The following is a 72,089-nucleotide window of genomic DNA, read 5'->3' on the forward strand; positions in this document are numbered from 1 at the left end:
GTAACTGCAGAAAGCAACATTTTGGAAAATGCACGATAGACCCACGTGCTAAATTGTGTGGAATTTGCAAGACCAAAGGCCACAAGACGTTGGATTGCAAGAAGCTGGAAGATGCAACCTGTTATGGTTGCAACGAGAAGGGGTATATCAGGACTAATTGCCCAAATAAAACCAAGAAGCCTGGGGAGGCTAAGAAGACCAACGCTGAAAACTCTCAAATGGATGCTCAAGAAGCTAATCAGGATGACGACATCGCAACAGGTACTTTCTTTATCAATAACGCTCATGCTAGAATATTACTTAATTTAGGTTCAGATAAGTCTTTTGTAGACAATGGATTTTGTAAATCTTTAAATCTGCCTGTTAAAAACTCTAAGCGTTAAGTATAAAGTAGGATTGGCCAATGGTACCCTAGAAACTGCTTCAGCAATATTAGATGGATGTTATTAGGAACCATTCTTTTCCACTGTCCTTGTTTCCATTGAAATAGAGGGATTCGATATATTGATAGGAATGGATTGGTCATCTTATAGCTAAACCCATATTGTGGGTAATAAGAAGCAAGTGGTTATCAAGACTTTTTATGTTAAGCCCTTGGCAATTCAAGGAAGAAACATGATAAGGACTGCCTGAGCACTTGTTGAAATTGGTATTTAATACCAAAGCTTCGAGTATGGAAAACTCGGAAAGTACAAACAATAGTCGCGATGCTAGAGATGCGACAAGTGTTAATGGCGCAACAGATGTGAGCCTCAACGTTAATGAAGTTAGTCTCCAAAACTGAAATTAACACAGCTGCTTGAAAGGATATAAGAAAAGTCATGAAAAGTTCTCAAAACCTGCTCATTGTAAGTCCAGTAAGGATCTACCTCAGCTACTCATGTTATATATATTAAGAAATAGCCAGTCAAAGCTAAGACTGCCTCGAAATTGTTAAAGATTCTGCAGCTGAGTTTAAAAGGATTAAGAATAGAGGCGTTTAACCCTCCTGATGAATGATTAGAGGCAGTTCGCATTAATAATGATATTAGATAAACCCCCCTATTGTGATTTTAGCACTAAGAATTTCGTTTGGTTTCGGGTACTGATAAGTTTCTCATAAAACCATAAGCTTAGCAAACTTTTAGAAAATATTCCGTAAGAACCCCAGATATTAAGTGTAAGGTAAAACTTACAAGCGAAATCATAAGAACCGTTTCTTCTGTTCCCATCAGAAACCTTCAGCCGTAAATTTTTGAAGTATCTTCTCTATAGAGGAAGTGCGTCGGCATATACAGTTGATAACTCCTTGATCTCAATCGATTGCGAATACCAGACAGTATGATAAAAGCGCCATGTGAGGATTGATGTATCTTAATATGTTCCATAGATTGCTTCCACAAAGATATCCCGATGGTCATATGGTACTAAAGTCAACTAATGGTATTCAAAGAAGATATCCAGAATGGAAGTTTTCATGCAAATGTTCCCGATTAAGGAATTCGTGGACTTATAACATGAGTAAGTCATTTATTTGACACGAGAAATAATGGGTAAACTGGAGCCTGAAATTTGGAAAATCTCTACAACCGCCTTGTATCTTGAATTTTCTTCTCCTAAGATTACCCTGTTACCTCCTGAGAGGCAAGTAGAGTTAAGATTTATATCCCATTTAGGGTTGTATTAATATGAAATCTCCAAGACGGCTAGTACCATCATTGGATGAATCGAAACCCTGATTAAGTAAGTTTTGAAATAGAGGATTTTTATAGCCTAACTCAATATTCTGAGGATTCAATGTAGTTAATTAAGAAAGACGGTTCATTTTGCTTATGCATTGATTACCGCAACCCTAATTAGACAACAATTAAGAATTTCCATCAGCCGCCCAGGATCGTCGATTTATTCGACTGACTTAAAGGATTAGCTATCCCTTAAGGTTAGTTGTAAGCAGTGATTGGAATAACCATCTCACCTTAAGATTAGCTTTTCTATAATAGTTGTTATATAAGTATCAAGGCTGCTCCTTGGGAGACCTTGTGTAGATGAGATGTTAAACATCTATTGTTAGACAGAAAATTGGTAAGTCCAATTATCAGGATCTGAAAGTTGCCTTGGAAACAACGAATAAGATCGTGCAAATCCATAATCATTTATAAGTTGCCAGTATTCGGTAGAGAATCAAGGATTCATGGAAATAGCAAACCTCCTAAGTTCTTGTTAAGAAATAAAGTTCAACAAAAGATATCACCCTGGAAAGGTGTGCCAATCTGTTAATTGTTAGGCTAGTTAAGCTCTGAATATACGAAATCATTTGAAGGAATCGAATGTATCAAGATCAAATAGCTTATAAGCTAAAACCTATTTAAGGAGCTTGGCGGATCTCGCAATACGTTACACATTAAGGATTTAAGGATGTGTTTCACCAATAAGTCAAGAAGCATTAACTCATATGATAGGCAGATCTATGATATGATGAGAAACCTGTATCGATTAAGGACCGGCAGGTTAAGAATACTCGAAAGGGATACATGTACCTAAGATAGAGGTCAACTTGGGAGCTTGGAAAGACTCCAGACATGCTATGAAAGATTAAGTCCGTTATGCGACAAAAGAAACTTCCAGCATTTTAGCAAATCTCGAGGTCGAGATTTCTTTTAAGGGGGTGAGGATGTAACACCTCGTAAAAATCACGTCCAATGATGTATTGACACGTGTAATAAACCCTAATAAAGTCGAACAGTGAAATTTAGGGACTAATTTTTCGAAAAATCGAAAACTTTGATTTTGAAAGGACTGGAAGTGTTAGCATACCTAGAATAAGTTTCTAAATAACCTCTCACGATGGGGATGTTCACAAATGTGCCACTTGATGATAAAGTGTGGTCGTTTGCGTAATTAATTGAAAGTTTGCGCAATGAAGGGTTAAAAGAGTCAACATGTTAATTCTTACCTCTGAGTGACCTTTTAACAATGCCAAGTAATGGCCAACAAGGGTTTTTATGCCTATAAGTAAAGTTACGCGCAACTTTGCAAGTTAGAGGGACTAAAAGCGTCAATATGTTTAATTATACCTCTGAATGGCTTTTTAGCGAACCCGAAGCATCGTGATGTTTAATAATACTATCAAGGATGTCTAATATGGATTAAATGAGGCTTCAATGCTAATAAATGATGAAATGCGCAAGTTGCGGCATAGAGGGGCCTAAAGCGTCAACTTTTGAATCTACGCCATTCGGTGACCATTTAAGCGAATGAGAGCATAGTAATATTTAAGTATATACTTGGGAATGATTAATATGGGCCATGGAAGGCTTAGATGTCATTAAACGGCATTTCGCGCTACTTTGCGCAATTAAGGGACTAATTGCGTCAAACTGCAAAAGGAGGTCGAATCGTATGGTAACAGACCTTCCGGAATATGTTCATAAGTTAAACATACTCTATTTATCCTTTATATAGCTTAGGTATAGGATTAGAGGTGTTTGGTGCGCAAAAATAAACTTTTATGTCATGCAGGGACTAAAAGTGTCAAAAAGTGCCCAAGTTTGCACTTTTGCGCATATCTCGCATTCTGAATATCTCCGGACACCCAAAAATTTATGTAAGCACTAAAATATTTTATTTTAGTGATCGCCATGATAAAATTCCATTCGTCGCGTCGTTTGAATCGTTTTTCGCGTCCGTCCGTGTTCCGTCGTAATTAGCCGAACAACGTGACCGTACGACCAAACGAACCGACATCCGGCATATTTTTGAGCATGTTTCATATTTCCTATGCTTAGGCATCATTTTATAGCCTTAAAATGGTTTAACGGGCCTCAAGCGCATCAGAAAGGGGCTAGAAGCATGCAGGGACCAAAACTGCCATTTTAGAAACTTGATTTCCAGCTGTTACCAGCTGTTACAGCTGTTTTAATCAATTGCAAATGGTTTTCTTCAGTCCTTGGGCAGCCCATAGATTGCTAAAACAAGGGGTAAAGGTGTACGGTCCAGATGTGATCACGTTTATCAAGAAACGATCCTAACGGTCCTCAAAAAACCTATATATACCCATTGAATTTGGCTCTCATTTGCACCATTTCCTTCAAATCTGCTATGATCTCTAATTTGTGAGGGTCTTGAACTCTTTTTGAGAACCTCCTTCAGTTCATAGGACCTCTTGTAAGTACCCTTTCGTGCCTAGTTTAAATTTCTAGCGGTTATAGCCGAAAGGTCAAACGTTTCGATAAACGCTTTGACTTTTAATCGGTTGAGCCATGGTTCGGAACGAACATGGCTACGTGACCGTAATTAGGTAGGTGATTAACCCTCAAAAGGGCGCCTCCTAATTACCACGTTTACTTAGTCTAATTGTCGGGTCAAATTAAAGTCAAACGGGTTAGTTTTAAATAAAATGCATAACTATTAAATTAGAAGTCATAAAATCAGTTTTGCCACATTAATAACTTGGTAAATATTAGTTGAACATGTCTAAGCATGATTCAACCCGACAATTCTAAGTATAGGCCCGGTTCGGAGCCGAAAGTCGCGAAAGTTGACTTTTGCTTTGACTTTCAGTTCTGACCAGAATTAGACTTATTTAGATATGCCTTAGGATTCCTTTAGGATCATGTTATGGGTTAGTGTAACCCTCTGAGGTTACACAACCTGAATCCTTAGTTATCCTATTCATTTGCAAGTTTCCGTTATATGCCGAATTGTTGACCGTTATGCCCTTTTGACTTTAAAACAATATTTTTGAAAATGTGAGAGGATAGAAACCTTCACTACTGAATTATAAACTTGTCCATAAAATCTGACATCAGTTTGAGGTCCAGATTAGGAGTTATGCTCAATAGCGTAATTAGAAGCTTCTTTGGTAATTAAATAGCGTAAATTGCATATAGCCTATCTAAACCCAAATTTTTGTATAAAACTTTATACCTACTGTATTAAAATAATATTTTGGGATTTTTAAAGATTTTTATTCAAATTTAGGCTGAGCATAACTTAGTGTTCTAAGCTTAATTCGGCTAATGTCGGTTTTGCCCTTTTAAGCCATAAAATGAGTTTTATAAATCCGATTGACCCCAAACCTTTTTCTACTGATCTAATATATTAAATATATTATTTTGAGCCTTCTGGAATTTTAAAAATATCAGCTTTCTTTATAAAACCCGGAAATGGCTCCAAATCGCCTTTTTTAAGCGGTTTTAGCACATAAGTATGCACTAGAACCTATTTAAGCATATGGGATTGAAACCTACTGATGTATTCAGTAAAATTTTATATTTTAACAGTAGGAGGATAACTTAAACTCAGAATTTCTGTTTTGACCTTTTAGGCATTTGTGAAATTACCAAAACGCCCATACGGTGTCTAGAATGATTAAGATTGATAAATTTCACATAAGGATTAATACCCTACTGTTATAACTTAGTAAATTAAGTTTATTTACTGATTTAATCAGACCTGTAACTCAGGTTATTAGTTAAACCCTTTTACACCCTTTAAAATGACCAAAATGCCCTTATGAGGCATAAATTGGGTTTAAAACCATTTGGGGCATGATGGAAGGTATCATTCCGATATCACAACATGTTTAAGGCATATTAACTTAGGAAACTTGTATATGACTCTTATGGTTACTCGTTACGCACTTTATGCGTTCGGATCGGTGTAGGTAACTAGTTTACCCATTATAGCCGAAACGGGTCAAACCATATCATTTCGGTCTCAAAATCCAGAATGTGATTAAGTTACCCATATTAAACAAGTATGCAAGCTTGTTGGGTCAAAACCACATTCTAAAAACGGTCTTCGCCTTATCGTGCCTTTAAACCGTAATCTTCATTTAAGAACTAACCGGTCTAGGCTTAGGCCAAATTAAAGACCCGTTAGAAATCTAATAGGTTATTAAAAACCTTCGTTCCTGATTTAGGAGCCCAGTAAAAGCTATCTGTACTTGCTTGGTGGTATACGGCTGGGATTAAATTTATATTTAGCTCAGGTAAATACTTTTAACTTATTTTCCCTTATACGGGCTTGGGGTACGGTATATAAAATACCGCTTGGTCGGGCAATTGACCCTAACTCATTAGTAGTTGGGTATTATCAATGTGACCCGTTTGAAAATGCTGTTTTGTTTGTATAACGCCTTTGGGGGCTTAATGACCATGTCCCGGATATCCTTGGCATCATTCAAAGAATGGCCACGACCTTAGCATACGGGTGTAGGCGTACACCCGTAGTGCATTAAATAAAGTATAACAGTCGGTACGAGAATAAATCTCGCGGCGGAACTATACTATGTGGTGTGTCTATTAAACTTTAATTCGGCACGACCCGGATACTGAACGCTAACAAACATGTTATTCTTTTACAAGATTATAGGCAAATAATTGTCCCAAGTTATAAAATGTTTTGTGCCACGGGCATTCAAATCAATTTTTAAAACCTTTTCAAAATGAGTTGGTTAAATTGTATTTACCAGTGAAAACTGACGTATTTTCCCAAAAAGACTAAGTGCAGGTGCTACGCGTAATAGACTGGTTTCTCCTAGCATCAAATAGAAGTCTCGCAAGCTTAGATGCCTGAAGTCTTCGCGTTCCCAGGTGAACTCTGGGCCACGCCGGGAGTTCCAACGAACTCGAACAAGAGGTATTCTGGTGTGCTTGAGGAGCTTAACATCCCGGTCCTTGACTTCAACAGGTTCCACGACGAATCGCAACTTTTCGTAGATAGTGAGCTCCTTCAAAGGAACTATGAGGGTCTCATCTGACAGGCACTTCTTTAGATTCGACACGTGAAAGACGTCGTGAACTGCACCGAGTTCTGCTGGTAGGTTTAGTTTATAGGCCACTTTGCCTATTCTTTCTATGATTTCGAATGGTCCGACATACCGCGGATTGAGTTTGCCCCGTTTGCCAAAACGAACCACACCCTTCCAGGGTGAGACTTTAAGTAGCACTCGATCCCCAACTTGGAACTCGAGCGGTTTCCTGCGCTTATCAGCATAACTTTTCTGATGGTCACGAGCCGCCGCCATGCGTTGCCGTATCTGTGCAATCCGTTCAGTAGCATCAACTACAAGTTCTGGACCTGTGATCTGACTATCCCCCACCTCTGCCCAACAGAGAGGTGACCAGCATTTACGTCCGTACAATGCCTCGAATGGAGCGGCTTGGATGCTAGTATGGTTACTGTTATTGTACGAGAACTCCACTAACGGGAGATGCTTTTCCCAGCTGTTGCTGAAGTCGATAACGCATGCACGTAACATGTCTTCCAGAGTCTGGATAGTACGCTCAGACTGCCCATCCGTCTGAGGGTGATAAGCTGTGCTCATATCTAACCGAGAGCCAAAAGCTTTGTGCATTGCCTGCCATAGTTCTGAAGTAAATCGTGCATCACGATCTGAGATAATAGAGGTCGGCACTCCGTGCCTTGAGACAATTTCCTTGAGATATACGTCTGCTAGAGTGGAGAACTTATCCATTTCCTTGATAGCTAGGAAGTGTGCAGACTTTGTGAGTCGATCCACGATCACCCAAATAGTATCATTCCCACGTTGAGATCTAGGCAGGCCAGTAACAAAATCTATGGAAAATTCCTCCCATTTCCACTGTGGTATCTTGGGTTGCTGAAGTAGGCCTGATGGTTTCTGATATTCCGCCTTGACTCTCGCACAAGTCAAACATTTGCCGACGTATGTTGCAATGTGGGCCTTCATACTGGGCCACCAATACGTAGTTCTAAGATCGTGGTACATTTTATCCGAACCTGGATGTACCGAGTAGCGAGACTTATGTGCTTCGTCCATTACAAGCTCGCATAAGTTGCCATATAGTGGGACCCAAATACGCCCCGTTACATAATAGGCGCCGTCTTCCTTCTGTTCTAATCGTTGCTTTGAGCCACGTAAGGCTTCAGCCCTGACGTTTTCTGGTTTCAATGCTTCTACCTGAGCATCTCGTATTTGAGCAGGAAGACCAGACTGAATAGTGAGCTGTAGTGCTCGCACACGTCTAGGTATAGTATCCTTTCGACTGAGAGCGTCAGCCACAACATTGGCTTTGCCCGGATGGTACTTGATGGCACATTCGTAATCATTGAGTAGCTCAACCCATCGACGTTGACGCATGTTCAATTCCTTCTGCTTGAAGATATGCTCGAGACTCCTATGATCGGTGTAGATAGTGCACTTGGTATCGTACAGGTAGTGTCGCCATATCTTAAGCGCAAAAACAACAGCTCCCAGCTCTAAATCGTGCGTAGTATAGTTCCGTTCATGGACCTTAAGTTGGCGCGAAGCGTAAGCAATGACCTTGTCGCGCTGCATTAACACACATCCAAGACCCTGAATGGATGCATCACAATAAACCACAAAATCGTCCGTGCCCTCTGGCAATGAAAGAATAGGTGCGCTGCAGAGCCTGTCTTTTAAGTGCTAAAAAGCAGTTTCTTGTGTACTACCCCAACGGTAGGTGACACCCTTCTGTGTCAGTAATGTAAGCGGTTGCGCAATCTTTGAGAAGTCTTTAATAAACCTTCTGTAATAACCCGCCAAACCCAAGAATTGGCGTATTTCTGTTGGTGTACGCGGTGCAGGCAAGTTCCTGATCGAGTCTACCTTGGATGGATCAACATGAATCCCATCCTTGTTTACCACGTGGCCTAGAAAGTGGACTTCACGAAGCCAGAAGTCGCATTTTGAAAACTTGGCATACAACTGTTCTGTTCGAAGGAGCTTCAGAATGAGTCGTAAATGCTGCTCGTGTTCCTCCTGACTCTTAGAGTAGATCAGGATGTCGTCGATGAAAACAATCACAAATTTGTCTAGGTAGGGCTTGCACACTCTGTTCATTAGATCCATGAAGACCGCGGGTGCGTTCGTTAACCGGAATGGCATAACTAGAAACTCGTAGTGGCCGTAACGAGTTCTAAATGCTGTTTTGGAGACATCCTCATCCCGGACTCTCAGCTGGTGGTAACCTGACCTCAGATCAATCTTCGGGTAGTAGCTCGATCCATGCAACTGATCGAACAAATCATCAATACGTGGAAGAGGATAGCGATTCTTCACTGTCACCTTGTTGAGCTCGCGATAATCAATGCACATCCTGAAGGTACCGTCCTTCTTTTTCACGAATAATACTGGAGCTCCTCAAGGCGAAGAGCTAGGACGAATAAAACCCTTATCCAAGAGTTCTTGCAGTTGCTTAGACAGTTCTTCCAGTTCAGTTGGAGCTAAGCGATACGGTGCGCGAACTATGGGTGCTGCTCCTGGAGCTAGTTCAATCTGGAATTCGACCTGGCGATGTGGCGGTAGCCCAGGTAAATCTGGAATTCGACCTGGCGATGTAGGGCCGCCGGGTGTTAGGCCTCGTGGCCACATCGAGCTGCGCCACATCTTGGTCTCACGCGGCCTAAGTGAAGGTTGAGGTGGGGTTTACGCGGCCCGCCTCAGCCCAAAAATTCAAATTTTTATTATTTTTAATACTATTTAATGTATTTGAGGCCCGTTTTCGCGTATGGGGTATATTTAAAGACATATTGGGACATTTTAAAATATAATAGGGTGTCGGAAATATTATGAGGGTCTCGATTTTACGTTGGGGTTGTTATACATACGGTCCGTAAGGACCTTGCAGGTCAGCAACTTTCAAAAATGGCAGTTATAGTCCCTGAAGCTCCAAACTTGGTTTTCGATCCATTTTTGACACGTTTAAGCCCCTGTTAACCCCATTTCAAAGCTCTAAAATGAAGTTAAAGTATTGAGAACTTAAAATGTAAGAAGTCTTGAGCCATAAGGTCAAAATTATTTTCAAGGTGTTTGTCAAAGGTTTTGTAAATCCTTGTGAGTTTATAACCTTGATTTTATTCTCTTTTTTTACTTTAAGGGTCATTGGTTCTTTATTGTAGCTGACTTTTGGGGTAACAATGCATAGTGTCCCGGAGGTTTCAGTTGTTGACTATGGTTCACTCTAACGAGGGCATAACTTTCGCCAAACAGTTCCCTGAGCATTCGGTTGCAGGCCTACATGGTTGACTCCTTAAACGTACTAAGTTTAAGATTAGGGCATGGGTTATGTTATGGTGCTCAAGCTATTAGACTTATTAGGAACAACTTTTTGCATCTAAATATGAACACCATTAGGTCATGGGTGCTTAATGTATGAGATAACTAATAATGAATTATTAGGTCTTATATACTAATGATAGTTGTAAATTACATATATACTAATGATAGTTGTAAATTACATACCTTTATGGCTTTATGTGAGTGGTAAGAATCGCAGTTTAGAAACTATTTATAATGTTGTTAAATAATTTATTTTTTTAGGTTAAGATTTATTTTAGATTTTATTCTTGATCTCATTTTTTATGTGGAAACTATCATTTTCGTATTTGTGATTTGACCTACTCTACCACTTTCATCTAAAAAACTTTTTTTTTTTCTCGTATCTGGGTCCTTGTTTCAAAATCTTGTCAGTGTCATCCACTTGATTAACACCATCCATTTTTTTACCTTAGATGATGGGTATTTATGTCTTTTTATCCCATGTTTAAAAAGAAAAGAAAGATATTAAAATCACTGAATAGTTGCACACCCACCCACCTTATCTCCCTCTCTTAAAGAGACGACCACCACCCCCTTATACAACGATTGAAACCATCAACTACCACCCCATTTCTCGTAACATATTTGAAAAATCTATAACCCCAGCCTAACCACCTTCTTTTTCATGACATCTTCAGATAGAGAAAGAACAACCCACCCACCTAGTTGTCTTCCTTGAGAACGTCTCACCGCACGCCACAAAAACGAGTTCATCTGCCATAACAAATCAAGAAGAGGAATACAATTGGTAGTTATTCATAGCCATCACCATACATGGTTTACCACTCGTGCGTCACCACCATCGTCACCATTGTTACCGACGTTGGTTTCTTAGCTGGAGATGGGGATGGTGGTCATCAGTGCTGCAGATGGGGATGACTACCGGTTTAAGAGATGGAGGGATGTATAGAGAGAGAGAGAGAGAGAGAGAGAGAGAGAGAGAGAGAGAGTAGAGAACTTGGTCCACTTATTCTTCAATTAAGAAGATTATATAACATAATAAGTTGTACCTACCTATCAAAAATTTGAATATCAAGTAAAAAGCCCAAATTGCTATTGGATGGAGATAGTCAGGTGGATGACATGACAATGAAATGATTTTGACACCACAAGAACCCGGATGTGAGAAAAAAAACTATTTAAATGAAAGAGACAAAACGACCGAAAGCATAGACGAAAATAGCAGCTTACTCTATTTATAAGTTATACCAAATGATTAAGGGTGTTTATGTGACACCCCCTGAAAACACTTAGCTTATTCAGTAACCGCATGCTAAATTTCGGGACGAAATTTCTTTCAACTTGGGTATAATGTGACAACTCGCACTTATAACCTCGTATCATTTCCTTTATATTTCACCATACGTTGTAATTATGAGTGGTAAATAAAATGTTTGGTATTTGGTTGATTATAACATGGTATTGTGTTAGTATAATTAAAATAATAATTGTGATAAAACCAAATCCAGCCTCACATTATAGCCCAACCACACACTTTAAAATATTAAATATAAATGTCATATTAGTCAACCAGCCGTACTCCCCTATCCTAACCGCACACCACTGTGCGGTCAGTTGTCCAACCGTACACCTCCATTAAATATTGGTGTGACCTTTGTGCTCTGTAAACACCGTGCGATGTAGAACAATATCAATTATCAATGAAACAATGGGTTTTGGTCTCAATATTTGTTTATTTGAGTTTAATGATTTCACGTTTTGATTCTAGTTCGATTTCAAGCTCTAAATCACATTCTGGAAAGTTATACGCAAACTGATGTGTAAACGTAATCAGTTTAAACCGACAAACACTCGGAACAGTGACACAGGCTTAACATACCTTAAATAACCTTTACATAACTTAGAAATAAGTTTTGAAGGGTATGGTGTGCCAAAAACAAGTTTATTCGATCGCAAGGACTAATTACGACAAAATGCGAAAGTCTACCAATTCGTATAGCAACGAACATTCCGGAACAAGATCATAAGCTAAACATACCCTAAATATCCTTTACATAGCTTAGAAATAGGCTTTGAAGGGTTCAGTATGCGGTTTGATCAATAGGGACTAAAAGCGTCAAAAAGTGCATAAGTTTGCATTTACACGCATATCTTACGTTCTGAACATATCCGGACATCCAAAAATTTTTGTAATCATTAAAATATTTTATTTTAGTGATTGGAATGCAAAATACCATTCATCGCGTAATTTGGATCGTTTTTCGCGTCCGTTCAAGTTTCGCCGTAATTAACCGAATAACGTGATCGTACGACTAAACGAACCGACATCCGAGATGTTTTAAGCATATTTTAAGTTCCTTATTCTATAACATCATTGTAGAGCCTTAAAATAGGGTTAACGGGGGTTAAATGCATCAAAAACCAAGTTTTATGCATGCAGGGACTGTTTTTGACAAATTTTGAAACTTGGTCGCGGGGTGCGTAAGCTATGCTTACTCTTACGCGGGCCTCGACAGCCATATCTGGTAGATTCATTGAATTGTTCTAAAAAGCCTGCTGCCATTGTTTTTAACCATTGTTTTTGGATACCATGGACTTGTTTAAGTGCTCCCCAAGTCCCCTATAATCAGTGTGTAACATTTGTAGGGCCAAGATCATGCTTTGATCCATGCAAAAACACTTTTCATTGATCCAAAGGTTCTTAAAAATCTATAAATACCCACCTCTTTTGCTCTATTCTTTGCTCATTCAAGTTTCTTTCACTCAATCTCTGATTTGAAGCTATCCCACTTGGTTGAAGGCTTCATATTTCAGTTTTCTTTGATCTCTTTCCAAGCTTGGACGCTTTGTAAGTGATCTTTCATGCTTGGTTATGTATTCAAGCAAGAAAGTCAAACAGTGTTTGACTTTCTGCTTTGACCATTAATTGGTCAAGACAAAGTTCGTTTGAACTTTGCAACGTGAGCGTAATCACGATGGTTATAGTCCCTTGTGACTATACCTGCTGATTACCACGTTGATTAGTCGAAGTGACGAGTCAAAGTTTCGGTCAAAATGCACGATTATGTGCATTTTGCGATGAAACTATTTTCGGGTATCAAAACACTTTGTTTTAATATCAAATCAGTTTACTAACTTAGTTAAACATGTTTTAACAACCGCTTAAACTTTCGAATCCGACCCGTTTGGTCGATTGTTAGGATCCAACCAAACATATTTTGTGACCATAGTTGTATAGGGAATAACCTTCTGAGGTTATACCTTATGGTCACTTAGTTTAATTAATTGTATGATAGGTAGTTTATATGCCTTAGGTAAATGACCAAAATGTCTTTTTCATGCATAATTGGATTTTAAGCATATGTAACTTAACTTTTGTCACCTAAACTGATTATGCGACATATTTAAACATGTTAGGGCATATAATACTTGTCATAGGACTAGTTAGGCATCTCGAACGCGTTAAAGTAGCGTAGACTACCTTAACGGGTCATAACGGGTCGTAAGCACTTAGGATAGGTTCCGAATCAGAATGTAGGCTTTGTTAAAACCATATCCCATGAGTTCCAATACTCATTTGGTTTACGAAACCTCATTCTACCCAATCTCCCGATTTAGGTGTCGATTTATTAACATAGCGATCCGATTACTAGGTGCCACTTGATTCTTTGATTGCCGAGCTTTGTTAAGTTCATTTAATCGAGGATATCTTGCAATCTCAAGTGAGTACATAGTTCCCCTATTTTACTGCTTTCAATTGTTTTGGGGTGATTCATATGTGTTAAACGATTTCGATGTTTTCAAAAACGAATACTATGGTTTATATTAAACACAACGATTTCGATAATGTGAACGAACTTTTTGGGACGTTATTAGATAACGAATGACATTCATTAGCTTTGGCCGAGCCGACCAGTAGTATGTTATGGTACCATAGGATCTGACAAATCTCGTTATCGTACTATCGCCTTGGTTATGTATGGGAGTAATGGGGGTAACAACAGAACCTGATGATTGTTAACTTACCCTTTGGTGGTGTGTTAATACGAGTTGAATGATGGACGAGTCACACGGGTTTGAATGTATTCAACGAGACGACCAAAAGTTAGTTTTCACAACTAGAACACGAACGATTTGAACGATTTAAACGATGTGAACAAGATAAACGAATTGAACGAACGATTGACAACCCGAATGAATAGAACGATTTTTGAACGATTGGTTTTTGGTATGTGATTAGATAACGGTACGGGTGTAATGTGATAAAAGCATGGTAGATACGTCGCTGGTACTTCTTATATATAAGTGCTTTTATCATATTACATTCCGTGGCGTTAATTAGTTCACTTGAACGAACGATTTTAAACGATGACACGTAACGATGTTTACTATATGATATTACATTTCGTGGCGTTATTCAAGGCGAAAAGAGTGGTGTTGTCGTAGGCATCATCTCATTCTTAAAGGCACAGAAGTGTTTGCGAAAGGGCCATACCGCTATTCTAGCTCTCGTCACTGATACCCAAACGAATGAAAAGAAGATCGAGGATATTCCTATCGTTCGCGACTTTCCCAACGTATTTCCCGATGAATTACCTGGTCTCCCACCTCACCGTCAAGTCGAATTTCAAATCGAGCTAACTCCTGGAGCGGCGCCTATAGCTCGTGCACCTTATAGATTAGCCCCAGCTGAACTAGAAGAATTATCCACGCAATTACAGGAGCTACTAGATAAGGGTTTCATCTGCCCAAGCTCGTCATCTTGGGGAGCCCATGTACTATTTGTTAAGAAGAAGGACGACACTTTCTGTATGTGTATCGACCACCGTGAACTGAACAAAGTGACTGTCAAGAACGGTAACCCACTTCCACACATCGACGACCTATTTGATCAGCTGCAAGGGTCGAGTTTCTATTCCAAGATTGATCTGATCTCGGGCTATCACTAGTTAAGAGTTCGAGACGAAGACATCTCCAAAATAGCATTCAGAACTCATTACAGCCATTACGAGTTTCTCGTTCTGCCATTCGGATTGACGAATGCACCTGCGGTTTTCATAGATCTCATGAACCAAGTATGCAAACCTTACCTCAATAAATTCCTTATCGTATTCATCGATGACATCCTGATCTACTCGAATAGCCAAGAGGAACACGAGCAACACCAACGTCTTATTCTGGAACTCCTACGAAATGAACAACTCTATGCCAAGTTCTCCAAAATGCGACTTTTGGCTTCGGGAAGTCCATTTCCTTGGGACACATGGTCAATGAAGTGGGATTCATGTTGATCCAACTAAGATTGACTCTATCAGGAACTGACCTGCACCCAGAACTCCAACTGAAATCCGTCAATTCTTGAGTTTGGCGGGCTACTATCGTAGATTCAGCGAGGGTTTCTCGAAGATCGCTCAACCCCTTACAACTCTAACCCAGAAGGGTATCACCTACAAGTTGGTGATGCTCAAGAGTCCGCGTTCCAACAGCTAAATGAGAAACTTTGCAGCGTACCCATTCTTTCGTTACCCGAAGGCACCGACGATTTCATTATCTATTCTGATGCATCTATTCAAGGACTCGGTTGTATGCTGATGCAACGCGAAAAGGTCATTGCTTACGCATCACGCCAACTCAAAGTTCACGGAAAGAACTACACTACCCATGACCTGGAACTGGGAGCTGTAATCTTCGCACTCAAGATATGGAGACATTACTTGTACGGTACCAAATGCACGATTTACACCGATCACAAGAGTCTCCAACACATACTTAATCAAAAGGAGTTAAACATGCGATAACGCCGATGGTTCGAACTCCTAAATGATTACTAGTGCGCAATCAAATACCATCCGTGCAAGGTAAACATTGTAGCTGATGCCCTCAGCCGTAAGGAAACCAGACCTAAGCGTGTCCGTGCACTTCAGCTTACCATTCATTCGAACCTTCCTGAACAGATTCGTAACGCCCAAGTTGAAGCACTGGAGGAGGAGAACCTTCTTGTAGAATCCTTGCGAGGCATGGAAAAGCAACTCAAACTTAAGAGTGACGGCATCCACTACTTCATGGAACGTATCTGGGTTCCATCCTACGGAAACCTCTGAGAGCTTGTAATGGACGAAGCACACAAGTCTCGTTACTCAATACATCCTGGATCTGAGAAGATGTATCACGATCTCGAGACCTTATACTGGTGGCCTAACATGAAAGCGACCATTGCAAAATACGTTAGCAAATGCTAGACCTGCGCCAGGGTTAAGATCGAGTACCAAAAGTCGTCAGGATTACTGCAGCAAACAGAGTTACCGATGTGGAAATTAGAGCAGATTCCGATTTTGTTACCGGCCTACCTAAATCTCAAAGCGGGAATGACACAATTTAGGTGATCGTAGATCGCTTAACCAAATCTGCGCACTTCCTCGCGATCAAGGAAACCGACAAGTTATTAAAACTTGCAAGCATTTACCTAAAGCAAGTAGTCACAAGGCAGGGAGTGCCAACTTCCATCATCTCCGATCGTGATCCATGTTTCGCATCTGATTTGTGGCAAGCTCTGCACAAATCATTCGGCTCACGCCTAGACATGAGCACTGCCTATCACCCGTAAACAGATGGCCAAATGGCACGCACCATCCAAACCCTCGAATGTCACACCCCCAAAATCCACCCGCGGAGTACTACCGCTTGGAGGCGTGACTGACCAGGATCCAGCCACCAATCATACTGAACAAGCATATAAGTAATCACAAAAGTTTAACCAATACGATTGGTGTTCCAACAAAACCAAGTTTAAGTTGTAAGCGGAAGCATAAGTTTAATAGTTATAACATAAGTTCAAATGTTTTCAAATGGAACATGGCACGCAGCAATCCGTGTCCCACAACGACTCTCCTCCATGCAAGCTCCAGCTGAGTACCTATGGTCCTGCAAAGCATGTAGTAACGAGTCAACAACTAGTTGAGTGAGTTCACAGTTGGGTGTTCGTTTTAGTTATTTCGAAAACAGTTTCCTTTATCTGGCATCCTGCCGTGGGGGTTACCCCATAGTTTGAAAATGTGACATGTTCATTCCCAGTTACTCTGGCATTCCAGCCGTGGGGGCTACCCCATGTTAGTTATCAGGCATTTCGGCCGTGGGGGCTACCCCATGCGTACACTAGACCCGTTACCATATCGACTGCTGACTGTAGTCATGTTTATGTGCCCTGAAAACATCAATGTCTATCATCATTGACATGCCCCAGATCCATTAGTTCACGCCCGTCCTCTGCGGCACGGTGTGAGGTTTGTCAGACCTAAATAGCGCTATCTAACTAATGACCCGCTCGCCATTGGCCCGGCGATTAAGTCGATACAAAAAGGAGGGACTTCGTGATAGAGTTTTGGTCTAGTACGAGTTATCCGTCCATCCGGACGAGGAATCACATTCCTGAACCATAGCTGTCCTACCCAAGGAGGACGAGGAATCCACGTTCCTTAACCCCGTTCCCAACCCAGGGAACCCCATGCTTTGTAGAGGGTGTGAACTCACCTTGGTTTGCTCGGCAGTTAATCACAGAAGGGTCGGTCAAGTTGCAAGTGGTCAACTATGTCCTAACATAGATACCATTTATAATCAGATTCAAACCAAGCAGTGCACGTACAAGTAACGATCCTAGCATACAGTTCTATCATGGTAGTTTCAACAACAGTGCACAACATAATTAGTTAACAGTAGCACGTATAGCCCATATGTTCAGCCCAATCACTTAAGCCCAAAACACGCATTAAACAGTTAACACAGAAGTCCACAAGGCCGGCCCATTAACTAAGGCCCGTAACTAAGCAAGTCCAATAAGCGTGGTCTCGAGTCGCAACCGGACTCGCAAACATGGTTGCGGGTTATGCTGTTTGTGTTGATCATGGATGGTTGCGAGTCGCAACCTATGTCGCAACCGTGGTTTCGGCTGATCATGCTAAGGTTTCGAGTCGCAACGGGACTCGCAACCTGTGGTCTCGGCTTGTCATGTTATGGTTGCGGGTCGCAACCAGGTGTTCACGACTCGCAACCGGTGTCGCAACATGGAGGTTTCGAGTCGCAACCGGGGGTCTCGACTCCCCAACAGTTGCTGATTCTGCACAGATTGTACTATCCAATAGAATTCATGCAGAATTATGTACTATCCACTAAACATGTTTTGTTGTCTAATATTTACCCAAATCGGATCAAACAGTGCAGATTTCAAATATTCAACACACTTTCATTGCATATTCAAGTTGTTCTTCATGTATTCAAACACATTCATCAAGTTCTTCATATATTCAAAACATATTCATAACACATTCAACCCTTATTCTACCAAAATTATGAACAATCATCAAAACATTTAGCATAACACCACAAGCTCGGTTTTTATACTAATCCGATTACATGCCAAGTGCAAACCGGTTTTATGAACATTTACATCTAATGGTTTAAACTTCATTTAAATACAAGATATCATCAACTCATCATGCCATATAACCGAAATCAAGACATGTTAATCCGATTACCAACATTATACATACTAAGGACATCATCTATATTAAGAACATCATGAAAGCACTAATATAAACACAATAAACATCATATCATTCATTTTATCACTTAACAACAACAAACATCAATCACTAAACACCATAAATACTAACCGGTTGGTGAGATGCGTGTGTGAGCCGATCCAAAGTCCAAATCCGAGAGTTCTTGTGCCAACCGATTGGATCCGAGAACTTGGAGGTGTGTTTATGTTTCTAGGGTTTTAGTGAGAGGGAAGATAGGAGAGTGTGTGTGGAGGAGTATGGGTGTTGTCAAAAGAAATGGTGAGTGTGGCCATGAGTGTAGTATAAATACTAGTTCTTCATGGTTTACCCTAAAGGGCTTACTAGCCGGTTAAGGAGGTCACGGCCCAAAGGCCCAAATCGGTTATGTTCACTCGAGACCACATGGTCTCGAGTCGGGTCCTTGTTGTCTCTAGTTGGGTTCTCGGCTCACATATACACATACATACATGCATACAAATACAACACATAATCACATAAAAGCTTCACATTTATTATTAAGTTAACAAGTTAACTAGTCACATAGCGTTCAAGCATGTTACATCAAGGCACAAGAAAGGTTCCAAATTTCGAGTTGTCACATCATCCCCAAGTTGAAAGAAATTTCGTCCCGAAATTTGATGGCACTCACTGAGGAAGCTAGTTAAGTTGTATGGTTTTCCCGGTTTTCCTGGGGTGTCACATCCTCCCCCCGTTGATCTGGAATTTCGTCCCGAAATTCCGTAGCTTCAGCCTCAGTAGTGGTTGTACTGTTTGCGAACAGTTGGGGATACTTTTGTTTCATCCGATCTTCGCGCTCCCAGGTGAACTCTGGGCCGCGACGTGAGTTCCAACGAACTTGAACGAGAGGTATTCTAGTGCTCTTGAGGACCTTAACATCCCGGTCCGTGATTTCGACTGGTTCTTCGACGAATTTCAACTATTCGTCGATCGTGAGTTCCTTCAGAGGAACTACGTGGGTCTCATCTGACAGACACTTCTTCAGATTCGACACATGGAAAACGTTGTGAACTGCACCGAGTTCTGCTGGTAAGTTCAGTCTGTAGGCCACCTTGTCTAATTTCTCAATGATTTCGAAAGGTCCAACGTATCGTGGGTTAAGTTTGCCCCGTTTACCAAAACGAACCACACCCTTCCAGGGTGAAACTTTGAGTAATACCCGCTCCCCAACCTGGAGCTCAAATGGTTTCCTGCCCTTATCGGCGTAGGCCTTCTGACGGTCTCGAGCGGCCGCCATGCGCTGTCGTATTTGAGCAATCCGCTCAGTAGTGTCTATCACATGTTCTGGCCCAGTGATTTGACTATCCCCCACCTCTGCCCAACAAAGAGGTGACCGGCATTTACGTCCGTACAAGGCCTCAAACGGAGCCGCTTTAATGCTGGTGTGGTAGCTATTATTGTACGAGAATTCCACAAGTGGCAGATGCTTTTCCCAGCTGTTGCCAAAGTCGATCACACAAGCACGAAGCATGTCTTCTAAGGTCTGGATAGTGCGTTCGGACTGCCCGTCCGTCTGTGGGTGATACGCTGTTCTCATATCTAGACGTGAGCCAAAAGACTTGTGCATTCCCTGCCACAGTTCCGAAGTAAAACGTGCATCTCGATCAGAGATGATAGAGGTGGGCACCCCGTGCCTCGAAACAACTTCCTTGAGGTATATTTCCGCTAAAGTGGAGAATTTGTCCGTTTCCTTAATTGCCAAGAAGTGTGCGGATTTCGTGAGTCGATCCACGATCACCCAAATAGTATCGTTTCCACGCTGTGATCTAGGTAGGCCAGTAACGAAATCCATGGAAATTTGCTCCCATTTCCATTGTGGTATCTCTGGTTGTTGGAGTAGGCCTGAGGGTTTCTGATATTCCGTCTTGACTCGCGCACAAGTCAAACACTTGCTGACGTAAGTTGCTATGTGGGTCTTCATGCTAGGCCACCAATACGTAGTTTTAATATCGTGGTACATCTTGTCCGAACCAGGGTGTACCGAGTAGCGAGATTTGTGTGCTTCATCCATCACAAGTTCTCGTAAGTCGCCATAGAGTGGGACCCAGATGCGTCCTGTCACGTAGTAAGCACCGTCTTCCTTCTGCTCTAAGCGTTGCCTTGACCCGCGTAGGGCTTCGGCCCTTACGTTTTCTGGTTTCAGTGCTTCTATCTGAGCAGCTCGTATTTGCGAAGGTAGACTAGAATATATAGTGAGTTGTAGAGCTCTTACGCGCTTAGGCGCAGTGTCTTTTCGACTTAGGGCGTCGGCCACAACATTGGCCTTGCCCGGGTGATACCTGATGGAGCACTCGTAGTCATTCAGCAGCTCGACCCATCGTCGTTGCCGCATATTCAGTTCCTTCTGCTTGAATATGTGCTCTAGGCTCCTGTGGTCGGTGTAGATTGCGCACTTGGTTCCGTACAGGTAGTGCCGCCATAGTTTAAGTGCGAAAACAACAGCTCCCAGCTCCAAATCATGTGTTGTGTAGTTCTTCTCGTGAACTTTGAGTTGTCGTGAGGCGTAGGCTATAACTTTATCTCGTTGCATCAATACACAACCAAGACCTTGAATTGATGCATCACAGTAAACCACAAAATCGTCTGTGCCCTCTGGCAATGAAAGGATAGGTGCGCTACAGAGTCTATCCTTTAGATGCTGAAAAGCTGACTCTTGTGCATTTCCCCAATGATAAACAACGCCTTTCTGCGTTAGTAAGGTGAGAGGCTGCGCGATCTTAGAAAAATCCTTAATGAATCTCCTGTAGTAACCTGCCAATCCCAAGAATTGGCGAATTTCCTTTGGTGTGCGAGGCGCAGGCCAGTTCTTAATAGCGTCTACCTTGGATGGATCAACGTGAATCCCATCCTTGTTCACCACATGCCCTAAGAAATGGACTTCGCGAAGCCAGAAGTCGCATTTCGAAAACTTTGCGTAAAGCTGTTCTGTTCGAAGAAGCTCCAAAATAAGTCGTAGATGCTGTTCGTGTTCCTCCTGACTCTTAGAATAGATCAGGATGTCGTCGATGAAGACTATAACGAACTTGTCCAGGTAAGGCTTGCACACTCGGTTCATCAAGTCCATGAAAACTGCGGGTGCGTTCGTCAGCCCAAACGGCATGACCAAAAACTCATAGTGCCCATATCGAGTTCTAAAGGCTGTCTTAGAGACATCCTCTTCTCGAACTCTCAGTTGGTGATATCCCGATCTCAGGTCGATCTTTGAATAGTAGCTCGACCCCTGCAACTGGTCGAACAAGTCGTCAATGCGCGGTAGAGGATAACGGTTCTTCACAGTCACCTTGTTGAGTTCACGATAGTCGATACACATTCTGAAGGTACCATCCTTCTTCTTCACAAATAGTACCGGAGCTCCCCAGGGCGATGAACTAGGACGAATAAAACCCTTATCCAAGAGTTCTTGTAGTTGCGTGGAGAGTTCTTCCAATTCGGATGGAGCTAAACGATAAGGTGCACGTGCTATAGGCGCAGCTCCAGGAGCTAGTTCAATCTGAAACTCGACTTGGCGATGGGGTGGAAGACCAGGTAATTCCTCAGGGAATACCTCAGGATAGTCACGTACAACTGGAAAATCTTCTAGCTTCTTCTCTTTCTCTGTGGTATCAGTAACTAGAGCCAAAATCGCAGTGTGGCCCTTTCGTAAGCACTTCTGGGCCTTGAGAAGAGAGATGATGTTCTCAACAGCACTTCTCTTGTCGCCACGAATCATGAGGGGTTCACTACCTAATCCAGGAATACGAACGATCTTCTCGTTGCAAAGAATCTCTGCTCGGTGTCGGGATAACCAATCCATCCCAGTGACAACGTCGAAACTACCCAAAACGATAGGAATAAGGTCAATAGAGAAGGTCTGGTTAGCGAGAATAAGTTGGCAACCCTTGACTACGTGTGAGGCCTCCAAACTCTTACCATTAGCTAGCTCTACTGTGTGCTTGTTGCTCAGGGGTGTTGGGATACGCTTAAGCATTTTACTAACTTCTAGTGACACGTAGCTAGTATCGGCACCCGAATCAAATAAAACTGTAACATAAAAGTCGTCGAGAAGGAACTTACCCGTCACCACGTTGGGATCATTCCTTGCTTCACCTTGGCCAATCACGAACACTCGCCCCCTGGCACCATTGTTGTTGTTGTTCCCATTGTTACCATTCCCCTGGTTGTTGTTGTTGTTGTTCTGGTTCAGTTGGGGACAATCTTTCTTGAAGTGGCCTTCAGCTCCACACTGAAAGCATCCTTTGTTGTTACCCTGTTGCTGCCGCTGGTTCTGTTGAGGTTGCTGACGATTCTGGTTGGCAGGGTATGCGCTCCTGCAATCCTTTGCAACATGACCAGGCTTGTTGCACCGATGACAGTTGCCCCTGGTGCATGGCCCACTGTGGTGTAGGTTGCAACGATTGCATTTGGGGTGATTCCCCTTGTACCCACCATGACTTTGACCACCAGACGATTGCTGACTGGGGCTCTTGTGGTCGTCAGTCTTTCTCTGCTGAGACTGAGATTGCACAGAAGTTGAACCCTTGCTTGAAGTTCCATCCCATTTCCGTTTGTTCTCATTAGAGGTACCAGAAGTAGTTGCAGCACCTATGCGCTTTGGTAACTTGTTCTGCTCCACCGCCTGATCAGTGAGACGGTGAGCCAACTGTACAACCTGCTGGATAGTAGTCAAGTTTGCTGACGTCACATGACTTTGGATTTCTGGCACCAAGCCCTTGAGATAGAGTTCAATTCGCTTATACGGAGGGTCCACCATAGTAGGACACAACAAGGCAAGCTCATGCGATCTCTTAGTGTATGCCTCAATCTCTGACCCCGTCATCTTGAGATTGTAGAACTCATCTTCCAGCTTATGAATGTCGTCACGACTGCAGTATTCCTCCCTGATCATTTCCTTGAAAGTTTCCCATGGGGTGGCGTTGGCAGCAACCAACCCCAACATTTGCACTTGAGCATTCCACCACGTGAGGGCCAAACCCTCGAGAGTACCAGTAGCATACTTCACCCTGCGCGCTTCAGGGCATTCACACATTTCGAACACAGATTCTAGTTTCTCAAACCAGTGTAGGAGACCTACAGCTCCTTCAGTTCCGCTAAAAGTAGTGGGTCGGCAGTCCATAAAGGTCTTAAAAGTGCACACCGGTGCCTGAGCATATTGACCTAAGGTAGGTGAAAGAAAGACAGAGTTTAACACAAAGGTTGGTTCACGAGAGTAGGATCCTAAAGATCCTAGGATAAGTTCGGGCTGTAGGATATACCTCCTGCGTGTGCAGCAGCGAGTGCTGCGGCAACTCGTTCGTTGATCAAAGCCGTCAACTGGGCTTGTGTCATGTTAACGCGTCCAGACATGATTCTTCATATCAAGAGTAATACGAGTGAGAGAGGTTCGCGGAAGTACGATAGTAGGACAGAGTAAGCACGCACGTGTTCAAACAACAGTAGTTATACTAATCAAGTATACCATGAGCAATGTACTATGTAACTAACAAGTAGGCAATATACACATACCATATCACCTAGAATGTCGAGCCTTGCATGTGGAGTGAAGTGTCGTTGTGGACCGTTGAGCACTAAACCGGTTATAGTCTGGTTTTAACAAAACCGTTTCCCCTTTATTAAAACCAAGTTCACTATAACCAATGGCTCTGATACCAATCTGTCACACCCCCAAAATCCACCCGCGGAGTACTACCGCTTGGAGGCGTGACTGACCAGGATCCAGCCACCAATCATACTGAACAAGCATATAAGTAATCACAAAAGTTTAACCAATACGATTGGTGTTCCAACAAAACCAAGTTTAAGTTGTAAGCGGAAGCATAAGTTTAATAGTTATAACATAAGTTCAAATGTTTTCAAATGGAACATGGCACGCAGCAATCCGTGTCCCACAACGACTCTCCTCCATGCAAGCTCCAGCTGAGTACCTATGGTCCTGCAAAGCATGTAGTAACGAGTCAACAACTAGTTGAGTGAGTTCACAGTTGGGTGTTCGTTTTAGTTATTTCGAAAACAGTTTCCTTTATCTGGCATCCTGCCGTGGGGGTTACCCCATAGTTTGAAAATGTGACATGTTCATTCCCAGTTACTCTGGCATTCCAGCCGTGGGGGCTACCCCATGTTAGTTATCAGGCATTTCGGCCGTGGGGGCTACCCCATGCGTACACTAGACCCGTTACCATATCGACTGCTGACTGTAGTCATGTTTATGTGCCTTGAAAACATCAATGTCTATCATCATTGACGTGCCCCAGATCCATTAGTTCACGCCCGTCCTCTGCGGCACGGTGTGAGGTTTGTCAGACCTAAATAGCGCTATCTAACTAATGACCCGCTCGCCATTGGCCCGGCGATTAAGTCGATACAAAAAGGAGGGACTTCGTGATAGAGTTTTGGTCTAGTACGAGTTATCCGTCCATCCGGACGAGGAATCACATTCCTGAACCATAGCTGTCCTACCCAAGGAGGACGAGGAATCCACGTTCCTTAACCCCGTTCCCAACCCAGGGAACCCCATGCTTTGTAGAGGGTGTGAACTCACCTTGGTTTGCTCGGCAGTTAATCACAGAAGGGTCGGTCAAGTTGCAAGTGGTCAACTATGTCCTAACATAGATACCATTTATAATCAGATTCAAACCAAGCAGTGCACGTACAAGTAACGATCCTAGCATACAGTTCTATCATGGTAGTTTCAACAACAGTGCACAACATAATCAGTTAACAGTAGCACGTATAGCCCATATGTTCAGCCCAATCACTTAAGCCCAAAACACGCATTAAACAGTTAACACAGAAGTCCACAAGGCCGGCCCATTAACTAAGGCCCGTAACTAAGCAAGTCCAATAAGCGTGGTCTCGAGTCGCAACCGGACTCGCAAACATGGTTGCGGGTTATGCTGTTTGTGTTGATCATGGATGGTTGCGAGTCGCAACCTATGTCGCAACCATGGTTTCGGCTGATCATGCTAAGGTTTCGAGTCGCAACGGGACTCGCAACCTGTGGTCTCGGCTTGTCATGTTATGGTTGCGGGTCGCAACCAGGTGTTCACGACTCGCAACCGGTGTCGCAACATGGAGGTTTCGAGTCGCAACCGGGGGTCTCGACTCCCCAACAGTTGCTGATTCTGCACAGATTGTACTATCCAATAGAATTCATGCAGAATTATGTACTATCCACTAAACATGTTTTGTTGTCTAATATTTACCCAAATCGGATCAAACAGTGCAGATTTCAAATATTCAACACACTTTCATTGCATATTCAAGTTGTTCTTCATGTATTCAAACACATTCATCAAGTTCTTCATATATTCAAAACATATTCATAACACATTCAACCCTTATTCTACCAAAATTATGAACAATCATCAAAACATTTAGCATAACACCACAAGCTCGGTTTTTATACTAATCCGATTACATGCCAAGTGCAAACCGGTTTTATGAACATTTACATCTAATGGTTTAAACTTCATTTAAATACAAGATATCATCAACTCATCATGCCATATAACCGAAATCAAGACATGTTAATCCGATTACCAACATTATACATACTAAGGACATCATCTATATTAAGAACATCATGAAAGCACTAATATAAACACAATAAACATCATATCATTCATTTTATCACTTAACAACAACAAACATCAATCACTAAACACCATAAATACTAACCGGTTGGTGAGATGCGTGTGTGAGCCGATCCAAAGTCCAAATCCGAGAGTTCTTGTGCCAACCGATTGGATCCGAGAACTTGGAGGTGTGTTTGTGTTTCTAGGGTTTTAGTGAGAGGGAAGATAGGAGAGTGTGTGTGGAGGAGTATGGGTGTTGTCAAAAGAAATGGTGAGTGTGGCCATGAGTGTAGTATAAATACTAGTTCTTCATGGTTTACCCTAAAGGGCTTACTAGCCGGTTAAGGAGGTCACGGCCCAAAGGCCCAAATCGGTTATGTTCACTCGAGACCACATGGTCTCGAGTCGGGTCCTTGTTGTCTCTAGTTGGGTTCTCGGCTCACATATACACATACATACATGCATACAAATACAACACATAATCACATAAAAGCTTCACATTTATTATTAAGTTAACAAGTTAACTAGTCACATAGCGTTCAAGCATGTTACATCAAGGCACAAGAAAGGTTCCAAATTTCGAGTTGTCACATCGAAGACATGCTGTAAGCGGGTGTCATCGATTTTGGCAATGGCTGGGAAAGACACCTGCCTTTGGTGGAATTCTCTTACAACAACAGCTACCACACTAGCATTCGGGCTACTCCGTGCGAGGCGTTGTACAAACGGAAATGCCGATCACCTTTGTGTTGGGGTGAAGTTGGTGACATGCAAATCACTAGCCCTGAACTCATACTCGACACAACGGAAAAGATTGCCCAAATCAGACAACGAATGGCGGCAGCACGCGACCGTCTGAAAAGCTACGCCGATAAGTGTAGAAAACCGTTGGAATTCCAAGTTGGAGATCGAGTCTTGTTAAAATTATCACCTTGGAAATGTGTGGTCCGTTTTGGCAAACAGGGCAAGCTTAATCTGCGTTATGTCGGACCTTTCGAAATCACTGAAAAGATCGGCACTGTAGCATATCGAGTGAATTTGCCTGGAGAGCTCAGTGGTGTACACGACGTCTTCCACGTGTCGAATCTGAAGAAGAGTTTATCAGATGAAACTCTCATTATCCCTTTCAAGGAACTCACAATCGATGATCAACTTCGTTTCGTTGAGGAACCAGTTGAGATTATGGATCGAGAAATCAAAACCCTCAAGCGTAGCAAGATACCCATAGTTCGAGTTCGTTAAAACACACGTCGTGGTCAAGAGTTTACCTGGGAAAGAGAAGACCAAATGAGGCGAAAATATTCTCAGTTGTTTAAGAACAAGGCGTCCAGTGATGAAGCTACTTCTGAATTGTGGGAAGAAATCCCAATCAACGTGGGGATGATTTGACACCTAGTGAAAACACTTAGCTTATTCAGTAACCGCATGCTAAAGTTTGGGACGAAATTTCTTTCAACTTGGGGATAATGTGACAACTCACACTTCTAACCTCGTATCATTTCCTTTACGTTTCACCGTACGTTTTAATTATGAGTGATAAATAAAATGTTTGGTTTTTGGTTGATTATAAAATGCTATTGTGTTAGTATAATTAAAATAATGATTGTGATAAAGCCAAATCCAGCCGCACATTATAACCCAACCGCACACTTTAAAATATTAAATATAACCGCGCACCACTGTGCGATCAGTTGTCCAACCGCACACCTCCTTTAAAATATTGGGCCAGCACGGCCCAAGAGATTAGTGTCTTGGACCGCACACTCACATGTGCCGCCTCCTTCGTGTATAAATATGCAGATGATGCCAGACCCAAGAACTCTTTCCAAAGCATTTCTTGGCGGCTGCCCTTTTTAGAAATATCCTCCTACATTTCAGCAAACTTTCCCTTCTTCCTTTCTTTTAAAGATTCAAGGCATCATCAAGCAGCTTTTCCATCTTCGAAGCTTCTTACTTTTTGAAGATCTTCCCTATCTCTCGCACACTTCTTCTTATTCCTTTATTTCGGGTTAGTAAATTATATTGCTTTAATACTTGTGTTTCATTAGATGATTGTATGAATGATGTGTTCTCGATCGAGGCTCTTAATTGTCTATTTCTAGTTGTTTTAAGAATAAGTGTTTATGAGACATTTGTTTTGGATGATTTTCTTTGTGTTAGCATGATTTAGAAAGCATTCATGACATGATAGATGAACTAGGGTTTGTGTGTTGCAAGATGATACTAAATTTGCATGATTTTTAAAAGTGCTTTTGATATTATAATGTGATAGATGATAGATTGGTTGAATGGTTCTTAAAGGTGATAAACCTTTCTGATCTTGTATTATTAAACTCTAGATCTATTTGATGTTATAATCTATGCTTAGAGACTAGATCCATTTTTATGAATATTTTGATATGATAATGATGATTTGATATTCACAAAATAGATCTGATTATGTGTGATATGTGTTAAAGCTGATGTTATACTATGTATATGATAATAGAATTCATGAGGAATAGTGTGTAGATCTGTTTATGCTCAATGAAAGGAATATTAGATTTTATGATGACTGATGCAAAAAAGTTGAATTTTGATTGATGTGTTGTTACTCATGTGAACTTGAATGATTCTTTGATTGGAATAAATGTTGTCGCACACACATGAAATGTACACTTTAGACTAATGGGTATGGGGGCCGGCTGAGGCCCGGCTAGGACCGGCGCCGGTCCCCCACACCACCCCCCTCATGTCCGGCCCGGCTCAAGCGGCTCCCCACAGCCGGGTTAGCCGTGCCTCTCTCCTCTCTCCTAACACACATACATCTATACATACATACATATATATATATAAAGGGGTTCATCCCCCACCCCCTAGGTTCATCCCCTTCAAGCCGAGCCTACGTGGCGCCTACGTGGCGGCTCATCCCCTCCAAGCCCATCCTCTCCATACCCTTTAGTCTTAGCTTGCATGATGTACAACAAACATTCAACACACCGTGCACATCAGTGGTCACACACTCCAAAATGTGCAACCACTGAAGCACAACGTACAAGAAGGTTATACGAGGTCGCACACTTATGTATTGTACAACTCTAGCTGCACGTCGTACAAAGAGTTCATGCAAGGCCGCACACCTTTGGTCGCACATTCTCCTTGTACAGACACCAATGCACAGAGTACCATCATACTTATGCATGACCGCACACTTGCCAAGTGGCCGCACACTACATTGGGTTGCACAATATTTTGGGCCGCATTCCTATTGTGGGCCGCACACTTGTACTGTTCAACTCAACTGTGGACTTTACTTGTTGAATATCTGCGTCCCGACGTTGAACTGTTATGACACATGTATTATATAATGGATGTTATATACCTACTACTTGTTAAATACGTGTATACAATACGTGCCCTACTTGTTTATAAATCTAATAAGTATCGGTAACTATAATTGGACGTGGTTGACCAACTTAGGACAAGTAACATAATCTACCGAACAAAGCAAAGGTGAGTTCACACTAACACTAAAAGCATGTATTCCCAGTGGGTTGGGAACCTAATATTCCTGGGGAACGGAATAGTAATTAAACAATATCTATAATTCATGTCTTTAGCAGACTAGGCGAAACTCTATCATTAAGTCCCCATACACTTATACTGATTAGTCGCCTGGCTTGACGAACGGAATAATAGTTGATAGCGCTGTTAGATTTGACAAACCTCACACCTGGCATCGGAGGACGGGAGTGAACTTTTATGCCTTGGCACTAGTCAATGATGATAGACATTGATCTGGGGCAAAACAACAACTACGTCAAAGTTTCGGTACTACACAGTTTAGTAGCTTAACGATGGGGTAGCTCCCCATGACATGTTTTATATACCGATAACTTAGTAACTTATGTTTTTGGGATAAAACAAGTAAACCTTTTTAAAACCGAGAACTCGCCAACTTTATGTTGACATACTACTGCATGCTTGCAGGTCCTTAGGTGATGCGCTGGAGATTGCTTGGAAGAGTGTAGTGGTTATCTAGAACCGTTGTTGGGTTCTTATTTGAACTAGTGTTTTAAAACTATAATGGGATTTTGTACTTTATGATTCCGCTAATAACTTAAACTATGTTTTAAGACTTGAATGTTTTGTCACTAATCATATTAGTGGTAATGGTTTTACTTTATTTTTTCTACATTAGATTGTTCAATGTGATTGGTGACATGATTATGGTCAGTCGCACGCATTGTGGTGATACTCCGCAATGTGGGATTTGAAGATGTGACAGTTTAATTTATATTTCTCTAGATTAACTCAAACGTTTAATGTTTATTATTACGCAATTTACAACATTGTCTTGACAGCTACATCAATTAAACTTTTTTACAAGTTTATAAAGTCAAATATAGTTCATCTTCGTCAAGTTTATGATTTAAGGGTATTTAATCTGTAGATTAACTCAAAAGTTTAATGTTTAATTTTATTACGCAATTATTTACGGCATTGCCTAGACAGCTACCTCAATTAAACTTTTTTACAGGTTTGTAGACTTAGGAGAGGATCAAGTAGGAAGTTTGGTTTGGATAGGAAGTGTAAAAGCGATAATAGGACATGGGGCAAATAACAAAAAAATATAGGGAGGGACATTTTAGTCAATCTCCTTTCATCTATTCTATTTCTCTTTCTATGTGTCTTCAAAACCTACGATCTTCAAAACCCACCGCCTTCAACCTTTCCTTTACCTGCTAACTCTATAATTATTACACCATAGTGCGATTTTCTACATCAATGAATGGTTCAAACTCTCAATCAACGTGTTCTTCAATTTCTTTGAAGAAACACAATTTATTTTTATACAATTTCTCATTTTTTTTCAATGATGGAACACGGGAAATTGGTTGAAACAGGTACTTCTCTTCTCAAATTTCTCAAACATTTTCTAGTCAAATGAAGATATCTTTGATTTTAACTTTCTCTTGATGTATTCATACGTTTGAGCAACATAATTGGTTCCAATTTCATTGAGAAATCAATGGTAAAAAGTTGCACACCAGGTATTTGACAAAATGTCTCAAAGAAATTTACAAAATGGATTTCAGTTTAAACTTTCATTTAGAATTGTGTTTTACTTGGCTTGGGTAGGAAGTGTACGAAGCGATACTAGGACATGGGGCAAATAACAAAAAAACATACGGAGGGGCATTTTAGTCAATCTCCTTTCATCTATTCTATTTCTCTCTCTATGTCTTCACAACCCACTGTCTTCAACCTTTCCTTTACCTTCTATCTCTATAGTTATTACATTATAGTGCGATTTTCTACATTAATGAATGGTTCAAACTCTTAATCAACATGTTCTTCAATTTCTATGAAGAAACCCAGTTTATTTTTATACAATTTTTCATTTTTTTTCAATTTAACATAATACGATGGAACATTAGAAATTCGTTGAAACAGTTACTTCTCTTTTCAAATTTCTCAAACATTTTCTTGTCAAATGAAGATATCTGTGATTTTAACTTTTTCTTGATTTATTCATGCCTTTGGGCAACATAATTGGTTCCAATCTCATTGAGAAATCAGTGGTAAAAAGTTGCACACCAGGTCTTTGCAAAATGTCTCAAGGAAAATTACAAAATGGATTTCAGTTTAGACTTTCATATAGAATTGCGTTTTACAATTGAAAAACACATTTTTGTGTCCATTGCGTTTTACAAAAAAAAAATGAAAAAACACATATTTTGTGTATTTTTTGTCCATTGCATTTTAGAAAAACATTTTCTTTTATGTTTTTAGTTTATTGCGTTGAAAAAAGAAACACATTTATTTGTGTTTTTACTTTTTAGTTTATTGTGTTTTAAACACTTTCTTTTGCTTTTTAGTTCATTATGTTTTAGAAAAAAACACGTTCGTTTATTTTTAGTTCATTGCATTTTAAAATAAAGATTTTATTTTATGTTTTTAGTTCATTGCGTTAAAAAAAACATTTCTTTATGTTTTAGTCAATTGCGTTTTAGAAAAAAAAAACATTTATTCGTGTTTTTGGTCCATTGCGTTTTACGCATCTGAGTTTTCATTTTTTTTTTCAAAAGTATAGTAATAGTATACTCGTTTTAAAGATGAAAAACGTTTATTTTTATGGTACAATTTTTATAAAAAAAAATAATGTTGTACCAAAAAGTTATTAACGTTTTAAAAACGAAGTGAATTGAAGAAGAGATAAACTATTAACTTGGATGGTCAAGAATACCCTAAATAAACTCGCACGTCTCTTTTTTTTTGTCAATTTCACTCGTTTAACCTTAGTTATTTATTTTAAATCTAACGGAGATTGTTTTCTAACCTTTTTGCCAAAATAATCTTCCTAATATATCTTTTAGACTCGAATATAGTTAACTTTTGTCAAGTTTTTCAAAAACTATATAATACTAAATTCACTTTATAAACGCCAAATTTTACATTTTCTTAACAAGTCGCCTTTTCACAAGCCATCCTTTTGGCCGTTAAAAAAAAGCCATCCTTAAAAAATACAAGTTATACAACAAAAAAAAAAAGTAAAACATTTTTATTCTAATCGGTGTTGCACGTTATAAGATGAAAAAAAATATAAAAAAAGGAAATATGTATATACATAAAAACGGATAGACAAAATTTTCTTTTCAAAACCTCAAAATATTAAATAGAGGTGCACAAACCGATTAATTTCAATAACCAATTCGGTTATACCGGTTAATTTGACTTTTTGGCTTTAACCATTTAATGCTTTAACCGGTTATTTTTTTAACTGGTCCGGTTAATTATTTTAACCGGTTCGGTTGATTAATCGGTTACTTTCGGTTAATAACCAGTTTTTTGGCCCTTTCTTTAAATTTTTGGTCATTTTCGGTTAATATCAGTTTTTTGAGCCTTTTTATTTTTGAATTTTCAGGTTGTTTTTTCGTTTAACCGGTTACTAACCTACAGTTAAAAATAACCACTAATCAGTAATTCCTCAAGTGGTTAATAACCGGTTACACGGTTGGCGTTATTTTGTCCACCTCTAAAATTAGTAAATGATATGAGCCACTCGAGTTTGAGTACAGCCTACAGGCCCCAGCCCAAGTTTAATGTACAGACTAGGCTCAGCCCCAGCCCAAGTTTAATGTACAGACTAGACTCAGCTCACAGATTTTCAGGGTCCGTGTCAAAAACTCAAAATTCCAAAGACGTGTGATTACTCAAAAGATAAAGCAGCTAGAATTAACTATAAGATTTTTAGTTCACCACAGCCATGAAATGTCAAAAGTAAGCATAAATATCAAGAACAAGCCTTACTAAGTAAGTCGAGGAAAATGAACCTGCAACAAGGTGGCTCTCCTCCAACAAAGGTTTCAAGTTAAATCTAGCTTACACTGGTTTCTGTCTGAAAACCACTGTCTGTCTTAGCAGGGTACTGGTGGCCCGGCCGTTTAGAAGCACTACGGTGGCCCTCGCAATGTTCACAAAGGAAAACACGCAAGGGATAGCCACTGACTTGAGACATAACCTATAAACACAAAATCAGTGACGGGCTCACTATGATGTACTGAACAGATACTTACAAAAAAAAAACACAAATCGTTTACACCCATTATCTCAAATTTGGGTATATCGGATATCAGTTTGATTGAATCTATCTCTGTTTCTTCCTTTTATTATCTCAAACTTTGGGTATTTCGGAAATCGGTTTGATTGAACCTAAACATCCAAACAACAAATCAAAATAAGGTTTGCATGGACAGAACCAGAAAGCAAGTTGAAACAGTCTAAACATCCATAAATTCTGTCAGAAAAAACAGTTGAATGGACACTCAAAATAACAGCAAAGATCTATGTCAACAGCCATACAGCAACAAAAACCTATCCCCTAAAGACTATTTTTTCATGAACAGCTAATTGATAGCAGGCAGGACCCAGGATCTTGGTTTCAAAAAGTGTGTATTGAGCCGAATTGCAAAGCGCACCGCTTTTCTTACCTGAAGGGCAATGTATTTGTGCAACTTTTTTTTATATTACTCATAGGTATTTAGCTATAAGTAAGTTTTATACATATTTATAATAATAATAATTTAATATATAAATAAGTTGTATGTACAACCAAAAACATTACATGTACATACAACATCCATCCAGATGCCTGCGCCTGACCTAATCAAAACCCAGACAAATACAGTCAAAAGGGAGGACCAAAACTTAACCTATCTACAACAGAAACACTAGCATGAAAACCAAATCTGAATCTATATATCCAAAAACTTAAATCTGGAGACACAAAAACCAGTCTAAATATACCAACTAGGGTGTGAAACAAGTAAATTAAAAAACATACCCTTTCCTTCCTTCCTTCCTTCCTTCCTTCCTTCCTTCCTTCCTTCCTTCCTTCAGCTCATCAATCTCAAATCACAAACCAACCCTGCAGTGCTTGGAGCCACCAGTCATCTCTCCAGCTGAACTATTAGCCGAAACCCGAACCGACAAATCAGGGCAATAAATCCTCAAAATCCTCCGTCTAGCCCACCAAGAACCAGCCCTAAACCTAACCCTAGCCACCATCCTCAAATTGAACTCAACGGTTCCATGAGCCCTCTCGCTATTAATACCATCTACATACGCCGACAACGAAGCGAACGTAGTCCTAACCGCCGTTTCGTTCTTCTTCCCCTGCACAAACGGCGGCACAGCAGTCTCCGCAATGGATTCCGACTTGTAGAAAACGGCGGCTTCGACGTGATCGTAGAAGAGAGTGATCTTGGAGTTAGGGTTACGGACGGTGAAGCGGGCGTCCCAATTGCCGGAGATCATGGAGTTGGAAGTGACGTTGAAGTTGGTTAGGGTTAGGGTTTGGAGAGTGAATTGAGGGACTTGGGGACGGAGGACAAGCCAGATGATGAAGGCGATGGTGCCGATGATGATGACGCAGCCGATAAAGAGGGCAAACATGCGGCGGAGGAAGGTGGCGCGTTGTTGATTGGCAAGGGGGTTGGAGTAGTAGTAGGAGGGTTGATGCTGCTGCTGCTGCACAGCGTAAGGGTATGCGGGGTAGCCGTTGGAAGCAGGCGGAGCGGGGTAGCCGTTGGAAGCAGGTGGAGCGGGATAGCCGGTGACGGGCCTGTTGGGATCCGCCATGGTTGGAGTTAGGCGGTGGTGGGCCGGAAAGCGTGTTTTTAAAGTGATGACTGGAATAATAAACTAATGGATGATAGATCATATCCATCCCAAAGTAACATGTTATATTTGCCTTCGTCGATAGGTTTTTCTTTCTTTCTTCTTTTTTTCTTTTCTAAATTCTTCGAAAATATCACATATTTGCAGAACGAATACCACTACGATCAATTAATTTTGCCCTTGAAGAGCTATGGTCGAAAGTAATCCATAACCTTCTAGAAGCTTCTGGAAAATGTTAAGATGGCACTAAAGATGTTTTATCCGACAAGAATGACAAACACGTGTCACCAGCCGCAGAGCGCCACATAGGCCTGCGGCAAATCAGGGGGCAAAGCTGACAACACCAGTACGAGATTTCCAGCATGGACAAATGTAAGCGTGCCACGTGTACCACCACACCGGCTATGGCAGAGGAGACCAAAAGGATATTCCCCTTGGTCGGACACCTGGCGCGCAACCACAGCTGGCACAACTGCTCCTCCCTCCTTCACCCTCCGGCTATAAATAGGACCCTTCATCATTCAGGTTAAATCATCTTGCTCTCCTTATTCACACACTCAACACACACTGTTTATTCTCCCTCAGAACAGTACTTATTCTCACGCCGGAGCCTGGTTAAGAGGAAAACCCCCATATTCTCCTCTTAACGAGACTAATGGTGTTGCTGTTTTGCAGGAACTAAGTCATTTCAGCGAGTAGGAAAGGAGATTGAACCCACCGGAGAAACAACCCTGCAGTATAACCTTGGTGTTATCCTGTGTTTCATCATTGGCGCCATCCGCTTTTTTGCAAAACCAATCTCATCTCTTTTCTTTTTGAAAAACACTCGCTAAAATGCCTGAACAAAACCCTTCACACCAAGTAGACGGAGAAGTTTCTTCCTTTGAACTCGTTTCGGACACAGCACACGTCCAAAGGAGCCAAAGGAACGAAATCATCCAAGAAGGGCAGATAAACAACGATTTTCCTAGTATTTTTGGAAGCGCATCCAGGGTTGTTAGCCAAACCACAACTGGACCCATTTTCCAAGCCCCCAATAGGATAATCACTCAGACCACAAACGGAGCCACTTTCCAACCTCCACCAGGGATAGCCCAACACACGCCTCCACCAGGAATGGTCCAACAAACACCTCCACCAGTGCAGACATCAAGCCATGGAGCTGGCCCCTCAGCTCCATCGGAACAAGCACAGCTGAATTTCTCTGCACTTTTAGGGCTACCCGAAGGAAAAACTCTGGCTTCCTGGTACGCCGAGCAGATAGCATCTATAAACCTTGTTTATACACAACTTAGCGCGCAACAAGCTTTGCTCCAAGCACAAGCTAACCAGTCGGCATTCGTTACCCCACCACAACGGTCTCTGAGTACGCACACGACTCAGCAGATCAACGCGTGGAACTTACGCCCGGATAAAGGACCTGTGCCACACGTCAGAAAACCAAGCGCGCACGATACGCGCGACACTTATGGCGAAACAGAAAGCAATTATGTTCAAAACTCCAACTTACAAAGAAGGCCGATTCAAAGCCGTATAGGCGCGCGCAACATGAACACTGAATGGGAAGACGAAGAGGAAAACCCAACGTATAAAGGGGAAAGTACGGTGTTTAGCAGACTACACCCAGAACACGAGTCGTACAAACCAGCTAAGCGCGTAGGGTACAACCCAAAAGCAGAGCATGATTACACTTTGAGCTATCGTCCAGACGACATGGCTGAAAATTCAAAGTTCATCAGGGAAATTGCTACAGCTGCTATAGATAAGACAATGTTGCCACACAACATGGGCAAATACAACGGCTTAACAGACCCAGATGATCACCTTCAAGTTTTTAATGGCACAAGAGCAACAGGTGGATGGAACCTGCCAACTTGGTGTCATCTCTTTGCACAAACATTCGTCGGCGCGCGTCTGGTTTGACAGCTTGCCAGCAGGAAAAATTAAATCATGGGTCGACTTCCGAAAGAAGTTCCTCGCACACTTCTCTCAACAGCGAAGACATACCAGAGACCCGGCTGATTGTCTGAATATATGGCGCCGAGACCACGAAAGCGTGGAAGATTTCATCACAAGATATAATAAAGAATGTCTAGAAATCGGAGACGTGGGTGAAAAGATGATGCGCGCATATTTCATGAGGGCAGTCAAATGCGACGATCTAATCAAGCGCGTGAAAGGAAGAGACGGAGGACCCAAAGATTGGGAAACTGTAACATCCCAAAAACGGGTTTGGTAATCAAACCACGTTAATAGTAAAGACGGGTAAAATGCCGTTAGTGGTAAAAATTAACCCGGTAAATATTAGGACTCAAATAAATAAACCTATTATTAATTAAAAAGGGGGATAAATACTTTGAGAAAACATGATGTGACATGATCACGGTCAAGAGATGCAATGTGAAGTAGAATCACATTATAACCAAGCGAGCGATAAAAAGTAACTAGACTAATAAGTCTAGTTAGTGAGACTAGTTAAGGTCAACAATTCAAGTCAAGAAATTTGGTTTACTCGAAAACGGTGGGTTCGGTATAGCTGAACCGAATAAATAAATTTGAAAACAAAAGAATTTGTTGCTAAAAGTGAAATATTTCACTAAAGACCTTTAAACGGGTCAAAGTAACGGATTCACAAAGAGTTCGATAATATATAAAAGCGATGGATATCGCTAAGTTGACTAAACTAGTAGGAATAACGAAATTACGTTATTTCAAGTTACATTATGTCGTATGAGGTACATAGATGTTTTGTAACCAAAAAGATAGTACAATAATTTTTCTGGTAATACTAACAATCGGTCAAAATATGAGCAATGCTCAATTGATATTCGAAAGCAAATGCATGGAGTTAAACTCGATAAATTATGTAAGAAAAGGTTTTGAGGACGAAACCTCTTTAAGGGGGGTAGACTTGTAACATCCCAAAAACGGGTTTGGTAATCAAACCACGTTAATAGTAAAGACGGGTAAAATGCCGTTAGTGGTAAAAATTAACCCGGTAAATATTAGGACTCAAATAAATAAACCTAATATTAATTAAAAAGGGGGATAAATACTTTGAGAAAACAAAGTATATAAAAAGGCCAAATTAACGGGACTTAAAAACATAACATGTTATAATTTCCCGAACCCGTTAAAATAACTAGGAGTAATTAACCTAGTTAGTGGCTTGTGATTAAGTGACTAATGGTGAGGCATAGCTTTATTTGATCAAAAGAAAACCCGAGGGACCAAAACCGTTAAAAATGGGAAACTTGAAAGATTAAAACAAAATAAACACCACCAAACACACACTTAGGTGTGTTTGGCCGATTAAAAACGCAGGGATCAAGCATGAGCTTCACACAAACCCTAACTCTCACTAAATCAGTCAATTGAAGGTTCTAATCTGGTCCAAATCGAAATCCGAGCACGTATTAGTGATCCCCACTGAAAAAGGAGTCACAAGGTATGTAAATTTTATGAAAAATCTCTAGTTGGATTTCTAGGTAAAACTTAGAAATCTGAAATTTGATGGTTGCATGTTTGTTATATGATGAAATTATGAATGATTTGATGTCTAGGAGTAAACCCTAGTCATTTACTTGTTGAATTGATGTTGATAATTGTGAATTCATGATCACCCGATTATGTGCTAAATGAGTTTTGTAGAAACATGATGAACCCTAGAATCATAATGGTTAAATTGTGTTAGTAGAACTCCCTGAAGTTGGATTTGAAGTTTGATGTTAGTACTTGTTACTTATGCTAGAATTTAAGGGTTTAGAACACTTAAATGGGCTGGAGAAATCTGATGTTTCGTGTTGCACACAAGGTGCTTGATGAAATGCTTGAACAAGAAAATATAACAAAACTGATTGGGATTAAAAATTATTGGGCTGCAGTTTTAAAAAAATCATATAAAATCATTGGAACGACCTGTGAGGTTGAGCCTTATATGCTCAGAAAGCTATTGAAACATACTACGTTTTATGTTTGAACATGTTTGTTAAATTCTGATGTTAAACGGGTCAAAACAGTGTCCGAAGTCGGCTGAACTGTTTTGACAGCAAGCTGATTGGAAGCATTTTTTTTACTTCAGAGCTGATTTTGTAAAAATCATATAAAATCATAGGAACATCGTTAGAAGACGTACCATATATGCCTAGAAAGCTATTTTAGAGTTCTACGATCCATTTTTGAACATGTTGATCTAATTCAGCTTTTAAATGGGTCAAAATGGTCAATTACAGCAGCTGAATACAAAATCGCTGCACTTTAGTAATGTTCTTATTAACCAAGAAAAAGGCATAGGATTGTACATACTTGCTTTAGGCATGAGGTATTGACTGTTAGGAACAAATAACACTTTATGTGATGTGCTTAAAGTGTTTAAAATCACTTACTAACTAGTTTGTATAAGTAACTTCACTAACGGGTCAAACGGTTAATGAATGAAAAGAATATTGGTATAAAACAAGTTGTTGAATATATGACATGTTTTGATTGATAAGTGTGTAAAAAAAAAGAGACCATAGGGTGATGGCCATTGTATAGAATGACCAATCTAACCATCTTATGGATGTTATGATATAGTTTGACTCTAAACAAGCTAGGTGGGAGCTTGGAAAGGAACGGGTCAAACGAATGATGGATGCGAAGGATGTTTGCTCGGACGCAAGGTAAGTAAAGCTTACACTTTTTTTATACGTATTTACTTTATAGATTATAGACACGACCAAGGTTATATCCGAAATATGGGTTCCGACACGAAATGATACGGGTCGGGAAGAATAAAAGGATAAAAACCATGTTTAATGACAAAAAGGGGCGAAATGGGTTAAATAATGAAATGGTAAATAAATACCATTCAAATATAAGTGCAAAATGTTGGTCGTTTAGACTAAACAGGTCAAATGGTAATGTTAACACCATTTGACGAATAACGACTAACAAGTGCATGTCAAGTCTAATGCTCACAGGGTAAAACGGCTTATGGAATTTACGTGGCTATGAATCAGCAAATTATTAAGGCAAGGTATTAAAACGGGTCAATACTTTGACCCGCGCCAGGTACGCGTAAATTTGGTGAAGATATGTGAATACCTTAATGTAGAAAAATGACATGTTAAAGTAGAGAGTGGGATTTAAACTTAAATGATTAAATTTTCTCTAACGGGTCAAAATATGCATTTAAGCATAGACGGGTCAAAATCTTGTAAAAAGGTAATAAGCCGAATGCATAAAAGTCAAAAAAAAATTATTAAGTCGGATGTCGGACTTTAACTCTATATGATGGAGAATCAAATTACAAACATGTAGGAAGAAATGGTAGGTCAAACGGACAAGCGAATTTAAAGATACGAAAGATTTCGTGTCAATTACGGCAAAATGGAGAGGCTGAATGCAGGGGCCACCGTAACTTACGGTGCCACCGTAAGTTACGGTGGAGCTGAATTATTTACGGTGGTTGCCTACTGTTGTACGGTAGGAAAATTTTATTACAGAGGCCACCGTAACTTACGGTGCCATCGTAAGTTACGGTGGAGGTTATTTTCAACTTTTTGTTTTTGGAATCAATGGTTTCCCGGACTCGTTTGGACACGTTTTTAAACCCGTAAGACTAAAGCATTTCGTGTTTATGAAATGTAGGTACATTTTGGATGCTGGAAGACGATCAAGCTCGACGAAGGACCGAACACGATATAGATACATGCTTTCGCACTCTAACACATTGCAATTTTTTTAACAACGAATTCATCCACGTTATGTAGAATAACTTATGAATTGTAAAAGTTTTAATAAATTCGTATTTTTATAGTATGTGTAGGCTTAACTACACATCTAATTGTTGGCGAATACATACAAATTGTTAATTAGTAACTCGGGTGTTACAAGTTGGTAATCAGAGCTCATGGTTAAAAAGTAAAGTGTGTTCGGTTCAAGGCTTGATCGCAAATCCGGTAAGTACGTGTATGTTAATAGTTTAGTATGCTAAAGTGTTGTAAACATCACATAGGGCTATCGTGTGGTACACGTTACCCCAATTAAAATGATTGATATAGTTGACGAAAATACGCGCGTTGACGCGTATAGTAGAAAAAAGCCTTGTATTATAATACGGGCGATTATTGAAGTTGACGTTACTAACTTTCGTGAATGTTTTAATTGAAGGACACTCGCGTTTGAAGACGACGAGAGTCAAACGAATTGTGGATATGACTGTGGAACGGTCCGAGGTATGACAAGCAGAGCATGCTCATCAAGGACCTAAATCACGTGACGATCGCGAACAAAGTTAAAGGCATGGAAAGCCCGTTAAGGGCAAGCATTATCAGGTGCACACTTTTAAATTTAATTGCACAAGTAGTAATATGCAACAAACACGTAAGTAATGACGGTTGCATACAAATATGATAGAACTTGGAAAACCTGATTTCCAAGAGAAATTTAATAGAAAATGTGTTATTCATGATGATGAATAACAAATGAATAACAAAATTTGTTCATATGGAAACTTGGATTGGGGTAATTATCCAAGTGGAAAACTCTCAATTTAATGCTATTGAGAAAAGTAGCAATCACATTAACAAATGTGATTATATATTAGTTTGATAAAAAGGAAAAACATTGTATATGTTCATGAATGAAACATGTAAATCTAATAACTGTTAAATAGTAACTGAATAAATGGTTGCCAATGAAAGTCAAGAATATAGAAAGATTAGAGGCGTCACTTACATGGGGTGTAGTGCGGAAATTATGAAAAGGTCATGTGTGTCATGTGTTGATCGCTTACTCTGGCCAAGTAAGTAGTGAACACATGATGTCTGAACTTTTTATGATGGACATACTTACATCCGATGTAGTAGGGACGGGGTGAGTGAGACAAATTAAAAAGTACCCAAATGAATCAGATAAGTAAAATATTTGATAATAATGTAAACGCACAACCGAGTGACGGAAGCGTATTACATTAGGATAATGAGCCCGAGTGAAGGGACAAAGAAGCATGTAAAATGATCTAGACAAGAATTGGGAGGGAGCGTACTTACACTCGAACCCGGAAAACGCAAGCATGTAAAACGCAAGCATGTAAAATGATTTAGACAAGAATTGGGAGGGAGTGTACTTACACTCGAACCCGGAAAACGCAAGCATGTAAAATGATTTAGACAAGAATTGGGAGGGAGTGTACTTACACTCGAACCCGGAAAACGCAAGCATGTAAAATGATTTAGACAAGTATTGGGAGGGGGTGTACTTACACTCGAACCCGAAGAATGCAAATATGACTCTTAATGGGCCGATTTTGTAAAACACCAAATTTGAGAACAAAGTAGGAATATAAACGCGAAACGAAGTCATAATGCATACCGTAAGGGTTGCAATAATAACGACTTCAGTAAAACACCCGGTTGGTGGGTAAGGGTTTAAACGCATGCGTAGACTGAGAAACAGGAACGCGAAATAGAAAGTCAAAAGACTCGGAAAATGAGTCATGACTAAAAGATGACAAGAATTTTCGCAAACATAAATTTTGGTAATTACGTTCGACCATTTCAAAGTTGGACGGGTCAAATAAAGAATGAAGTTTGACATTCTTAAGCGATGAAAATTCACCCAAAATGAGTCAAACGAGTCAATTAAGGAATAACGCTTAATATAATAGGAAAACGTAAACCGGTGAAACCGGAAAGCTAAAAACAATAAGATAGAAGGACCCGAGTAATGGGTTGTAAAGGAGTATAAGTGTGAACCGTGTAATGGTAAGCGTAAGACAAACCGACATGTAAATGACGCTAGAAGTCGTAAAGTCGGAAGGATAGTCCGAAAGTAAACAAATGAAACCTTAGACTACGATCAAGGTCAACTAAAGTTCAAAAGTAAAATTTAATGATTCCAAACATAACAAAGGATGCTTTAAAGCTATATATATGTATATATATATAAATAGACAATTGAATAAAGACTAGAATAAAAGATGATCTACGGGATCATCATAACCTACGGGATATTAATTAGAGCAAGGGTCTACGGGGCCAAATTGACACACGGGTCATAAATTGAAGCAAAAGGATCATAAGGGCCTCGCCTCAAAGAGGTGAAAGCCTAAGGAAAATAGCCTACGAGGTTAAGTGAAGGAACCTACGGGTCGATAGTGAGAGGTAAGGGAACTTGTTACGATTCCCCGTATAAAACTAAGAACGGAAAACAATAAATTATGGGTTGTCAATATCCTGGTATGGGTAATTGACAAAAGTTAAAGAGAAGATCCTAAAACTAAAACTTCGGTTTAGTAAGAAATAACGTTTTTACAAACATAAATTCTGATAGGACTTTAAATATTAAGCATGAAAGATTCAAGTCCTGACACTGATAGGCGCAAGACAATATATTCGAAAAGTGATATTTTCAAAAATGAAAGGTTAATATAAATTAAACATGATGTGACATGATCACGGTCAAGAGATGCAATGTGAAGTAGAATCACATTATAACCAAGCGAGCTGTAAAAAGTAACTAGACTAATAAGTCTAGTTAGTGAGACTAGTTAAGGTCAACAATTCAAGTCAAGAAATTTGGTTTGCTCGAAAACGGTGGGTTCGGTATAGCTGAACCGAATAAATAAATTTGAAAACAAAAGAATTTGTTGCTAAAAGTGAAATGTTTCACTAAAGACCTTTAAACGGGTCAAAGTAACGAATTCACAAAGAGTTCGATAATATATAAAAGCGATGGATATCGCTAAGTTGACTAAACTAGTAGGAATAACGAAATTACGTTATTTCAAGTTACATTATGTCGTATGAGGTACATAGATGTTTTGTAACCAAAAAGATAGTACAATAATTTTTCTGGTAATACTAACAATCGGTCAAAATATGAGCAATGCTCAATTGATATTCGAAAGCAAATGCATGGAGTTAAACTCGATAAATTATGTAAGAAAAGGTTTCGAGGACGAAACCTCTTTAAGGGGGGTAGACTTGTAACATCCCAAAAATGGGTTTGGTAATCAAACCACGTTAATAGTAAAGACGGGTAAAATGCCGTTAGTGGTAAAAATTAACCCGGTAAATATTAGGAATCAAATAAATAAACCTAATATTAATTAAAAAGGGGGATAAATACTTTGAGAAAACAAAGTATATAAAAAGGCCAAATTAACGGGACTTAAAAACATCACAGGTTATAATTTCCCGAACCCGCTAAAATAACTAGGAGTAATTAACCTAGTTAGTGGCTTGTGATTAAGTGACTAATGGTGAGGCATAGCTTTATTTGATCAAAAGAAAACCCGAGGGACCAAAACCGTTAAAAATGGGAAACTTGAAAGATTAAAACAAAATAAACACCACCAAACACACACTTAGGTGTGTTTGGCCGATTAAAAACGCAGGGAACGAGCAGGAGCTTCACACAAACCCTAACTCTCACTAAATCAGTCAATTGAAGGCTCTAATCTGGTCCAAATCGAAATCCGAGCACGTATTAGTGATCCCCACTGAAAAAGGAGTCACAAGGTATGTAAATTTTATGAAAAATCTCTAGTTGGATTTCTAGGTAAAACTTAGAAATCTGAAATTTGATGGTTGCATGTTTGTTATATGATGAAATTATGAATGATTTGATGTCTAGGAGTAAACCCTAGTCATTTACTTGTTGAATTGATGTTGATAATTGTGAATTCATGATCACCCGATTATGTGCTAAATGAGTTTTGTAGAAACATGATGAACCCTAGAATCATAATGGTTAAATTGTGTTAGTAGAACTCCCTGAAGTTGGATTTGAAGTTTGATGTTAGTACTTGTTACTTATGCTAGAATTTAAGGGTTTAGAATAATACTTAAATGGGCTGGAGAAATCTGATGTTTCGTGTTGCACACAAGGTGCTTGATGAAATGCTTGAACAAGAAAATATAACAAAACTGATTGGGATTAAAAATTATTGGGCTGCAGTTTTAAAAAAATCATATAAAATCATTGGAACGACCTGTGAGGTTGAGCCTTATATGCTCAGAAAGCTATTGAAACATACTACGTTTTATGTTTGAACATGTTTGTTAAATTCTGATGTTAAACGGGTCGAAACAGTGTCCGAAGTCGGCTGAACTGTTTTGACAGCAAGCTGATTGGAAACATTTTTTTACTTCAGAGCTGATTTTGTAAAAATCATATAAAATCATAGGAACATCGTTAGAAGACGTACCATATATGCCTAGAAAGCTATTTTAGAGTTCTACGATCCATTTTTGAACATGTTGATCTAATTCAGCTTTTAAATGGGTCAAAATTGTCAATTACAGCAGCTGAATACAAAATCGCTGCACTTTAGTAATGTTCTTATTAACCAAGAAAAAGGCATAGGATTGTACATACTTGCTTTAGGCATGAGGTATTGACTGTTAGGAACAAATAACACTTTATGTGACGTGCTTAAAGTGTTTAAAATCACTTACTAACTAGTTTGTATAAGTAACTTCACTAGCGGGTCAAACGGTTAATGAATGAAAAGAATATTGGTATAAAACAAGTTGTTGAATATATGACATGTTTTGATTGATAAGTGTGTAAAAAAAAAAGAGACCATAGGGTGATGGCCATTGTATAGAATGACCAATCTAACCATCTTATGGATGTTATGATATAGTTTGACTCTAAACAAGCTAGGTGGGAGCTTGGAAAGGAACGGGTCAAACGAATGATGGATGCGAAGGATGTTTGCGCGGACGCGAGGTAAGTAAAGCTTACACTTTTTTTATACGTATTTACTTTATAGATTATAGACACGACCAAGGTTATATCCGAAATATGGGTTCCGACACGAAATGATACGGGTCGGGAAGAATAAAAGGATAAAAACCATGTTTAATGACAAAAAGGGGCGAAATGGGTTAAATAATGAAATGGTAAATAAATACCATTCAAATATAAGTGCAAAATGTTGGCCGTTTAGACAAAACAGGTCAAATGGTAATGTTAACACCATTTGACGAATAACCACTAACAAGTGCATGTCAAGTCTAATGCTCACAGGGTAAAACGGCTTATGGAATTTACGTGGCTATGAATCAGCAAATTATTAAGGCAAGGTATTAAAACGGGTGCCGCGCCAGGTACGCATAAATTTGGTGAAGATATGTGAATACCTTAATGTAGAAAAATGACATGTTAAAGTAGAGAGTGGGATTTAAACTTAAATGATTAAATTTTCTCTAACGGGTCAAAATATGCATTTAAGCATAGACGGGTCAAAATCTTGTAAAAAGGTAATAAGCCGAATGCATAAAAGTCAAAAAAAAAAAATTATTAAGTCGGATGTCGGACTTTAACTCTATATGATGGAGAATCAAATTACAAACATGTAGGAAGAAATGGTAGGTCAAACGGACAAGCGAATTTAAAGATACGAAAGATTTCGTGTCAATTACGGCAAAATGGAGAGGCTGAATGTAGGGGCCATCGTAACTTACGGTGCCACCGTAAGTTACGGTGGAGCTGAATTATTTACGGTGGTTGCCTACTGTTGTACGGTAGGAAAATTTTATTACAGAGGCCACCGTAACTTACGGTGCCACCGTAAGTTACGGTGGAGGTTATTTTCAACTTTTTGTTTTTGGAATCAATGGTTTCCCGGACTCGTTTGGACACGTTTTTAAACCCGTAAGACTAAAGCATTTCGTGTTTATGAAATGTAGGTACATTTTGGATGCTGGAAGACGATCAAGCTCGACGAAGGACCGAACACGATATAGATACATGCTTTCGCACTCTAACACATTGCAATTTTTTTAACAACGAATTCATCCACGTTATGTAGAATAACTTATGAATTGTAAAAGTTTTAATAAATTCGTATTTTTATAGTATGTGTAGGCTTAACTACACATCTAATTGTTGGCGAATACATACAAATTGTTAATTAGTAACTCGGGGGTTACAGAAACCTTCATTGAAGCAGCAAAAACCATTGCGCAAACTGACAAACAGCTGCCGGTGATGATCACCGTCATCGCGGATATACCCACAGGGACCGGAACAACAAAAAGGGCAGAAGCCAATCATGGAAGGCGTCCGGTCACAGAGAGAGAAGCCCGGCAAGGGAAGATGCGCGCCACACAATCAATCAGATAGCCCACCGGAAAGGAGTAAAAAGAGAAAACAGGGAGAAATAGTGGACACCACTAACAAAGACTCCCTCCGAGGTTTTGGCCACTGAAAATCACCAGTTCAAACTACCCCTCCAAATGCGCAACAAGAGGGGTCAAGACCCCAATCTCTTCTGTGAATTTCACAAAGACACAGGTCACCTAACGGACGAATGCTTCAGTCTGAAACAAGAGATAGAAAGAGCTTTGAGAGATGGAAAGCTCACTCATTTGGTTAAGGGCGGAAAGCGCTACTACCACCAAATTCAAAGAAGAGAAGAGGGGCCAGATAACAAAAAACTTCGAAAGTTAGAAACCCACATGGTTCAGGGAGGCCCACGTAGGCCAAGGAAAAACTACAACAAGCACGCGCAAGACGACTCATGGCGCGAGAGGCAAGTTATTTTCCCAATCGTAAGAGGTGGCCCGAGAGAAAAAAGACCCATCGTCATTTCCGGAGTAATTGGTCACTACAGGACGGATTACATTTTTATCGACCCAGGGAGCACCGCAGATATCATATACGAACAATGTTTCAACCAGTTTGACCAAGAAGATAAAGCGCGCTTGGAACCAGTTGATTATCCACTAACTGGTTTCTGCAACGAAGCCGTTTTCCCTCTCGGCCAAATATCATTCCCGGTGCTACTCTCAGACGGAAGAAACTCAAGAACAGAGGAGGTCACATTTATGGTGCTGCCTGCACGTTCAAGACATGACATCCTCTTAGGAAGGGAATCCCAAGGAGACTTCAGTATGATATGCTCTGCGCCACACTCAGCTGTTGGATTCCCAACAGAAATAGGCATAGCATTAATATACGCAAGCAAAGAGGCCTTAGCAACGGATGCGGTCAGACCTGCAAAGGCAAGTAAACCAACACCGCGTGCAGAAGCAGAAAAATGGGTACTAAACAGTGCACACCCAGAGTAGACAGTTACCTTAGGACCTGCGATGTCCGATTTAACACGCGCGGCACTTAAGAAGTTGTTGCACGAAAATATGGACGTGTTTGCCTGGACACTAGCCGATATGGTGGGTGTTCCACGGCACATAGCAGAACACCGGTTAAATGTCTCAGAAGAAGCGAAGCCAGTAGTACACGCCAAGCGCCACTTGGGCGATATAAAACACGATGCCATGAAAGAGCAGGTAATGGAGCTGTTGAATGCCGGCATCATTAGAGAAGTCAGATACCAGACATGGGTGGCAAGCCCAGTGATGGTGAAGAAACCAAACGGTAGCTGGAGAATATGCGTAGATTACAAAGATGTAAACAAGGCATGTCCACGTGACTGTTACGCCTTACCAGATATAGACGAAAAGATCGACTCGCTAGCAACATTCAGGTGGAAGTGCTTCCTTGACTGCTACAAGGGGTACCACCAGGTCCAAATGGCCGTTCAAGATGAGGACAAAACCGCATTCCGCACACCGACAGGGCTATACTGTTACACCAAGATGCCTTTCGGCCTAAATAATGCAGGCGCGACCTATCAGAGGTTGATGAACGAAACGTTCAGCGATGCCATCGGCAAGTACATCGAAGTGTATATGGACGATTTAGTAATTATGAGCAAGGAAGAAAGCATGATGCTGGTGAACATCCAAAAGACTTTCAACACGCTGCGCAGCGTAAGCATTAATCTGAATCCAGCAAAATGCTCATTTGGCATGGAAGAAGGGAAATTCTTGGGTTTCATTGTCACAAAAGATGGCTTCAAAGTAAATCCAGAAAAAGTTCAAGCAATCAAAAGAATGACTTCTCCATCAAACATCAAAGAGATGCAAAAATTAGCAGGACGGTTAGCAGCGCTCAATCGTTTCCTAGCTAATCACGCCGCAAAGTCCTTTCCGTTCATCAAAATATTGCGCAACTGTATGAAGAAAAGCCAGTTTCAGTGGACTCTGGAAGCAGAGAGCGCGTTCCGCGAGATAAAAGATTGCCTCATCAAACTGCCGACATTAATCGCACCAATCAAAGGAGAACCCTTGGTACTATATTTATCAGCTTCTGATAAGGCAGTTGGGGCAGTATTACTCGTTGATCGTCAAGGTATCCAAACACCAGTTTACTATGTGTCACGAATCTTAACCGACCCAGAAACTCGGTACGCCATCATGGAGAAACTAGTCCTCGCACTGATCCATGCATCAAGACGGCTGCGAAGGTATTTCGCCAACCATGTAATACATGTGCTAACAAACTACAACATCGGAAACATCCTCGCAAGACCAGAAATCTCAGGCAGGCTAGCTAAATGGGCAATAGAACTGGGCGGCCACAACGTGGTTTTTAGACCAAGACCAGCCATCAAGGGCCAAGTGTTAGCAGATTTCTTGACAGAGGTACCTGACGATAAGGATCGGGAGTGTAAAGCAATGGAAAAGGCCGAAAAGCAACAAGTAGAAGAACCGTGGTTGTTATACACAGATGGCGCGTCTAACGAAGACGGCGTAGGAGCATGGCTTCGGCTGGTAAGCCCCGACAAGCATGAGTTCACGTACGCGATACGTCTAGACTTCAAGAGTACGAACAATGAAGCCGAATATGAAGCTTTTCTTGTGGGCTTAAGATTAGCAATCAAAATGGGAGTCAAACATATCGAAGTGCACGTGGATTCCATGTTAGTAGCCGGGCAAATCAACGGTCAGTACAAAGGCAAAGGAGATGTAATGGCGCTCTATCTGGGCCAAGCAAAAACGTTGCTACAAACCTTCTATTCCTACAAGGTGCACCACATAAACAGGAGCGAGAACAAACCAGCAGACACACTGAGTAAACTCGCATCTACAAGTTTTCAACACCTGGCAAAGGACGTGCGCATAGAAGTTTTGAGCAACCCATCTGTCCCACTCAGAGAAATAAGCGTCATCCAGACGGGGACAACGTCTTGGATGACTCCGATAATCATGTACCTTCAATCCGGGATACTCCCCGAAAACAAAGCTGGGGCGCGAAAGATCCAGTACAAAGCCGAGCACTATCAGATGGCCGATGGAATTTTATACCGAAAGTCATACCTTGGTCCATTGTTGAGATGCGCCGACGCCGAAGATGCAAACTATTTGATTAGAGAGGTGCATGAAGGAATCCGTAGTATACATGCCGGGCCAAGAATGGTGGTAGCAAAGGTGATGAACGCCGGGTACTACTGGCCCGTAATGCATTTAGACGCGGTAAAAGAGCTGAGGAAATGCAGTGGATGCAAAAGACATGCGCCCAAGACGATGCGCCCCAAAAATGAATTGGTACCAGTCACAACCGCTTGGCCCTTCCAGCAGTGGGGCATAGACATGGTCGGCCCTTTCCCAGAAGCCCCAGGAGCGGTCAAGTTCATAATAGTCGCCGTCGACTATTTTACCAAATGGGTAGAGGCGAAGGCACTTGCATCAACCACGTCAAACATCGTCAAGAGATCCATATGGGAACAAATCATATGCCATTTCGGCCTGCCGCTCAGAATCATCACTGACAATGGAACGAACTTCGCCGCAGACGACCTCGAACGATGGTTCAAAGAATTGCACATCGAACACACCTTCTCTTCGGTTGCGCACCCGCAAGGGAATGGTCAAGTAGAAGCGGTTAACAAATGCATTGTCGACGGCATCAAGGCAAGGTTAGGCGAAAAAAGAAGGGGCTGGGTCGACGAGCTGCCCAGCATACTGTGGGCCCACAGAACAATGCCAAAAACAAGCAACGGTGAGACACCGTTCAGTTTAGTTTACGGGTCTGAAGCAGTAATACCAGCAGAAATAGGATTGCCATCTCCAGGAATGCTCTCCATGAACTTAATCGACAACGAAGAAGAAAGGAGGATCGACCTGGACCTCTTAGAGGAAAGGAGAGAGATGGCGGCAATCAATGAAGAGAAATACAAAACGAAGCTGGAGAAATATTATAACTCAAAAGTCCGAGTTTGCACCTTCAACCCAGGGGAGTACGTCCTAAGAGACAACGGGGCTTCAAACGCCGAGAAACCTGGAAAACTGGCTCCCAAATGGGAAGGCCCATACGTTATAGACGCAGTGCTCGGAAAGGGTGCCTACAAGCTGCGCACCATTGACAACAAAGAGGTTCCACGAACTTGGAACGCTCAACAGCTAAGAAAGTGTTATATGTAAAACAGTCATGTAACTTTGGGCGAATTGCCAACACATTTATCGTAATACAAAAAGTGTTTGGCTATCTCTATTTTCATGAAAATTTCTTGTCACAACTGCATATATTACTTTGGGCGTACACGAAAACATCAATGGCTCGACCATAGGAAACGTTGTAGACCTCCCAGGCTCGTCACAACCAAGTGCACAGCCGGGTCAGAAACACAACCAAAGCCTACAAAACGCCAAAACAAAACTTCGTGCCCACACAAACACGAAAACATCGATAGCAAGGTAAATAAACATTGTAATGCTCCCAAAGCTGAACAAAGCTGAGCCCACACAATAACCTGCAACTCAATCACTTCGTAGTCACGAACCAACTCGCGCGCAAACACGACAGCATAAACGTTGTAGCTAACACAACATAACCTGTCAGCGCCATTATTCATTCGTGACACCTAATCAAAGTAATTCCACATGCACATATTATGACGATAACAAAATTCGCATAACAAAAGTCGCGTTAAAACATAAGCAAATATTAACATACCAAAGATCAAGTGATTAGTTGTTCACAAACATAACAAACAAAGTAAAAATAAAATTGTTCACAGATCATCAAAAATTACAAGGCCGTTTAAGGCCATACGCAGCACACAGGCCGGAATCCTTCATTTAGGATGGCTAGTACCCGCGCCTCCCGCCGCGCCTGCTTCATCCCCAAGAGCCTTTTTCAACAAGGCAACACCATCAACTTTCCTAGCTAGCTTCTCAGCATCTTTAACAACGGCAAATTCCAAGGAGGAAAACTCTTTGCGTTTTGCAGCATACCTGCCATCACAATCCTCCGCGTAAAGCTCAAAGTGGTGGTCCTTCTCCTTATTAATAGCCGCAGCTTTACCCTCAGAGTAGCCGTACTTCCGACCACTATTGTATCCCGCCTGACCTAATTTAAACATATACGTGGCAAGCTCAGGAGAATTCACAATACGGTCAGCAAGCTGCAAGCAAGCAAACAACAACATAAGAGGAATCGCGAAAACATACCAAAAATGAAACAAAAATGAGCGAAGGAAGTTACCAAAGGCACCGCGCGCGAAAGCAACCATCTGCAATCAGCAGATACCTCCTCAACAAGACCATCAGAAGCTGCACATTCAGAAGTCTTTTCCTCGAGAAGCTTTCCAATAGCTTCACACTCGGAAACTTTTTGCTTAACAAGGAGCTCCAGCTTGTCGATGCGAGCAACGTATTCTTTCTCTCGCTTCTCAAACGCAGCACGCGCCTAATGCGCTTCATCAGCAAGCTCTTTCTTCTCACCAGACAACCGAACAATCGCATCATGCTGAGATTGCATCTCAGCATTAGTACGTTCACAAGCCGTTTCCCAGTCTTTCTGCTTTTGAACGTTAACTTGTTTCTGTTCCTCAAGCTTCTGCTTAGTATCAGCAAGCCTCCATTGCAAACCTTTCTTTTCAGCATTGAATTTTTCTCTCTCCTCACCTAATGCCCTCTTCGCATCCTCAAACTCAGCCGTATCTTCCCCCATCAATCGCCATTCGCGCACAATCTCTTGAGAAGTGGCGAAGAAATTTACTCCAGCACGAACATAATCGTCCAACAACTCGAAGCGATTGCGCCTTTTTTGGAACATTCTTTCTGTAGGAGGGAGAGACAAAGAGAAGAAATCATGATAATTACCCAAATCATTCATCCGGGAACCTTGAGTCAGATTCCACCGAGGAGCGTGAGGCAGGTCATCACAAGCAGGATTGTGAGTATCCCAGGAATCAGCATGAACATGCTCAAACTGCGGGCTACGAACAACACCAGAAGTAGCACCATCACCACCTGGGGGGCGCTTGGTATAGATAGTCTGGTGCGGGGTGGCCTCACTGGATTCCACCTCGGTCTCCACACCCTTACCTCTATCACCAACACCACCTGTGCTACCACCGGCACCAGCAACACCTGCAACATCACCACCACCCTCACCTACATTCTCCGCAACCACTTCATCTTCTTTCTTCTTCCCCCCAGCATCATCACGAGGAGGAGTCAAGCTAATCGTCCTTGACGGAGAAGACTGCGGAGGAGTGATTTGTGAAACATCCACTCCATGAGGCCCCTTGCCAGTCTTAACTCCTGTCATGGAGCAACCACAACAATCAAATATAACTCAAAGAAACATGCAAGAAGTATACAACTACAAAAACCAGTACCAGTAGGGGTAGAGGCAGCAAATATCTTCTCCAAAAGATTCCCGCGACCTCCACTAAAAATACCTATATCAATCTCAGACTCAGAAGGAGCAGGAGGAGCTTCCTTATGGAGTTTAGCTTTTTTCGAAGCAAGAAGAGCAACGGCCTGCTCGTCAAGTTTACGTTTTTTTATCTTCAAGGGCTTTCTTCCTCATATGCTCCGTCAAGGTGGCACGGTCATCCGGATCAGACCCGCGTGGTTTCTCTCCAGCTCCAAAACCAGACAACGTATCAGATACGACCACATAATCTAGAAAAGGAAGAGTAGAGGGTCGTTCACGAAAAGTACCAGTTGTTTTGTTCTCAACCCTCTTCTCCCCTTTCTCAGGCTTATCAGCTTTCGTCTTCTTCCTTGTCTCCACCTGAGCAGAAGGAGCAACAGGAATCTCCGCATCTTCACCAGCAACCTCATGAATAGGCTCGTTGCCAGTGGCCTGCGCGGTACCTGCACGCGCGCAATGCGAAATTAGACCTTCAAAAGATCTATCGGAACTTCCACTCGAGAGAATAACAACTTCCTCTCGAATAGGATCAGTAGGGCCATCTTCAACATTTTCACCTAAGGCAACATTAGCATATCTAGTAAAACTCTCATCAGTTGGGTGCAAAAAAACGGCCTCGAATTTGGTTTAACCAAGTCGGTTTCCCATCTTCTTGGATTGCCTCAACCATGGTACCCGCAGCCTTCGGGTCCAGAACATTTATTAGACTATATCCAACTGCAAAAAACAAGAGAATAAGGAAAAACGCACAAAAACAAGATAATTCAAAAATACTTCAAGAAAATCACATACATTTGCCTTGGTAGCCATAAACCGGAACACCCAAGGGATTCTTCGGTGCCCACTACAAACTCATTCCGGTACCGACTAAAGCCATCTCCTCCAACTGAGAAATGGCAGTTGCCTTCTCTGTTAGTTTCTTGTACCAACCTTCTTCAGCAAAACCCACCAAAACGTCCACCTTCGGGATCCCTTCACTCACCGACCGGTAATGCATATCCACGGGAATCACACCGCGACGAATGTAGAAGAATTTCTGCTTCCAATCGTGCAAGCTCTTCAAGGGAACAGAACAAACCAGAGAAACACCCATCCGAGCATTGAAAGAATAAAAGCCATTGGCATAGGTGACACTGTAAAAGACGTTGAACATCTCAAACGTCGGTTCAATATGGTAAGATCTACAAACGAACTCAAAATGAGTAATACGCGGAAGCCCAATCGCGTTGATTTGAGAAATATGGAGCCCATAGTTCCTCAAGACAGAGGCAGTAAACTTGGTAATCGGAAGCCTAAAGTTACCCTCCCGGAAGAATGCAGCGTATAGAGTCAAGTAACCAGGAGGTGCATCCACGGCGGTGGAACCAGCAGTTGGATATTGGGCTCCCCACTCAGGGCGAAAACCCATCCCTTGCACAAGGTTGTGGAACTCTTCTTCTTTCCACCCAATAACTGCCTGGTCAGGGCCAGGAGGAGCTTTCCCTTTATGTTTCCTTTTCCTCTGAGAAGGATTTGCACCAGACATAAGGAAGATGATAAAAGGTTAAACGAAAGTACTCAAACAAAGAAGGAAGAAAAGATGAAAGAAATAGAGAGAACCAAACTTGGAAAAATTGAAAAGTGAAGAAGAAAGAGGAAACTGCCTCCTATTTATACCCATCGCATTTAATGCGATGGGTAGTGGGCCGTCAGAGTCCAGGAAAAGCAATCAACGGGGGAGAGACACGTCAGAAGAGAGAGAAGATGCCACCTCTTTTTTCGGGAGCATGGGTAACAGGGCCTGATGACGTGACAGAAAGTAACTGACGGGAACTGAAAAGGCGTCTGTTCATCTCCGATAAGACAGGGACATTAGGCAGTCACATCAACATCTCCCCCAAGACAACAAAACTTCCATTAGAAGGAAACAATAAGTGCCATGCACAATGCGCCATGCGTCCATTTGGCTCACTTTTTATTAAAGTGCCAAAACCCATGCGCCATGCGTCCATTTGGCTCACTTTTTTAAAGTGCCAAAACCCATGCGCCATGCTCCATTTGGCTCAACTTTTTGTAAGTTGCCAAAACCCATGCGCCATGCGTCCATTTGGCCCAACTTTTATAAGTGCCATGCGCAATGCGCCATGCGTCCATTTGGCTCACTTTTTATTAAAGTGCCAAAACCCATGCGCCATGCGTCCATTTGGCTCACTTTTTTAAAGTGCCAAAACCCATGCGCCATGCGTCCATTTGGCTCAACTTTTTGTAAGTTGCCAAAACCCATGATCCATGCATCCATTTGGCTCAACTTTTATAAGTTGCCAGAACCCATGCGCCATGCGTCCATTTGGTTCACTTTTTTAAAGTGCCAAAACCCATGCGCCATGCGTCCATTTGGCTCAACTTTTATAAGTTGCCAGAACCCATGCGCCATGCGTCCATTTGGCTCACTTTTTTAAAGTGCCAAAACCCATGCGCTATGCGTCCATTTGGCTCAACTTTTAAAAGTTACCCAAACCCATGGGCCATGCGTCCATTTGGCTCAACTTTTATAAGTTACCCAAACTCACGCGCCACAAAAACCACAAACTTTATAAGTCCAGAATCCCTCCTAGATGATCAACTCAACTAGAAGGCACACTGGTCTGGGGGGACTTGAAGAGGTATGGTCCCAATTCACTGCCTACATGGCAGGGACCACACCTCCTTTTCGATCATACATGGCGCCTACATCAACAAAGTAATCCATAAGCTTCTAGAAGCTTCTGGAAAACGTCAAGGTGGCACCAAAGATGCTCTATCCGACAAGAAGGACAAACACGTGTCACCAGCCGCAGAGCGCCACATAGGCCTGCGGCAAATCAGGGGGCAGAGCTGACAACACCAGTACGAGGTTTCCAGCATGGACAAATGTAAGCGCGCCACGTGTACCACCACACCGGCTATGGTAGAGGAGACCAAAAGGATATTCCCCTTGGTCGGACAGCTGGCGCGCAACCACAGCTGGCACAGCTGCTCCTCCCTCCTTCACCCTCCGGCTATAAATAGGACCCTTCATCATTCAGGTTAAATCATCTTGCTCTCCTTATTCACACACTCAACACACACTGTTTATTCTCCCTCAGAACAGTACTTATTCTCATGCCGGAGCCTGGTTAAGAGGGAAACCCCCATATTCCCCTTTTAACGAGACTGACGGTGTTGCTGTTTTGCAGGAACTAAGTCATTTCAGCGAGTAGGAAAGGAGATTGAACCCACTGGAGAAACAACCCTGCAGTATAACCTTGGTGTTATCCTGTGTTTCATCAGCCCTATTTTTAACAACAATGATTTTTTTTTCTAAAAGTGTAATGGTGGGAAAAATATTTACTAAAATGAGTAATTTGTAAAATATTTGTTAAAATGAGTGTTTTGTAATGACTTTTTCTTAAATTGTTAAAAGTAGAAAAAATATTTATCAAAATAAATGATTTGAAAAATGTTTGTTAAAATAAGTGTTTTTTTATTTCTTTATTATTAACTAATCTATCATAATTTTTTCTTTTAATTTTTTTTTCAATAAACGTAATATGTTTTTAATTTATTTTTCTTCAAACAATTACTTTTTATATTTTATTTAATTTTTAACTAACTAAAATATGATTCTTTATTTAATGCCTTTTCTTTTGTGTCCTTTTACATTTATCATTCTAATATAAAGTTTACTCCTATAATTTTAGAGTTGTTGTCACACCCGGTCAAAGGTGGAAGCACGAGATGAGATCGTGATTAATTCTCAAGTATACAGATGGACCCTATGGTTTATAGCTAATTTCTCCTTTACGTACTAACTTTTTTAGCAGTTTTATGTTTTATTGTATAAATTTTGTAACACCTTTGGGTACTAACACCATATAATGACAAAAATACCCTTCTATTTTTTTTTTAAATTTTATCAATGTAACACCTTTGCGTACTAACACCTAATTTTATTTAAGTTTAAATCAATTTTACAAAATCTATTTATTTTTTTATTTTCATCTTTTTATTATATCTCTTAATTAACATAAAATCTGTTTATTTTTTTATTTTAATCTTTTTATTAAATTTCTTATCTAACATAAAATCTACTAGTTACACCAGTATTTTTTTTTGTTCATTTACATTTTACTATTTTAGAACTTATACAGTTTCTTTATTTATTATATTGATCACTGAGATATAAAATACATATAAATATAAAACTAATTATATGCACAATTTCGTTCTAAAAAATTAAATACACAGTTGAAAAGTTTACTCGATACATGTTAGTTGAATCCAAAATTAAAAACGAGTAAGGTTTATATTATTTAAAATTAACAACTTTATACATATCTATTTTTTTTAATTTACATGAAAGATATTTATTATTATCTATCATATCTATCCAAAATTGAAAATGAGTAAGGTTTACGTTATTTAAAACGAGTAAGATATTTAATTTACATAAAACTATATATCTAGTAGATTTTATTTAAAAATCTATTTAAAAAATACTGGTGTAACTAGTAGATTTTATGTTAAATAAGAAATTTAATAAAAAGATGAAAATAAAAAAATAAATAGATTTTATATTAATTAAGAGATATAATAAAAAGATAAAAATAAAAAAATAAATAGATTTTGTACAATTGATTTAAACTTAAATAGATTTAGGTGTTAGTACCCAAAGGTGTTACATTGATAAAATTAATACAATGGAAGGATATTTTAGTTATTATATGGTGTTAGTACCCAAAGGTATTACAAAACTGAAACCATAAAACCTAAACTTGTTAAAAAAAGTTAGTATCCAAAGGTGAAACTAGCTATAAACCGTAGGGTCCTTCTATGTAATTAACTCTTAAAATAAACTCCAATGCCATTCCATAAGTTTCAAAACATAAACATGAGTTAGTAATAGTGTTTACATTACTTCAAAATAAACTAAGTTTTAAAAGTCAACAAAATAGTTCAAGTTCGAAAAGATTAAGGATTTGTTCCTCATATCACTGCGAGGAGGCGAGATATAATGAACAACCCAACAAAAGTGGCATGGAGTTATGATGCTCGACATCTTGAAGCAAAGTTCCCGCAAAGATTCTACTAATTTCCGGAAATACATGTAAGTTTGAAAAACGTCAACAAAGTTGGTGAATTCATATAGTTATTGTGTAATAAATGAATATTTGTAAAATGTGAGATGTATGTGTATGAAAATCGGTATGTAAACATAAATGAAATCGTGATCATTAATGTTTTGCAAGTACATTAATATATGCGACGACATAGGAAGCAATCCAACCCTTGATGATTTTTGTGCCGATTACCCTCGACTAGGACACAAAAGCACTCTTCTGTGTGAGTCATAGGGACCAAGAGTGGGCTCGTCAAAACCCAATAGATCTACGCCTTTCCGTTCCTCGCTCTAAACATGATTAATGCTACTTAAGTACTACCCTATTCGCACGTGATCTAGTTGTTTCATTTCCTAGTCTAGCATACCTTTTGTAAATGTAATTCCCCCCAAAAGTTTTATGAAAACTAGAAAACGTTTAAAAGAGGGGACATGAACTCACAATTTTGCGTCCTGAAGCGTCGTAAATTCACCGGTACTTCTCTTGTTTTGCGGCGTAACCTACAAGTGTCCTAAATATGTCAACCATGTAAGCCTACGATTTCTATGTACAAGTTATCCATCTTGATTATGTATTTGCTTTATCTTAGGTGTATATGTTCTAGAGTTGTTATTATATATTTTACAAAAATATATATAGTTTTGTATACTTGTGAGTTGTGTTAATGGATCTAGTTCCTCTTGTGGCTTCATGCCTAGCACGAGCAAGATGTGCACCGGGAGGGGGAAAACAAAATTCCAAAGAATACAAAAAATTGAAAAATTGACTCTATATCCAACGAATGAAACTTTCCAGGTATGGTTCCGAAGGATGAACCGGATATGGACAGTTCCAACAAGATTTCATTCTTGAACAAAAATCCATTTTTTGATTTATTTCATCTATTCCATGACTGCTACCATATAGTATTCATCTCTACCCGGTGATAAATAAAGCATCTGTGCCCCTTTTGATCTCTCGAGAAAGAAAAACTCGTTAATTTGAAGAGTTGGTTTGAATGATTCGCTTAAAGTTTGATGAACTTCTTTTCGCTTTCAGCAATTCATGCAAGAATGACATGTCCGAGACATGTGTGGGTCGTGTCCATTGTAGTCGGGTTTTACCCGTTCGTCACGTTATCGTTATTTTAGATTGTCTTTTCTATTTGTAAATATATACATATTTTTATTCTTATATATATATATATATATATATTGAATTTGTGTACACGATATGCGATACGTGGTCGAATAACGGTGTTCAATTGTGTCTAAGTTTGAGTTTTTACTTGAATTTAATTCCGAATAGCCTACTTTTAACTAGATTTGTGTTTTTTAGGTTTAATGGAGTTTAAGGTGATTTTCGGGAGCTTTACAGGCCACCGGGAGCAAACGGGATCAATCGGGGATGTGAAATGAACAAAATTGGGTTAATCACGAAGTTTGGATGTGTTTTGGGGGATGTTAATGGATTTAAAATGAATATATTGGAAGATGGCATGATAGAGGGCTAAATTACGAGTACGTGGGCGAAAACAGTGAGTAAAACGGAGCTAAAACGAAGAAGTTATGAAGAAAACAAAAAGTGAGGTTTATAGGCACTGTCGGCGACGCCCAGTGGGCCATCGGCGACGCCCTCAGAAGTGTCCGTCGGCAGATTTAATCCGTAAACAGCCGTTTAAGCCGTCGGGTGATTTTGGCACTTCCAGAGGCCGTCGGGGACGCCCAGGGGGCCGTCGGCGACGCCCCTCACTGCTCTTATTCGCGAAAATTGACTTTTGGGTTGTTGGGACGGGTTATAACATCAATTTTGACTAAGAAACGGGGGTTACACTTGTTTTTGAGTTTGAAACTTGTTCTTGGAGCCTAATATCATCACCATCATCACTACCAATCATCAATCATCACCAATCCATCTCTAACACCTTGGATCATTCGAATCAACCGAATAACCATTCAATTCACCTTCATCACCAATTCACAAACCCTAGTTCATCCAACCATCACCACTTCCACCATTACCAATCAGCAAACCCTAACCCTCAACCATTCCATCCTTCTTCACACTTCAAGATGATCAAGATCAAGCTTTCGTCATCCGGTGATCAAGTTCCTTCAACCATGAGCGGCTGATCACCTTGGTTTCACCCCGGTGTAGGTAGTTGTATTCCTTAGTGTTTCGAATTGTGTTTAGTTTTGACTTGTGTGACAAATTGTGTTTTGAGTTTGAACACCTTTGATAATTGCCGTGTATTTGAATTGAATTTACAAATTGTCGAACGATGATAAAGTTATGACTTTGTGAAATGAGTTTATGCACTTATGCATTATATTGGTTAGGATTTACTTGTGTTGATTACGAAGTGCATTCTTGTCCATTCTTAGGAATGTTGATAGTTATTGGCACCTAAGTCACGGTACACTAAATCCGTTAATCACTTATCCAATAAGGTCAATTCTAAAACTTGTAGGAACCTAGGTTTGCAATTACCAAAACCGGGTGTGAACCCTTTTTCTCATTATTGTTTAAACAATCAATTTACCTTTCTTGCAATTTGTTAATCATTAGTAATTTAATCAACTCCTTTAGTTTAATTCACATCTTTTTAACCAAACAAAAAAACAAAAATATTCTAGCAAGATTCATAAATTGTGACGTTCCTTTTAATTTAATCGAATCCATTCGCAAACCACATACTCTTCGTGGTTCGACCCCTTGCTACCACTAGCTATTTGTTAAGGGTAATTAGGGTTATAAATATTATCTTTGACCGGAGTGCGACACTCCGATCAAATTTTGGCGCCGTTGCCGGGGAGTGCGTTTTCTTTGTGTGTGGATTATTGTTTGAATTTTGTGATTAATTGTTTAATTCGCATAGTTCTTTTCTTGTACTTTGTCTTTTTCCTTGTTACGCGGGTTGTGTTACTTGTGCAGATTACAGGTAGGGCATGCATACAAGGAATTCCGGGAGCACTACAAGAAAAGGCCATCAGAGACTAAACTATTAGGGACTGATATATCAGTCTCTGATACATACTATCTGGGGCTGATCTATCAGTCACTGATAATATTGGGGACTGATTTGTATACTACTAATTTTAGGGACTGATAATTAGTTGCTAATATTTTAGTACCTTATCTAAGGCTAAATTTCACTCCCAAACAAATTTAGGCACTATTAGGTTTTGGAGGGAAACTTATTGGCTACTAAATTTCAGTCCTAGATACATAGAAGAAAATAACCCAAATGTATGGCGACTAATCTTCAGTCTCAAGCATGGAAGGAACATATTAGAGATTAAAATCAATTCTTAATATTCTAAAATGTATGGAGTTAGGGACTGATATTCAGTCCTGAACGCCTTTTCTACACGAAAAAGGATCAAGGACTAACTTTTAGTCTCTAACTATTTGACGTAAATTCTGTAATTTTGAGAAAAATATTGGCGTCTGAAAATCGATTTCACATATCTTGTAAAATGACCTTAATTGGGACTGATATTTAGTCTCCAACAAGTTATGTAGTTGAAATAAGCAAGAGAGTGATATTTTGTCTCCGATAATCGAGTGGTATTATACTATTATAAGAAAAGTTAGAAAACATACTAAGGGATGAAAAAATCCTAACAATTCCATTAAGAAACCATATTCGGAACTAATGATTAACCTCAAATGTCTTTTGTATATAAATTTATTGAAGACTAATTTTTAGTCTCCCATAAGTCATTGTTAATGCAAGTCTTATCGAGCTTATCCCTAGCCAAACGTGGTGAAGCGTTGTTAAATATAGTGACACATGTGTATTTAACTCATTAAGATGACTTAAAGAAAATACTAAACTATAATGATTAATTGGTAATCCTTACGACAAGTTAATGCACTTACGATATATCATGAGCTATATGACTCATTACAGATTTATATAATAAAAGTGGGGTCCTTTTCATGCCCAATACCACCCTGTGATTTTTTTTACCACACCTCTTTGCTGACACGCCTTACACATGACGCTTAATGCCCCATCTTCATGCCCTCTCACACCGTAGTCTAAGGGATGAAGGATTAATTTAAGTTTGCCTTTGGAAAGTTAATACTTATTATTTTGTAACCATATTTTATTATATTATAAGCTAAAAAAGATATAAATTTAATTTCACTATCTAAATTATAGAATATTTCATTTTCTATTAATTTTAATTCTATCTTTATAATATTTTTTAGAATTAGCAAACTAAAGTTTAAATAAAGATTATATATATATATATATTTTGAATTAGTAAAGTTTAAATAAAGGTTAGTGGAATTAAAGTTTAAATAAAGGGTATGATTAAAGTTTAAATTTTTACAAATCAAATGATCAAAGTTTTATATTTTTAATACAATATATATGTAAAGTTAGGAAAAAAAATGAAAAGTCTCTCCAACTTAGTTCCCGCTCCAACACTCCCTCTCAATGATTTGAATTTTTTATTTCCCCCACACCCAAATTAACTCCCCTACATCTAACCCTATCTGCTCACTTCTCCCCTTCCCAATCGATCTATCATTCCTCTCCACCTTTTCCCCCTAAATTGATCAACGCAAATTAGTGTCTCGATCTATAGCTCTGGTGGAAACCGTCCTCGTTCATTAAGATAAGTTCAATCTCTCTTCTTGATTTCATTTTATTTCCATTCGATTTAGTTCTGAAATTTTCTGTTGTAAGTTGTTTTGTTTAGTATGGTTTACTTTATATCTAGATATTTGGAGATTGTTAGGTTTATTTGTAGTCTTTGCACACAACCTGCCTGATGAAATGCTACATAGAGATAGAGCAAAGCAAGATGTCTTGACACTGATTATATGTTTTTATTTTTGTATAAAGTTTTGATCTTGTGATGTGCAGAAGCCCAAGATGGAAGGACTTGGAGGCATTGGTTTAATATGTGAAAACTTTGAGGGTAATCTTTTAACTTAACTTTTTTTTTATTAATTTTAAGTTTTTTTTTTCGCGTAGTTTGATTTAGTGTTTGTTGTTTGTGCAGTTAGTTCCTTTAACATGATTATGTGTATGATTGAAGGGATATATATGTGTATAATTGAAGGGATATATAATAATCGTATAGTGTAATATGGTTGCTTTTAAATTCAGACACTTCAGTTTGTTTACTTTAATTTTTAATGTACTCAATCCACATTTTTAATTACTAAATATTGGTTTATACCGTACACTGTACTCTCGAGCTGAATTTATTATTATTATTATTTTGGAATGCAGGATCTCCCACGAACTTTCCCGGGTCATCCATGGTTGGACACTCCGGAAGGTCATGCTTCGCTGAGACGTGTTCAGATGCAATTTTTACATCTTAAGCTGTAGTTATGATTTATTAGTTATGATCATTTACATCTTTGTAGATCCTCATGGAACCAAAGAATGCTCTTGGTAAGCAATTTAAGAAGCTGTAGTTACATCTTTATGATAATGTAAGTATTCGATCGGATTTATTTTGATTAATTGTTTATTTTGACTAGGGTTGGCAATTTCGGCTCTTTTTCCATTTTGGGGTTAAACCGATAAAATAAAACAGAAACATTAAATGGTCAAATGGGTCGAAACTCGAAAGTAGGCCAAAGTGTCTTTGAACACATAAAGTCCGAAGTCATTTATTGTGATAAATAATATTAGTATTGAAATAATTATTGTAACCATATTTATCCCGAAATATGTTTACAGAAAAAGTTATTTTAGTTTATTTGGACTAAAAGTGTTCCATGTCACAGCCAGAACTTAACGCTAAAATGAGAGGTATTTTGATAGATTGGTTGATTGAAGTTCACTGGAACTTCAACATGATGCCGGAGAGTCTTTACCTCACTATCAACATTGTCGACCGATATCTCTCTATGCGAAAAGTTGCCTGAAGAGAATTTCAGTTGGTTGGTATGAGTGCAATGCTCATTGCTTGCAAATATGAAGAAATTTGGCCGCCAGAAGTCAACGATTTGATCGCAATTTCAGACAATGCGTACTCGGGAGAACATATTCTTGTTATGGAGAAAGCGATTCTTAGTCAACTTGGTTGGTATTTGACCGTACCTATACCATATGTGTTTCTTGTTCGGTATACAAAAGCTTCAATTCCTTCGGATGATGAGGTACAATATACTGAAAAAATGATTTTTTTTTCATGTTTTTATGAAATATATATAGATGGAGAATAATGGTGTTTTTCCTGACCGATCTCGGTTTGATCCACTACTCGGTTATTATAGCCAACAATCCTTCAAAGCTGGCCGCTGCGGCTGTTTATGCTGCTAGGTGCACCCTTAACAAGACCCCAAACATTGAGCTTTTCCAGGCTTGTTTAATTTTTTTCTACATAAGACTTTGTGTTTTTTTTATTGTAATTTGTAACAACATTTACCAATGACTATAATGCATCAGGTAATCATGTAACTTGGAGCACTAATGTATTGAAACAAGCCAATGACAAAACTGAGGAAGACGGAAAATGGGAAGAACTCATGATACTTGCAACAAACCCATGAAGACAATGATTTATAAGTATTATGTTATCTTGTTTTTTTTTTTTTTTTTAATTTGTGTTCTAGAACTCATAAGTTATAGGTTTTACATTTTTTATTTGTTCACATGTATCATTCTATCTAAGCACATTTCCTACATAAATTGTGAATTCATAGAAATTTGTAAATTTTTTTGGTACTATTTGCTTAGATTTGGTTTGAAACGTATTATTGGGAATTAGCTTTTATACTTTTAATAAGTATAACAGAGACTAAAAAAATCACTATTAGAGATTGATTTTTTAGTCTCTAAAATAAATACATTATGAACTGAAATAACATGGCATTAGAAACTAATTATCAGTCTTCGAAACATTTTATTATAGGGACTGAATTAACATGGAATCACGAACCTAACGAAACATATTAAGGACCATATCGACATGTTTAGAGGACAGACTTCCAGTCACTAAAGTTAAACATTGGGGACTGAAATATCATACTATCCAAGACTGATTTGCAGTCACTAAGAAAAGTATTGAGGACTGAAATGTCATGGTTCCAGGGTACAAATCAACGACTGAATTTTTATATATCGAAGAGTGATCGTTAGTCCCTACTGGTGTCATACAATGGAGACTGATTTTTAGTTACTAAAACCACTATCTAGGACTAGGTATCCGGGACTGGCTGGGGACTGGCAAATCAGTCCCCGATAACCATTAGGGACTGATTTAGATGCATCAGAGACTGTTTTTTTAGTCTCCAATACTCAATTTTTTTTGTAGTAAACCGTTAGTCTACGAACCGGAAATTTAAAGAGTTGTAAGAAGAAACCTAGCAAGCCGGTTAGAAGCAACCCTTGTTTCTAACCAAACCACCCAAACACCACAATTTACACCATCCATTGAAACCGATTCAATGGCAAATCAAAATTCCAACCAAAACCTCAATTACCCAAACCTCAATTAAAACCAATTCCAAACTCGAGGAAACTTCAATCCCGCCCAAAATGTCCAACCTATACCTCAAGAGCAACCGGGTGGTAATAACAACTCTGGACCACCCACACCACCTTTCTGAAACCAAAATCCCAACAACACCCAAAGGACACCCCAACAACAAAACCTTCACCGACATAACTCCTTACCCAATAACCTTGATGACCGAAATATTAATTCCGACCATAGAGGCAACCGAGATCGTGGCAATCCCGCGAATGAAGACCCATTCTTTAATATAGACGATTTGAGAAACGCTATCCCTGATGATGAGCCGTTTAGTGTTCCCGGTTAGCAATTGCCGGAACATGTGAGTATTCACTCAGAATACTCGGATGATGGTGGTAATTATGATGACAGGGTCGATGGCGACGGTTGGGGGTATGTGAACCGGGGAATGTCTACAACGCGAGAGGGTTCGAAGACGATGAATTTGGCTATCAAATGCCAATTTCGTGGGGGATAACAATTACGGGTATGGGAATGTGAGAAATGACAGTTATGGAAATAACCGCCAGCCACGAAACAATAATCAAAGGAACTGGGATGACGATTATTACAACAATAACAACAATGCTAACCATAACCGGACTCCCCGATTCATGGGGGGTGGTAATCAAGGTGGAGATAGAGGTGGTAATCGAAGAGATAACCGAAGACCAATGGATCAAGAAGTTGACAGTCCACGTCGTCGTCAACAACCTCCAAGGGGCGTTAATGACCGTTTTAGACTGGTGGTCACCGACAATGACTCACCGATTGTGTGCGAGAGAAGAATGTTTGATTGCAAGCCACATTATATCAACATCTTCCCCCGTTTCAATGGGAGGACTAATGATGAATCGTATACCCATTTGGCGGAGTTTTCGGCCATATGTAGTACGATTGGAGGCATGATTTCGTGTTGGATATCAACATCTTCCCCCGATTCAATGGGAGGACTAATGATGAATCGTATACCCATTTGGCGGAGTTTTCGGCCATATGTAGTACGATTGGAGGCATGATTTCGTGTTGGAAGAGGTAAAGTTTCGATTATTTCAGTTCTCTTTGATGGATAAGGCGAAACAGTGGTTTCTCACACTTCCGGCGGGTAGTATTCGTACATGGGCTGAAATGCAACAGGTTTTTCTTGACGAGTATTATTCGATGGCGAAAACTGATGATGCTAGAGATGAAATTAGGTCTTTTCGCCAACTCTCAAGTGAACCACTACACGAAGCCTTCACTAGATACAAAGAACTAATCCGGAAGTGCCCTCATCACCAAATTGAAAAGTGGGAATTGGTTAAATACTTTGTGAGGGGTTTGGATGATGAGACGTGGAACCACCTTGAGTCGACGAGTAATGGAACTTTGTTGAGTAATCACGAGTACGACAATTGGGAGTTTCTCGAGAGGATGAGCAAGAGGTCAAAGGTGAAAGAATCGGCCGACCGAGACAAAAAGCACTCTACCTCAAGGTCTTGGCCCGATCGTGATGCGAGTTCTAAGGATCGAATTGGAATGTTGGAGCGGGAGTTGGCTCGCATGAAGAAAAAGGAAGTGGGTGCGGTGTAATACGCCGTATGTGAAGAATGCGGAGACATCGGTCACCGGACCGAGAATTGTCAAGCCACCGTGGATGTGAATCAAGAGTATGGAGACCGGAGGCAATACGATATGAACTCCAACACTTACCACCCCGGATTGTGGAACCATCCTAACTTTAGGTATGGTAACGCCTCCAATCAAATGAACCCGAATTTCCAATCGGGAAATCAAGGTGGGTATTCGCATCAAACTCGCCAAGGAGCTAACCAAGGGGGCCACCAAAGGAACAACCAAGGCTGTGGTAGTGATTTGAACGCCAAAATGGATGCAATGCTTTCAATAATGCAAGAGTCCAAGAAGGAGAATGAAATTCGGGACAAGTCGCATGAAGCATTAGCAAAACAAGTGGGCCAATTAGCGGAAGATGTGGCTCAAATGCGGGGAAGTATAGGAAGGCTTCCGAGTGATACTACGATGTACCCAAAGCATCAAAGTTCAAGCACAGGCAATGTGAGGAATGCGCACACTAGCGCGGTAACTCCCCTTTCAAATGATGAGGTTTGTAGTAGTGTTGAAAGCATTCCACCACCACAATGTGTTGATGGTGTAGTGGAAAATACAAGTGATGAGTCGAAAAGTGAAAATGAACAAGAAATGATTTCACAAATTAAAATTGAAAACATGAATACAAATTCTTTTGTGAAAATTGTTTAAATCAAATTAACTCGAGTAATGCATCAAAGCTTGAAGAACGGTGCCCACCAAAGGACGAGAGGTGGGAAATTTTTAAACAAGCAAAAATTAATTTGCCGTTACTTGATGATATTAAAAATGTAGGTCCCCTTGATGTGTATGGATCTTCACAGAATTGTCAATCTGATCAAGAGTGCGGAATCCTCTTGATCAGAATAAGCAGAAAACGTGTAGGAACAGAAACAGCAAATCACTTTCAAACCGGGTTTTTATTGATTATCTATCAAACTGAATTACAATCAATCAAAACCCTAACCACACACTCAAATTCGTCCAAGTCTAGCTCTCACGAATTCTAATGCCTCTCAAACTCTGTTTTGGCTGATTAACCTAAACCCTAATGCCTAACCTTGTTTATATAACACAAGGTTTACAACTGGGCTAGGTTAAACACTCTTGGGCTGCGAATTGGACAGGCCCAATTCGCCCCCATCACCCAATCTGGGTTTAGTTTAGCCCAAACTCAATTACCTCACTAATACAAAGCTAAACCCGCTAACTGTTTATCGTTAAACTAATTACAAGATATCCAAAGACCAAATCTAAGCTGTTGTCACAAATATGCACCAACAAACTCCCCCTTGACAATAGCTTCATAAAAACTTTGTCTTCAGTCTTCTTGCAATCTTCAAGTAATCTTACACTGTCTTTGGTCTTTGGATAGCTTCAGCTTCAATAGCTTCTGTCAGCAACAGACTGTCAGCAACAGACTCCCCCTAAGCTGATGCATCCAATCACCAAATCTTCAAAACGTTAGCACTTGAGTAAACTCCAGTTCAGCATTTGCACAACAATCTTCAAACTCTTCAATCTTGTCTGCAATGTAGAAAGGAGGTTCTACCATGCATCCAATCAAACTCTCATCTTCTCAGCAACTTCTTAGCAACTTCTCATCAACAAACTGCTTCAATCTGTATACTATAAAACAAACATCTCGAGAAACCATAAGAATTTTTCAACAAAGTTAAATAAATTATTATTTTTCAAGAGATAGTTGAACTGTATTACAGATTAAGCACTTTTCAATTTCACGCAAAACTTTTTGTCCAACACACGAGAACCCGTCTGATTCAAAAATTTTGAACTCACTTTCTAACACCGTCTCCCCCTATCAGTAACAATTCCTCCACGAATAACAGTTTTCCGTACGTTAAGAATTTTAAACAGAAAAGACACTATTTTTGGATTTTTTATATTTTTCTGAAAGCAAGTAAATAACGAAAACAATAAACACTCTATTTTTGTGAGAATCACTGGTAAGAAGATCATATCAGCACAATCAAACTGTTTCACACAATTAGATTATTCTTTATTTAATGTTTTAGTGAAAAACAGTTCAAGACGATTACCAGTATGTTTGTCCACTTAAACAAAATGCATGAACATTTCAAGTACCATTACCGTATGATACGTCAAGGTAATTTTATTACTGATATATTAGTGTGTCCCACTTCAGGAAATACCCCCGCGATCAAGGTATGCACAAAGATTCATCGTAGTAGGTGAGTATACTGATCCTTTAAGATATCCTGAACGTGCCTAGGTCTGCATATAATCTGTTTTATCATGTTTTGATTGCTTAACAATGAACACCCAAATAAATACTAATCAAATCCTGGAACTATAAACAACACACTCTATCATGCAAGTATATTCCTTACCACATATTTCACAAGTCTAATCCAGATTTCTGAAATCTTAACTGGGAATAGGTTGAGAAGAGAACAGAATAGATCTTTAGCAGAGATGGTATAATATACAGATCAAATGAGTTTTTCTCAGTTTGATATAGGTTTCTTGGGTTTCTTTTGGGCACTTGAGGTCCTCTTTCGAGTGTATTAGATCTATAGCGCGATAACGTACAGCTAGGTCAGCATGTATCTGGATGCAGCAGAAGCTGTCGTTGCCTAGCACCTCCAGGTCAGCATATATCTGGATGCAGCAGAGGAGGTACACAACTTTTTTCAGAGAAGATTTCAGAATCAGATCAAAATTGTGTGTATCGGGACAACATACAGACATTCAAATATAAATGAGCTAATTCCAAGTGTCTTTCTTTCCTGGGGTCATGTACAATTTTAGTTCTGAACAGAAAGACAGCCAAGATATCCCCAGATGAAATAACAATATAAAGACCCAAAACTTCAGATTTTTGCAATCTATCAACGCAAGAATTAAGGTCATTAAACCATACACCACTGATGTGTTCCCCACTCATATTCAGTTCATTTATGTTTATATCACATTGGTAAGTTGATTATTTCATGCTTTTTGCCTACTGGTACATCATATAATGAAGCTGCTATTGCTATCACACTTAAGCAATTTTGGTTCAATTTCAGTGTGACAGTCTAACTTGCTGATGTACTATCATCTCTTCTTTTTCACACAGTGATAACTCAATTTTTGATTTTCTTTTTTTATGTTTTTGATTTTTTTTAACGTTTTTGTATTTTTGTGGTTTTCTATTTTTTTATTTTTGATTTTTAAGAAAAACAGTAAACTATTTACAAAATTCTTATGAAAAACCAGTTATTCAGGATTCCTCATCCCGTTGAGTTCGACTAAGTGTTCAAAGTGAGCCCTGTCAAATGTTTTAGTATAAAGATCTGCCAGGTTATCTTGTGTATTGACTCAGCACTTTGAACTTCAATTTAAATCATTTAATTTATATATATCAACAATCTCACATCCCCTGTCATGTGCCTGAAGCAGCCACTATCAACATAAGTTGATACTCCTCCTTAGCAGCTCCTGCACACACTAACTTAAGAAATTAGTTAGATTGGGGGACCCAAGCCTTAATGGTCTTGGGTCGTCCATATTCACCAACCACTAGAACATCCATCCAATATCCATTACTCCTAACTGGAGTCTTGGATCTCAGACCTGTTGGAATTTGATTTTGATTTCCACTAGGTCTTTGGTCCTGAGGGTTCCTATATACATTTGGACTATTTGACCTTTGGAAATTTTTATTTTGAAAGCTTGAATTTTGATTCCACGAAGCATTATTGTTGTAATTTCTAAAGCCATTGTTATAAAGAGTTCGACCACCATTATTCTGGTATCGATTTTGATATTGACCTTGACTTCTGAAATTATTTGAATTATAATTGTTCATTCTAGGTGAACTGCTTCTAGGTCTCTGATATCTGCCTGGTGGAGATCTAGGCTGAAATCTAGGTTGATTTCTTTGAAAACGTGGAACTTGTGGAGTTCCTGTTCCAGCCTTATCTACACCAACAGCAACATTTTGTGGTTGCTTAGGAGCAGATTTCTTTGGAGAATTTGAACCTTTCTCCACACTATCACCACTCTTCTCTGGTAATTTCCCTCTC

General features: G+C 39.9%; 2 protein-coding genes, 2 long non-coding RNA genes and 1 pseudogene across 9 annotated transcripts; 4 read left to right on the forward strand and 1 right to left on the reverse strand.

The window, feature by feature from the left end:
* The first annotated feature begins 28,025 nt into the window (after positions 1–28,025).
* Positions 28,026–30,354, forward strand: LOC118479824. The gene is made up of 2 exons (XR_004860984.1): positions 28,026–28,197; positions 30,159–30,354. It is a non-coding gene; the product is annotated as an uncharacterized LOC118479824 (long non-coding RNA).
* A 3,027-nt stretch (positions 30,355–33,381) lies between these two features.
* On the reverse strand, positions 33,382–35,462 carry LOC110895920 (NDR1/HIN1-like protein 10). Of its 6 annotated transcripts, none has more exons than XR_004860987.1 (2): positions 34,533–35,462; positions 33,382–33,694 (listed from the first exon to the last, which is right to left on the reverse strand). XR_004860987.1 is itself a non-coding variant. In XM_022143310.2 (2 exons), the coding sequence occupies exon 1, from the start codon at positions 35,310–35,312 to the stop codon at positions 34,587–34,589; it is 726 nt and encodes a 241-aa protein (XP_021999002.1). In that variant the 5' UTR covers positions 35,313–35,462; the 3' UTR covers positions 33,382–33,694; positions 34,541–34,586. The 6 variants fall into 6 exon arrangements, 2 of the variants coding, with proteins under 2 accessions (XP_021999002.1, XP_021999001.1); XR_004860986.1 differs by having other exon boundaries at positions 33,382–33,885; XR_002567448.2 differs by having other exon boundaries at positions 33,382–33,693; positions 34,516–35,462.
* A 2,983-nt stretch (positions 35,463–38,445) lies between these two features.
* On the forward strand, positions 38,446–47,029 carry LOC110895921. The gene is made up of 4 exons (XR_004860988.1): positions 38,446–38,799; positions 39,927–41,668; positions 44,734–44,857; positions 45,988–47,029. It is a non-coding gene; the product is annotated as an uncharacterized LOC110895921 (long non-coding RNA).
* A 555-nt stretch (positions 47,030–47,584) lies between these two features.
* On the forward strand, positions 47,585–48,418 carry LOC110893528. The gene has a single exon (XM_022140634.1). It carries the CDS (start codon positions 47,585–47,587, stop codon positions 48,416–48,418), a length of 834 nt encoding a protein of 277 aa, XP_021996326.1.
* A 14,989-nt stretch (positions 48,419–63,407) lies between these two features.
* On the forward strand, positions 63,408–65,660 carry LOC110895923 (annotated as a pseudogene).
* Positions 65,661–72,089: the final 6,429 nt, after the last annotated feature.

Source organism: Helianthus annuus, chromosome 6 (assembly GCF_002127325.2).
Source record: "Helianthus annuus cultivar XRQ/B chromosome 6, HanXRQr2.0-SUNRISE, whole genome shotgun sequence".
In the NCBI taxonomy this organism is placed as follows: Eukaryota; Viridiplantae; Streptophyta; class Magnoliopsida; order Asterales; family Asteraceae; genus Helianthus; species Helianthus annuus.

Coding starts and splice junctions, on each gene's coding strand:
- LOC110895920 (XM_022143310.2), bottom strand. CDS start 35,312: ATGGCGGATCCCAACAGGCCCGTCACCGGCTATCCCGCTCCACCTGCT.
- LOC110893528 (XM_022140634.1), top strand. CDS start 47,585: ATGCGCAACAAGAGGGGTCAAGACCCCAATCTCTTCTGTGAATTTCAC.